General features: G+C 33.3%; 6 protein-coding genes, 3 long non-coding RNA genes and 1 pseudogene across 9 annotated transcripts in view; 5 read left to right on the top strand and 5 right to left on the bottom strand.

The window, feature by feature from the left end:
* Nucleotides 1-534, bottom strand: part of LOC112782236 (NAC domain-containing protein 104) — a 1,253-nt gene extending 719 nt beyond the window's left edge. Inside the window, exon 1 of the mRNA XM_025824584.3 lies at nt 54-534. Coding sequence (XP_025680369.1) covers nt 54-216 — 163 coding nt within the window. The 5' untranslated portion in view covers nt 217-534. The remainder of the gene's footprint in view (nt 1-53) is intronic.
* Nucleotides 535-33,324: 32,790 nt separating this feature from the next.
* On the bottom strand, nt 33,325-35,593 carry LOC140182832 (uncharacterized). Its single transcript, XR_011879005.1, has 4 exons — nt 35,417-35,593; nt 35,271-35,325; nt 35,055-35,182; nt 33,325-33,670 (listed from the first exon to the last, which is right to left on the bottom strand). It is a non-coding gene; the product is annotated as an uncharacterized lncRNA (long non-coding RNA).
* Nucleotides 35,594-35,879: 286 nt separating this feature from the next.
* Nucleotides 35,880-38,106, top strand: LOC140182831 (uncharacterized). Its single transcript, XR_011879004.1, has 4 exons — nt 35,880-36,053; nt 36,145-36,199; nt 36,288-36,416; nt 37,845-38,106. It is a non-coding gene; the product is annotated as an uncharacterized lncRNA (long non-coding RNA).
* Nucleotides 38,107-42,372: 4,266 nt separating this feature from the next.
* On the top strand, nt 42,373-44,562 carry LOC140182839 (uncharacterized). The gene is made up of 4 exons (XR_011879035.1): nt 42,373-42,551; nt 42,643-42,697; nt 42,786-42,914; nt 44,342-44,562. It is a non-coding gene; the product is annotated as an uncharacterized lncRNA (long non-coding RNA).
* Nucleotides 44,563-51,320: 6,758 nt separating this feature from the next.
* Nucleotides 51,321-52,669, bottom strand: LOC112784606 (syntaxin-related protein KNOLLE). The gene is made up of 2 exons (XM_025827875.3): nt 52,526-52,669; nt 51,321-52,441 (listed from the first exon to the last, which is right to left on the bottom strand). The coding sequence occupies exon 2, from the start codon at nt 52,429-52,431 to the stop codon at nt 51,484-51,486; it is 948 nt and encodes a 315-aa protein (XP_025683660.1). The 5' UTR covers nt 52,432-52,441; nt 52,526-52,669; the 3' UTR covers nt 51,321-51,483.
* Nucleotides 52,670-53,875: 1,206 nt separating this feature from the next.
* Nucleotides 53,876-57,128, top strand: LOC112783584 (7-deoxyloganetin glucosyltransferase-like; annotated as a pseudogene).
* LOC112783583 (soyasaponin III rhamnosyltransferase-like) lies at nt 55,424-57,128 on the top strand. Its single transcript, XM_025826585.3, has one exon. The coding sequence runs from the start codon at nt 55,588-55,590 to the stop codon at nt 57,028-57,030; it is 1,443 nt and encodes a 480-aa protein (XP_025682370.1). The 5' UTR covers nt 55,424-55,587; the 3' UTR covers nt 57,031-57,128.
* A 1,199-nt stretch (nt 57,129-58,327) lies between these two features.
* LOC112786732 (soyasaponin III rhamnosyltransferase) lies at nt 58,328-60,045 on the top strand. The gene has a single exon (XM_025830102.3). It carries the CDS (start codon nt 58,328-58,330, stop codon nt 59,756-59,758), a length of 1,431 nt encoding a protein of 476 aa, XP_025685887.1. The 3' UTR covers nt 59,759-60,045.
* LOC112786731 (beta-xylosidase/alpha-L-arabinofuranosidase 1) lies at nt 59,985-64,532 on the bottom strand. Its single transcript, XM_025830101.3, has 7 exons — nt 63,566-64,532; nt 62,441-62,728; nt 62,165-62,334; nt 61,961-62,058; nt 61,532-61,882; nt 61,054-61,464; nt 59,985-60,767 (listed from the first exon to the last, which is right to left on the bottom strand). The coding sequence occupies exons 1-7, from the start codon at nt 64,004-64,006 to the stop codon at nt 60,196-60,198; spliced, it is 2,331 nt and encodes a 776-aa protein (XP_025685886.1). The 5' UTR covers nt 64,007-64,532; the 3' UTR covers nt 59,985-60,195.
* A 3,655-nt stretch (nt 64,533-68,187) lies between these two features.
* Nucleotides 68,188-70,873, bottom strand: LOC112785409 (laccase-14-like). The gene is made up of 7 exons (XM_025828880.3): nt 70,737-70,873; nt 70,513-70,664; nt 70,187-70,431; nt 69,988-70,110; nt 69,524-69,808; nt 68,733-69,395; nt 68,188-68,473 (listed from the first exon to the last, which is right to left on the bottom strand). The coding sequence occupies exons 1-7, from the start codon at nt 70,848-70,850 to the stop codon at nt 68,343-68,345; spliced, it is 1,713 nt and encodes a 570-aa protein (XP_025684665.2). The 5' UTR covers nt 70,851-70,873; the 3' UTR covers nt 68,188-68,342.
* Nucleotides 70,874-72,089: the final 1,216 nt, after the last annotated feature.

Here is a 72,089-nt window from a genome sequence, read left to right as displayed (position 1 = left end):
TTGTTGTATCTATATATGTGACTATATAGAATAGAGAGAATAGATAGATATACCATCAAGTTCCCAAGGATCATAAGGATAGAGATCAAGATCAGGGATGACATCAGGGTGGCAAGGTAAGAGTGCTGCCTTTCTATGAAGAAAATGGACCACAAGCTCTTCATCTGTTGGATAAAATCGAAACCCCGGTGGAAGGTTCACATTGTTATCTCCCATTAAGAAGATAGGCAGAGAAAACAAGAGGAGGGAATGTGTCAAGTTAGAGTAATGGTGAAGATGAGTGGTATTTATAGTACAAATAGAGAAGCTAAGGTATTTATAATAAGGGTGTTGACGTGAAACCCAAGCTGGTGTTTATCATGTATAATTTCATTATAATTTATAAACAGAATACTTGGAAGGAGTGTGTGACACCAGATTGAAACAATTTCATTAGGAGTGAAAGCAGATCATGTTATCTTGACAAGGATTTATGATCTAACAGGACTTAGTTAATACATTGGTGATGAATAAGGTGATTTTTATTGTGTATATGGATCATCATCACACTTCATGCTGATATCATCAAGCTGCTGTTTTCCACGTGTCATGCATTGGTATGGGTTTGGTCTCAGACCAATTGAGCTGGGGTGGCCCCCACCTAATTGGAGTGTATTTATATATGTATGTGCATTCATAATTATTAGCAATTATCATATGTTTTTGAGATTTAAATATACAAAGATGAGAGCTTTTTGTTTTGCTCTATGGAGTAGCAAGCACAGTGGGAAGTGGGAACTGCACATAACATATCTCCCATCCCACACATGAAAACAAAGCAATCATCAATTATTTCTTTGGAAGAGGGAGTTTAACTGATTTCCTTGGCCCATTTGCTGGACCCCACATTATTTATTTATTTATATAATTAATCAATTATTAAATCTTGCAGGAGAAAGAAACAAGTACATTAAACATTTAACAATGAACTACTACTTTGCTTATAACTTTTCCAACCATTAATTTTCTTGGTTTTCTTCTGATTTAGTAAGTCAGCACCGAGCAATAATATTTATTCCATTAAAGTAGACATCATTATTTTGTCTCTGATGACTAAGCCAAGGTTTTCTAACTCCAATTATGATCATGCTTCATAGTTAATTATTATGCTTATGCATGTAAGAGTGTTACTTAATTACTGTATGCAGTCTTCTAAGTAGGTCATTATCTGTTTATCTTGTGCTTCATAAATTGCAAGAAATGATGTTGGGGGCCATTGAAGGGTACCTAAGTACCTTTTTTTTGTGGCATAATAACCTATTTGGATTATTACTGAAGTAGACATATGCTCTATAAGTTGGTACCAAAAGAGAGTGCAACCAAACTAAGAGCATCAACCACCAAGACAATGGCTTTCCAAATTCTAATTCTTTTACAATTTGTAGTTTCAACAATTCTTTTAATTTATTAGTACCATGTTAGATCTCCATATCCAAGGCTTTCAGACAGTGCTTGTACCAATTCTGGCTACAGTTTGTGACACCAACACAGTATTATAAGAAAAAAAAAATGTGAGAGATCCAAATTTTGTTGGGAAGAACATGTTACACATCTTAGATGTATGTGGAAGTGGAGGATGTACTATTTCTGGGCTCAAGTGGACCAAGAATTCAGAAGCAGCCTTCCACTTAAAAGGCAAATTCCATCCATAACAAAGGCTCAGTGAGCAAAGTTCCTAAAATTTTGAGTCTATTTCCTCATCCACAAACCACAATGCCATGTGCCTTTGGTACTTACTCTAGCCATCTTATTGGGAGTCAGTGCTTCTTCCACAAAGAAATTGCTCATGCACATTCTTAATTGTTTCTAGAACTTTTCTTTATATGGGGACACACAACAAAGAATAGTCCTCTGTTTCAGTATGTTGTACCATTTTATCTTTGGAAGAGATTTTTCAAATCAATGTAAATTATTCAGGACTAAATTACAATGAGATCTATAGTAAGATTAGACTATATTACATATGACTTTTTTTGAGTTGTTATGACTATGAGTATTAAATTGTGGAAATTACAAGGATACTAATCATTGACATAACCTAAATTTCATAAGTAATTAATACATATTTTTACAAGTGAAAAAGTTTCATGCATAATCTTACCTAAGAATAGAAGAGATAAGTGTAATTGACCCATGGAAAAAGCTGTGGGGCATTTTGTATTTTCTTTAAAGGAAATATCTAAAAATATTATTCTTAGAAGAATTTAAGATATCTGCTGGATCTTACATGGTGGGGTTATCATGAGATAAAAGACTAAACAAGGAGGTGACTGTAAAGTAGTATATACCATTCCAGCCTCATGGCTACCCTTTTCTTAAGAAAACTACAGATTGCAAGATAGACTCATAGAAATATCTAACATGATTCTCCTCAGTCATTAATTAGCCACATTTGATTCCTTATTCTCATATAATTACCCTTCCACTATAGTGGATATAATATAGATTTATGGATATAGATAGCTATACATAGATATATTGACATAAATAAAAAATGACATTTATCTACCACTGTTGGAGCACTCACAAGTTTACTCAGACTCATAATTTACATTTTGGGATATTTCAATATCACCACCATATCCTGAAGTGGTTAATGACATTAATAAAGATAATGCATACATCAGAATAATAACAAGTTCACTAATATATTTTCTTGTTTTCTTGTATCTGATACTGATATAGTATAATATATCCTCAGTTAGAATCAAAAGTGTGCTAAAAGAGCACTATAATGCTCCAAATGGAATGAGTAAGCTAGTTTTAGCTGACTATGAGGATGATGTTATGATAATTTAGTGGTGGTGGGTCTGAGTTAGGCAAGTTTTACTCCCATACGTTTTTATCACTTCATCCTTTTCTTTTTGTTTTGTTCTTGGTCAACATCAAAGGGCAGGGTAGGAAAATTTAAATAGAATGAATTATATCCTACCAATGATTTACTGTAGCTAGAACCTACACCACAGATTAATTGGTAGTGATGTACTGAACCATCATTGGAAAAAGCACTAGTGTAGTGTTGCACTGATAAGCTTCTACTTGTTCCCTTATGAAAACAGCCATTTCAAGTGATGACATTGACTATTGACTAACATATGTTCTCAATGTGAAAGATTTATGAATTATTATAGTGTGTATGTTCATTTGCTTCTAGCTTAATGTGAAAGTCATGTACTTGCATGTTAGTTGTTATATACATAATTTATTTTCCTGTAGTTATGAACCAGACAGTAGCTTATGGATTTTCATGTTTTTTATTATGGCAATGATTTTAGGATTTGACTGAGAAAGAAGGAAGGAGAAAAGGGTAGAACAAGAATGTGAGAAAGAACTAAAAATCTATGACTATACTGATTAATTATAGTATAATGTGTTTGATGCTTTATAGTTACTAAAATCACCAAGACTAGACTAATGTATTTGTCAAAATGGTAACAGTTGTAGATTATATTGCTTCTAATAGTGCATTAATAATATTTTATATGAAACTTGCTGATAGCTATGCCAACTTGCCAAGTACCAAAAATCAGTAGGCTTCTGATGTTCTTGGGAAAAAAAATTGGAATGTTCCTTTCAAAGATGCATGCTGATATGGGATAAGACCAATAATAGGAAATTAAAAGCCTGATATCCACAAATTGTGAAGGTGGCATAGAAAGAAAAGAAATTAAAATGACATTAAAGGAAGCCATGCTTTTTTTCTTGTGGTCTTGTCCCATCTTGTGATGAATATCAACTGCTAATGACTGGTTCCAATAACTTCCAATTCCACTAGTTGGATAGATAACTCTCTACTGTATTGTGATTAACAAGTTTTGTATCTGCTTAAAATTTTATTTGATTTTCTATAAAAGAATAGAGAGATTATATGAATAATTTGCTTTAATTTGTTAGCTTAGCCATGTGATCATGGGGCTACTTTGAAACTGCTGTGGCCTTTCGTTCCCATACTTGTCTACATAAATGTTTTTGTATAATTGTAATTCTCCTTTTTGGGTCTGATACCAATAAAACGATAATACTGTTTTTTATTTCATTTTCAATCTTTTTATCCTGTGCCATTCTTTTAACCAAAAGGAAAAAAAAGGAAGAAGAAAGAGAATCTATCTATGTATTCTTATTATATAAAAGTTGATATTAAATTAAAATTGTGAGATGAACTTATGCCATATGTTTATTTTCTATTGTGTCACTTTAACTATCAATTATTTTAAATAGGTGGTAATTACTAAGAATGAGATCCGCGTAGTGTACGGGACGGTAATAATAGTGTACGGGACGGTAAATTATTGATAGTATAAAATAAATATTAAAAATTGTTATGTTTTATATAATTAAATTAAATATGTAAATTAAAGTTAAATTTAAAAGATATTTTATTTAAAATAATTTGTAGCACAAAAAATTTGGATATTAGAATTATATGTACAAAATGACATTTTTATTTGGTGGTTTGATTTTTGCATTTGTTTTAGTTTATGAACTTAGTCTTTTTATGTGGCTCGTCCTCTTTTTTTATTAGTTGTTGTTAGAGTTGTTACTTTTTTCTTTCTGGCCTAGGTACTTGATAAAGCATGTTCTTTATGAATTGTTGAGTTATATGCACTTTCTATTGTGTTGTTTGTTCCATCTTTACAAATATGATCTTCTTTCGAAGATGTGTCTTTGTTTGATGATATTAGTGTTGGCGAAGTTGGTTCCTATAATCAATGAGTAACTCGCGACCTCTAAGCTCTAACTGAGTATAGGGAGACTATGTCATTTGAGATATAGCTCGTTGGCGTATATAGAGTTACCTTATTGTTGGATATTGTGATGTTTGATTACATGTGCCACAAATGTAGTTATCTATTTTTCATATGCTTTTTTTTTATACTTTTCACATTCAACATAGTTATCTCCATTGAGTAAGTTTAAGATGTTGTGTAGTTCGAAAATACATTTTTGTGCTAAATTTGATGTTATTTGAAGGAATAGTGATAAGAAACTTATATAAATAGTTCAAATAGTATAGAATTTGAATATTTGTAACTTATTTATTATGATTAATAAATTATTATGACATTTGTAATATAGATGTTTATTACATTGAATAAGTTATTTATATAAATTAATAAATTAATGAGTAATTACCCAAATCAGTCCCCGAAGATTTTAGAATTGGACATTTTAGTCCTCAAGAAAAATTAATATATGGATCAGTCCCCAAGGTTTTACTCCGGCAGACAAATCAGTCCTCAATTCATTTTTTGGTAGAGTAATTACCCAGATCAGTCCCCAAAGATTTTAAAAACGGACATTTTAGTCCCTAAGAAAAACTAATGTACAAATCAATCCCCAACTTTTCTTTCTATTAGACATAATAGTCCCCCGTCCAAAAATAAAATAAAATAAAATAATTATTATTATTAATTGCACAATAATATTGTACTATATTTTTTGTATTTTTTAGACAAAAATAATGATAAATTTATTCATTAGATTCTTATATATATATATAGTCACTCAATAATAATAATAATAATAATAATAATAATAATAATAATAATAATAATAATAATAATAATAATAATAATAATAATAATAATAATAATAAATTATTAGAGATTATTTTACAAGAAATTCAAAGTTAAAATTATTTGATATTTTTGTATTTAATATAATTAAAAGATGTCCTATGTAAAAAAAATTATATATGTTTATATTAAAAAATATGTATTAAAACAAAATATTTTAATTTAAATTTATATTAAATACATATTTTTTAATACAAACATATTTTTTAAAATAGTACATCTTTTGATTATATTAAATACAAAAATATCAAATGATTTTAACCTTGATTTTTTGTAAAATAATCTCTAATAATTTTATTTATTATTATTATTATTATTATTATTATTATTAATTACATAATAATATTATACCATGATTTTTTGTATTTTCTAAATAAAAATAATGATAAATTTATTCATTAGATTCTTATATATGTATTTATATATATATATAGTCACTCAATAATAATAATAATAATAATAATAATAATAATAATAATAATAATAATAATAATAATAATAATAATAATCAATAAAATTATTAGAGATTATTTTATAAAAAATTTAAGGTTAAAATCATTTGATATTTTTGTATATAATATAATCAAAAGATGTACTATTTTAAAAAATATGTATTTAATATAAATTCAAATTAAAATATTTTGTTTTAATACATATTTTTTAATATAAACATATATAATTTTTTTTACATAGGACATCTTTTGATTATATTAAATACAAAAATATCAAATGATTTTAACTTTGAATTTCTTGTAAAATAATCTCTAATAATTTATTATTATTATTATTATTATTATTATTATTATTATTATTATTATTATTATTATTATTATTATTATTGTTGTTGTTGTTGTTGTTATTGAGTGATTATATATATATATATATATATATATATATATATATATATATATATATATATATATATATATATATATATATATATAAGAATCTAATGAATAAATTTATCATTATTTTTGTCTAAAAAATACAAAAAATATAGTACAATATTATTGTGCAATTAATAATAATAATTATTTTATTTTATTTTATTTTTGGACGGGGGACTATTATGTCTAATAAAGAAAAAAGTTGGGGATTGATTTGTACATTAGTTTTTCTTAGGGACTAAAATGTCCGTTTTTAAAATCTTTGGGGACTGATCTGGATAATTACTCTACCGGAAAATGAATTGGGGACTGATTTGTCTGCCGGAGTAAAACCTTGGGGACTGATCCATGTATTAATTTTTCTTGGGGACTAAAATGTCCGATTCTAAAATCCTCGGGGACTGATTTGGGTAATTACTCTAAATTAATTATTGGGGTTATAAATTTATTGTATTGTTTATAACGGTATGATATAATAAATATAGGGATATGGATTTAATGTCTTTGTAAATTATAAATTTGGTTAGACACTATTAATTTTTAATTATTATCGTTGGTAATTATTGTATTATTTTTTGTATATTTTATTTTTTTGTTGATTTAAAAACAATAATTGATTTGACAAAAATTGAGTAATTAATTCTAAAATTTTGCTAAATAAACAATATTGCTGATATAACATTAGAGAAAAACATATCTTAAAAATAATGTGAATAAACATATCTATCTATTTTTATATATTAAAAATAGAAGCTCTCTTCCATAAAATCATGTAATCCATTTTGAATAGATGGCATTCATTAAAAAAACTCTCTTCTATTATATATTTTTTTAAAAATATTATAATAATCAATACCTTAATTAATTGAATTTACTATGAATCATTAAGCATTTTAATTATAAAGTAACGGTAAATACAATTAACATCTATATTAAAATTGTAATAATAATAATAATTTTTTTCAGTTATTAATATTCAAATAGCGAATTATTATGGTCTACTTATATATAATCAACAACACTCTTACTATTATTACAATATTATTTTATCGATTTCATAATCTCTCATACAAATTATCAAAAATCTCTTCAACTACTTTTAACTTTGGCACAAGATCAAAATTACAACACAAATGATCATTCAACAAACATATCAATATTTGTATTTACTTTATAAATTTGTTTAGTCCTATATATATGTACAAAAAAATATAACAATAAAGGGATTACCTCTTCAGGTGACTGTGTCAAAAAAAAAAAAAATACATAATTTATAAATTCAAATATTTACTAAAGCAAATACTTCAATATGTATAAAATATAAATTGCTAAATTAATTTTTGTTATAATCATTATCATAGAATTTATTATCATATAATTTTTTGTTTTAACATTTATATAGATTATTTTATACCTAATTATAAAATAAAAACAAGTGTAATTATTTGTGTCATGCACGTGATAAAATTTAAATTATAATTTTAAGTTATTTTGTTAAAATTAATCTGAATTATAATAATTTGACTAATAAAAAGATAATGAATTATACATTGTTTATTTTTTCTTAATTTAGTGTTAATTATATTAACTCTAAAGTAGTTATTAACCGATTTTAGTAATCTATTTTTTTTAATAAATCAGGCATATATACTGAATGTGACCATAAATAATCTAGTAATACCTAAATCCACCAACAAATTGTTATATGTGTAAGAACATATCAAAATCAGCTGAAAATAAACAACAAATTATTAGAGAATTCTAATACAAAAAGTTCTCCAATAAACAATAAATAATTTAAATCCACTAAATAACAACTCAACACTATCCTTTGATGCCTGCAAAATATATACCTGAAACAATACTATATCAATGTTAGTATACAAAATTATATGATTAACGTAATTATAAAATTGTTTATCAGAAGAATAAAATAATACGGATTTTTATGATAATTCTAATATTCTCAAGTTATAAATGTACAATAACAATGCATTACCCATTAGCACCTAGAATTGTCAATTTTTTAAATTGATAGTAATAAATTTTAATAAATTAATAAATTTAATTAAGAGATATCGTTATTATCTTTTCATTATAAGCTCTCAAAAACTTCTCTATATACCACATTCATCGTACAGTTATCTTCCAAGTGTCCGTGATCTTACAACAGCACTCGCAGACCATCTTTACTCGTTACTCTTGCCTTTATTTTTCAAACTTTTTCATTACATAATCTACCATAAGTAATACTGTTGATAGAATCGTAGGCCATTAGGTATGAAAAATAACATTAAAAAATAACAATAAACAAAAAAAGAACTATGTCTGAGGTACGAATTTTCTAGATGATAATTGTTACAATTCACTATTACTCCTTATATATATATACAAGTTTAATCACCCGTGCCATGCACGTGATAAGATTGAAATTATAATTCTAAGTTGTTATGTTAAATTTCATTTTAATTATAATAATTTAATTAATAAAAGAATAACTTGTATGCGTTGTTTTTCTTTTCTTAATATAGTGTTAATTGTATTAAATATAAAATAGTTATTTAATCTACTTTTTTCAATAAATTAGGCATATATACTCAATATGACCATAAATAATCTAGTAATACTTAAATCTACCAACGAAGTTTTATATGTTGGTTTACTGTGAAGTAAGAAAATATCAAAATCAGCTCAAAATGAAGAACAAATTAATAGAGAAGCCTAATGCAGAAAGTTTTGTAATAAACAATAAATAATTTAAACCTACTGAATAACAATTCAATGCTATCCTTTGATACCTGCAAAATATATACATGAAACAACACTGTATCAATGTTTGTATATAAAATTATACGAATTTTTATGATAATTTTAATATTCTCAAACTATTAATGTACAATAAGAATTCATCTATTAGTTTCTAGAATTTCTAAATTTTTTTAAGTGATAGTAATAAATTTTAATAAATAAATAGATTTAGTAAGACATTTTGTTATTACCTTTTTATTATAGGCTCTCAAAAACTTCTCTATATACCACATTCATCGTGCAGTTATCTTCTAAGTGTCCATGATCTTGCAACAGCACTCGCAGACCATCTTTACTCGTTACCCTTGATAACGCAACATACAATTGATCATGGATGAAAACTGGCCTTGGAAGGTAAATTCCAACTTTCGATAGAGTTTGTCCCTGGGACTTATTTATTGTCATTGCAAATGACATGATAATTGGGAATTGTCTTCTTTGAAACTTGACCGGCAATATTTCATTGTTTGGAATTAGATTCAGTCTTGGGATAAGAACAATACTTCCAGCTTTGTTACCAGTTAAAGTCTTGCATTCTATCACATGATTTCTCATTCTTCTAACTTGCATCCTCGTTCCATTGCACAAACCATTAGTTTGGTCTATATTCCGCAGCAACATAACAGGAGCGCCAACCTTTAGAACCAACTTGTGTGGTGGTAGACCTGAACAATTTATTCCATTTAGAATCTCCGGCGAGAAAGCATCTAACTCAAATTCCATATTTCCCTCTTCAGCACACACAAAGTCTGAACTTAAGTAGACTCTTTCTTGTCCAGGTAACCCTGCAGTCATCTTGTTGTTAACATCAGTAACACAATCCAAAGTTGGTGCAAGAATTGCTCTATCCTTGAAATAATTTTTAACGGATAAATTGGATAACATATCTGGATACACGAAATCAATGAGGTCATCCAAAACTGTCTCAGAGTTCTTAATCAAAATGTCAGATGGTATATGAACGATCGATTCACCATCTGTTGTATCACCAGCCAAACCATCACCAATTTTGAGTAGCCATTCTGCAAAATTTCTGAGTTCTTGTATGTTGTTGTTTTTACCTAGTGACAATTTCATGTTTTTTGTAAGCTTCAAAACCTTACAGTTATGCCACAAATATGAAGAATTAATAGAAGACTGAATTATATCTTGCCTTGAGCCTCTGGAAATTACAGGTAAAATTTGTCTAAAATCTCTTCCGAGAACAACAACTTTACCTCCAAATGGCAAATGAGCATTATACGAATCTGAGCACCTTAAGATGTCTCTGAGGCATTTGTCTAAAGCTTCGTAACAATACTTACTTATCATTGGAGCTTCATCCCATATGATTAATTTGGCCTTAGATATTAACCTTGCAAGAGGACTTCCCTGTTTAATGCTACACAAAGAATCCTCATTTATGGCCAAAGAAATTTTAAATCTTGAAAGTGCAATTCTTCCGTTAGGCAACAAAAGTGCAGCAAATTGGATAATAACTATATATTCGGTTGCCTGGTGATCACGTAGATAATTGAGTAGTTGAGTTACAAATTGATCCCATAGTGTGCTCTAATTTTTTCCTCATTTCTAAATAAAGGCGAAAATTAGAACAAATAAGTAATAATATATAATAAAAAAAATTTGCATATGAATAGACAATTGTTACAAAACAAATTCTAATTGTGACATTTTAAATCTTCACATACTGCAAATCATGGAGATCAACCACAATGTAATGGCCACTTTTTCTTGCTTTTGACCATGATATAATTTTTCCTTTTTCGGTTAAGAGTCCAATAACATCTAATTTAAAAAAAAAAGACGAATTAAAAGCATGAAATTAAAGACAAATAAATGAAACAACATAATAATAATAATAATACAAATTAATTACGCACCAAATAAGTTAGCTTTTTCATTTGTTTGTCTCAATATATCAGCATGATTGAGAAAATTGAAATGATTGTCAGGAATGTTACGATCATTGATCGTATTTACTATACGTGACTCCTTCTTAAAGGTTATTCTATACACATGTGTAGTCGGAAGATAAATTCCGCTTGATTCCTCAATCAGAAAATTTGAGAAGACATAAACTTTCTCCTCGATCATATCATTCTCAAACATCTTTGCCAAATAATTCTTCACTGAACAATGAATTTTATCACACTGTAAAACAAATTAAAAACGAAGACTATTAGCACTTACAACTCTATTAAATCGCACTGTGGTTGATTCCTCCAAGAGTTTACTCACAAAATAAAGTTAAAATGTGAACAGTAAATATATATAAACTGGACCTAGCATCACTCGAAGAAATCATGTAGAATAATCAACCTACCTTATCATCTATGAGAACCATTTCTAGATAAGCTGTCTTACTCTTGTCAAATTTGGATGGAACTTTCCATAACCTTATAATCCTTGCCTTTATTTTCCTAACATTTTCATTACATAATCTACTATAGGTAATACTGTTGATAGAATCATAGCTTGTAGCCATTAGGTATGGAAAATAATAAAGAGAAAAAGAAATACGAATAAGGTACGAATTTTGTAGATGAAAAATAATTGAAACAATTGACTATTACGACTTATATATATATATACACACACACTAATTACAAACGATATAAATTTTTAATGGAGATACTTGATACTAATAGAAAAAAATTATATAAATAGAAATTATTTAATTTCAATTTTAATTTCATATAACAAAACAGTGATTTTCAAAAATTATGGAATCTTTTTTTGACATATGTATTATGCCATACGTATAAATTATACGGGTTATTATATAAATTCATATATATGCATAACAAAACAGTTTAATATTATATATTTTCTACATTAATTATATGCTAATATTTTGAAAAAAGAGATAAAAGAAGAGATATATAAATATGTATAATATTATTGCTATATATGAAGCAGTTTTATATTGCTTTAATTATAGAAACTTACTATAATTATATAAAATTTAATTTGAGGAAATAATTTTCCTTACCATAAATAATATACTAAAACTGTTAATATATTATCTTCTTTATGGTTAATTGAATTTATCAATGATTTTTTCGTGTAAATCGTTATTACCCAGTTTTAATAATTACTTAATATACAAAATTTGAAATTGGAAATTGTTATTACTAATTCAATTAACTGGTTAATTGAGTAATAATTGTCAAATTATTAAGGTGCAAAATCATTGATTTACTCAATTGATTTCCATATATTATTTATATTTCAAGTAATAATTTGAAATTATATTATTTACCCAGTTAATAATACTATTATTAAAAATTATTTTTTGCATTGATTTTTAAATCAATTATTAAATAATTATTTTTGTTAAGATAATTGTTTATAAATTATTTCAAATTATATTTTGTTAAGATATAATTATTTAGATTATTACTCATGACACGGGTATAATTTCATTTTATACCAATTAATCAATTATAATTATATGACACGGGTGTAATTTCAATTTTATCTACGGATTATTTCCCGTAATAATATACAACATATTATTTACCGTGATAATTTGATTTGATTGATTTCTAATTATTTACGTACATAAATGATTAAAATATATAACATAAATATCGTAATTATTATAATTCTATTATATAATTATAATTAACATATTTTATCATAATTAAATATTGATTTGATATAATTATAATGAAAATACTTTTCCAAAATAATATAATCTACTATTATTCATCCACTAATTATTTGGCAATAAACCTTAATATGAATTTTTACATCTCTGTTATGGAAAATAAATACTTAGATATACCAAATAATATGTAACATATTACTACCTGTATAAGTTAAGGCACAAAGACATGATTTAATTAAGGTGATTGAAACTTTCACCAAACAGAATATGACCTCAATCGAATAAAAAAAGATACTCGATTTTGCATTAATTAGCTAGTCGAAGAAATAACATACTCATTCATTATTCATGTTTCATTATATTTTGTAAATAATATATAGAAAACATATATCTTGTGTATAAAAATGTGACTATTAGTAATTTTATTAATAAACCTTTTTTTAAACTATTACTAATTTCAATTTTAATAGAAAATTTGAGAAAATAATTTCGCTTGCCATAAATAATATACTAAAACTGTTAGTATATTATCTTCTATATAGTTGATTGAATTTATCAATAATTTTTCCGTGTAAATCGTTATTACTCAATTTTTAATAACTACTTAATATACAAAATTTGAAATTAGAAATTGTTATTACTAATTCAATTAACTGGTTAATTGAGTAATAATTGTCAAATTATTAAGGTGCAAAATCATTGATTTACTCAATAGATTTCCATATATTATTTATATTTCAAGTAATAATTTGAAATTATATTATTTATCCAGTTAATAATACTATTATTAATAATTATTTTTTGCATTGATTTTTAAATCAATTATTAAATAATTATTTTTGTTAAGATAATTATTTATAAATTATTTCAAATTATATTTTGTTAAGATATAATTATTTAGATTATTACTCATGGCACGGGTATAATTTTATTTTATACCAATTAATCAATTATAATTATATGACACGAGTGTAATTTCAATTTTATCCACCGATTATTGGCAAATAAATTTTATTCCAATTATAAATAAAATCTGTTTCTATTGGCAAATAAATTGTCTTTAGGTCAACGATTTAATATATGTGTAGGTTCATTTTTTGTCAAATACAATGAAAATACAAATAAAAAAATAAAGGATAAAAATAAACTTAATAATATCTTACACTACTTCATTTTATTAAATTATTTAAAAATAGCACATCTACAAAAAATAATCGTAATATATAAATTGAGGCAATAATTTAAAATTCTATAATTATAATTTAATTAAATGCTAATAGTAAAATCAAATTACCTAAACAATATTGAACCCATTCTAGTCCTTAGTCACGTATAGTATAGAATCATTCTTGTAACGACAACCAATTGAAATAACATCGTAAGTTTCAATATTTAGAATTCGTGCAAAATCAGACCATCCTCTTGTTAGATAAGCTTCATCATCCGCTATCCATGCAATACGACAAGGTATATAATTGCCAATCGTTGAAATTGCATATCTGAATTTGTCACAAATTTAGCAAAACTGAACTGAAACTGAGGGAATTCAATTTCATTATGTGCTCCACTTCGAAGATTTTCGGGCAGACGTAAAAAGCATGGAGGGGATGGAACTTGAACTTGCCCTATAAAGTTCCGTGGATGCAATTCCTCAATCAAAAATCGAGCTCCTCCTAAGAAATCTAACTTTAACCACATTCTATTGGGTTGGTCATAATAGGTGAGTAGATCCAACCATCCTTCGATAAAGTAGAGACTATTGCCTCTTCTTTGAACACTTACATCCATGTAGTTGGAACCTGAATCAGTGAAGACAACTCGATGAGGTATTTCATGGATGTGATGCATTGTAAATGATTGTGGCAAAAGACAATCGAACTGGAACATTAGACGATAAGAATAACTTAGAATAACAACAAATAAAAAATTATCAAAAGAATAATATAATAGAATGAGTATATGAAAAATATTATAAAAAATTATAAATTTTACCTTAAAAGGATCAACTTCAATAAAAAACGAAGAATACATTCTTATTCTATGAAGTAGTAAAAAAAAATACTAAATATAAAATTATGAATTGACTCTCAAATTTAGATTCATGTAGCACAGGAAAACACTATATATAGACTTTAGTAAAACAAAAATAAATATGTAAATTACCTATTATTAAGGTAATTTTTTAATAATGCATTAAATTTTGATTTGATACAATTATAATGAAGATATGTTTTTAAATTAGTATAATTATATATTATTCATTAAATATTAATTACAATATAATTATATTAAAGATATTTTTTATAAAATAATTTAAAAAAATTATTTGATATACGTGAATCGGGTAACAAAGATTTTTTATTATTATTAATACTATTATTGATATTATTATTATCATTAAAATTATTAAAAGTATTTTTAATTGATAATTGATAAGTAGTTTAATAGTGCATTAAATATTGATTTGATATAATTATGATGAAGATATGTTGCTAAATTAGTATAATTATATATTATTCATTTAGTATTAATTATAATATAATTACAATAAAATAATTTAGAATAGAAAAAAAATTTATTCGTTTTGGAGGGAAAACAAAGGCATGAGAGATCGACACGTCACCTTTAGTAGTTGGGGGAAAACCCAGTTTTAGTATATTAAGTAGATATACACTCATTGTACACGGTAATAATTAGCCAATATTTTTAGGAAAGAACTAAAAGAAAAGATATATAAATATATATAATATTGTTGCTCTATAGAAAGCAGATATAAATTGCTATGTTCTTTTTTATTATAATATACAACTTAAAATTATAGTATCATGTTATTATTAATTATAGATATTTGCTACAATTATATCAAATTTAATTATGACTCTAAATAAATAAAATAAATAATAATCAATATTATTTTTTTTACATTCAATATTTACTGTAAATATAAAAAGTAAAATAACTAATGAATAAAAATATGAATAAAAAATAAAATATAATAATTAAAATTCAATTTGTTAACTAATTAATTTTGTGTCTATATATTATTATTATTATTATTATTATTATTATTATTATTATTATTATTATTATCTACTAATTAAAGCAGAAGATAAAGAACTATATAATTAACGAACCATTATTAGAATGAGTGAGAATTATAGCATGAATTATTGTGGATACAACTATCTACTAATAAAATTGTGGATATAACTAATTATTGTAGACACAACTATCTACTAATAAAATTATTGCACATGAATGAGAATTAGAACTATATCAATTAATATAATTAGAATGAATAAAAATATCGATGAATGATAATCAGTTATTTAATAATGCATTGAATATTGATTTGACATAATTATAATAAAGATATTTTTATAAAATAATATAATTATACATTATTCATGAACTAATTGTAATATAATTAAAATAAATTTATTTGAAAAAAAAATTCATGTGTAATCTTCATAAATTATAGTAATTTCTTTATTTATGTATACATATATATTAATTTTGTTAAATAATTCTAAATATTTCCTTATTTGTACATACATATATATTAATTATACATAAAAATATTTAAATCACATATATTAAAATATTTTTTTTGTTAAAACTATTTTATTATATTTATTTATTTATTTATTTATTTATTTATTTTTTATTCCACAATACGTGCAATAAGCTTTTATGTTTGGTATCGATATATAGTCTCCAATCCCAACCCCATTCATACGCAATCTGTATACAATTTTTTTTAATAGAGCAATTTTAATTTTTAATAGAGATATTTGCTACAATTAAGTAGAAATTATGTTATTATATTATATTAACCTTTATGATTAATTCAATGAAGATAATTGCTCAGTATGTATGTTATATATCTACGTTAATTTTGTGCCAATATTTTTAAGAAAAAGCTAAAAGAAGAGATATATAAATATATATAAGGGCAAATCACAATAATAAGTCAAGGGGAGTAATAATTTACGTGAATCAGCCAAAACGAAAACTGCTTCATGAATCCACCAATGCACGTTTATATGTAGTTCGAACCAGCTAAATTCGAACTCCATTTCTACATAATTCGAACCAGCTGGGTTCGAATTATACACAAACACACGCACACACTGCTTGGTTCGAATTACACATACAGTAATTCATGGTATAATTCGAATTATGCTGTTAAAAAATTAATAATTTATTAAAAAAATTAATAATTTAAAAATTAAAAAATATATATTTTATTTCATACGTTAAAAAAAACTAACAAAATATTTAATTACGAGACTTCTTTAAAATATTAATGAGCTATCAATTCGAATTAAGCATGGGGAAGTTCGAATCATTCTGATTCAAATTATATGGTGAGCAATTCGAATTCTATACAATACTCTTCTGCCCATTCTTGATAGCTCATGAATATTTTTTAATAAATTTATTTAAATTATACCACAAAAAAACATTTTATTCTATGCAAAATAATTTAAAAAATGGCTTAAAAAATGTTAGAAGTACTATAAAAATTTGTAATGTCGTAATGACTTAGGACATTAAAGAAATACTCTACATAGTCACTAATAATTTAGAAATTAAAGAAAAAATATTTTTATCATGTATTTACCTAAATCACTAGAATATTACAAACTTTTATAGTATTCATAACATATTTTAAGCCATTTTTTAAAATTATTTTGTATAGAATAAAATATATTTTTTAATTATTTTGTATGGAATAAAATATTTTCTTTTATTTCTAAATTATTATTGACTATGTAGAATATTTTATTTAAAATTTGAGTACATGCATGTATTTACTAAGTTATTAGAACATTACAAATTTTTATAGTACTCCTAACATTTTTAAGCCATTTTTTAAAAATTATTTTGCATAGGATAAAATATTTTTTGTAGTATAATTTTAAAAAAATTTATTAAAAAAATGTATTAAAAAATATTCATGAGCTATTAAAAATGAACAGAAAAGTATTGTATGGAATTCGAATTGATAGCTCATTAATATTTTAAAGAAGTCTCGTAATTAAATATTTTGTTAGCTTTTTTTTAACGTATGAAATAAAATATATATTTTTTTAACTTTTAAATTATTAATTTTTTAAATAAATTTTTAATAAATTTTTTTAATAAATTATTAATTTTTTAACAGCATAATTCGAATTATACCATGAATTACTTCGTGCTTGGTTCGAATTAGTGTGTGCGTGTGTTTGTGTATAATTCGAACCAAATGTAGAAATGGAGTTCGAATTTAGCTGGTTCGAACTACATATAAACGTGCATTGATGGATTCATGAAGCAGTTTTCGTTTTGGCTGATTCACATAAATTATTTTCTCCCTTGACTTATTTCTGTTTTTTGCCCTATATATAATATTATTACTATATAGGAAGCAGATATAAATTACTACGTTCTTTTTTATTATATTATACAACTTAAAGTTATAGTATCATGTTACTATTAATTATATATACTTGCTACGCTTATATTAAATTTAATTATAAATCTAAATAAATAAAATAGATAACAATTAATATTATTTTTTTCTTCTTTACATTCAATCTTTACTGTAAATATAAAAAGTAAAATAACTAATGAATAAAAATATTAATAAAAAATAAAACATAATAATTAAAATTTAATTTGTTAACTAATTAATCTTGTGTCCATACATTATTATTATTATTATTATTATTATTATTATTATTATTATTATTATTATTATTATTATTATTATTATTATTATCCACTAATTAAAGCAAAAGATAAAGAACCATATAATTAACGAACTATTATTAAAATGGGTGAGAATTATAGCGTAAATTATTGTGAATACAACTATTTACTAATAAAATTGTGGATAGAATTAATTATTGTAGATACAACTATCTATTAATAAAATTATTACACATGAATGAGAATTAGAACGATATCAATTAATATAATTAGAATAAATAAAAATATTGATAATTGATAATTAATTTAATAATGCATTGAATATTGATTTGATATAATTATAATAAAGATATTTTTTTAAAATAATATAATTACTAGTGTATGTTCCCGTGTCCTACACGGGATAATACATAAAATTATATTAAAATTTTTTTATTAAAATTTAAATAAAAAATATCTATTGTAATTATTATTATAAATATTTTATAACTTAAAAATATTAAAAATAACTAATATTTGTTTTAATCAATTTAGATTGGTTGAATGGCCATCTCATTTGTCCGCTTAAGCAAGTATTTGGAATTCGAATCTCATTTTGTGTAATCCATTAGTTAGCGACAGACCCTTAATAAATAGAGTATCAATATGTGGTGGATTAGTCCTCGACTTGTCGAGTTAGAAAATCCGTAGAAAAAAAATTGTATTTGTCTTTAAAATAAAATAATTTTTCATTAATATATAGCAATACTTATGGACTTTTGTCTTTGTTAAAATTTACTTGGGATAATTTTATTTATTGGTTTTTTTTTTATTGGAAGGGTCAATACGAAGGAGAGGCTGAGTCGTTTGAGAGTGGTTACTCAGGAAGATGTGACATGTGTGTTATGTAATCAAGGTGTTGAATATGGTCACCACTTGTTTCTTGGTTGTCAGTTCTCTTGGCAGGCTTGGTGTGCTTGGCTGTCCTTTGTTGGAAGACACTGGTCGTGCCCAGAAACGCTAAAGGAACATTTCCAAAGCTGGACTTAGCTTTCAACTAGTAAACAAGAGCGCAAGAGGTGGATGGTATGTTTCTGTGCGATTGTATGGAATATTTGGTTAGAAAGGAATAGAATAATCTTTCAGAATAAAAGATCTGGGGTTAAGGAGGTTGTACAACAGTCGTTCATGAACTACAAGGAGTGGTTAGGTGTGGATCCCTTCTGTTGTTGATGACATTGCCGAAAGTGACAGGAGGTATCTATTGGTGCTACATGAGTTTGATTTAGTCTGTTGTCCATACTTGGTCTATTTTTGTCTTGTGCTCCACTTATTGTGTTGAGCTTTCTTTCAAAAAAAAAGTATCATATTCATTCTTAAAGTCAAAACAATTGTTACTTGTTAAAACTTCACATTTTATGAAATGATTTTTAAATTTTCAAATTCATAAACTTATTCATTACAAAAGTTATTAGATTGATTAATATTTCTTGATAACATGGTATACCGAAACACTATCGTTGAGTATTAGTTAGTGTAAAAAGAAACTAATAACAACTTTTGTTATTCAATATATAATTTATTCTATTGAAAAATAAATTAGTATTTCCTAAACTTGTAAATACATTTTCTTCTAATTTCTTACACCATTTTATTTGACAATATTTACCATTAAAAAATAACAAATGACCATACTATCCTACAATATATATGATGTACAAAGTAATTTCTTATCTTTAAATGAATTGTGGTTAGTAAGATAAAATTTAAAATATTTTTTATTTTCTTACTCAAATTTAATTTTAAATTTAGAATTGATTAACAACTCATTTTTTTTAATTTCAATAAAAAAATAAATTGGTTAGATGCAAAATATTCAACATTTAATAATTTCAATCATTTAAATTTTAATTACCAAAAATTGGGTTAAAAATTAATTATAAACTCAATAATCAATAATATATATATTAGTACGTAAATAATAATATCTAATGTATTGATTATTTATTTTTTTGACAGAATTAATGTATAATCTATTGAGAATTGATTTATTATCCAAACTTTTTTTTATAAACTTTGTAATATGTGATAATAGTGATCTTATTTTTTATTATTATTTAAAAAAATTTTCATAATTTTTTAATTATGTAATTAACTTAATTAATAACCTTTATTAATGTTACGGATCCGACCCACGGATCCCCGCATACCCGGTTACCCGAGGACAACCCGCTTTGACACGGAGGCCCAAATACCGGCCCTTCAAAGCCTCTAACCCAAATATCTCTCTTATCCTAACCAAATAAAGATAAGATAAGATATTCACCGTCACCTATAAATAAGAGGACCCAGGTCCCCCCAGGTATTCATTCATTCCACACACTTTCTACCTCTTAGATCCATTCTGACTTGGGCGTCGGAGTGTCTTTGCAGGTACCCCCCCCATTGCTCCAAGTCAAGCGACCCGGCTCCAGCACTGTCCGCGGGTTCCCGATCCACTCTTCAACCCGTACCAGAGACATCTCGTACATTGGCGCCGTCTGTGGGGAATCTGCATAAGCTGGGCCCAATGGGGGACGTCCTAGTGGAAACCCCCTCAAGCCAGGAGGATTCTCAACCGATTAACCCAACCCCCGAACACCGTGAAGTCCCGAACCAAGCAAGAATAGCAAGCGCTATCCAAAACGCGAACAATCGCGACATCACGGACCAACGACACCCCGAGAAAGCTGGCGACAAAGCAGCACAGATCATCCAAGATCTCTGCCTCCGAGTTCAAGAACTTGAAGGCAAAATAACCAATAAAGGAAAACACAACAACGAGCACGGAAGCCATGCAACCTCCAGATCAAGATCTCACCGCGGTAGGTCGCCAACCCGACGACACGACAGAAGAGACGGTCGCAGCTCATCACGCGACCACAGACACGAGAAATCGCCAGAACGGCGATACAACAAGAAACATACCCGTAGCGCTTCTCGAGATCTGAGTTATCAACATTACTCGGACGAAGATCGGAGGGACCGAAATACTAAACGCACAAGAAACGACCATACAATAATGGGAGCTACACCCTTCACGGAAAGAATCCTAAGGGCAAAACTCCCCAAAGGCTTCGACAAACCTACCGACATGAAGTACGACGGAACTAAAGATCCACAAGAGCATCTAACAGCTTTTGAGGCCAGAATGAACCTAGAAGGAGCGACCGACGCGGTCCGATGCAGAGCCTTCCCGGTAACCCTCGCCGGGCCAGCGATCAAATGGTTCAACGCCCTCCCGAACGGATCCATAGCCAGCTTCCACGATATTACACGAAAGTTCATGGCCCAGTTCACTACCAGGATCACCAAAGCCAAACACCCCATCAGCTTACTAGGGGTCACGCAAAAACAAGAAGAATCCACAAGGAAATACCTCGACCGCTTCAACGACGAATGCCTAACGGTCGACGGACTCACGGATTCCGTCGCAAGCCTTTGCCTGACCAATGGGCTAATGAACGAAGATTTCCGCAAACACCTCACCACCAGACCAGTATGGACCATGCATGAGATCCAGAACGTCGCCAAAGATTACATCAACGACGAAGAAGTCAGTCAGGTCGTTGCCGCCAACAAACGGCAGCACGGCAACGCCCAGCGCGGCAACTCGGCTTCTCACCAAAACCCCACACTCAAAGAGAATCAACGGGACCACCCCAGGCCGACCAGCCGACCACCGAGAATAGGCAAATTCTCAAACTACACCCCCCTGACAGCACCAATTACTGAGGTATACCACCAAATAGCAGATCGAGGCATCATTCCGAAAGCACGGCAACTCAAAGAAAGGACAGGAGGCAACAAGACCCTTTACTGCGAATACCACCGAGGTTACGGTCACAGAACACAAAATTGTTTCGACCTTAAAGACGCCATTGAACAAGCCATACGAGACGGCAAACTCCCAGAATTCGCCAAAATCATCAGAGAACCAAGACGCACGGAGAGAGACAGATCGTCGGAGAGGGAAGGACGTAACCCGAGAACCCAAAAGCAACCCCCGAGGGAAAACCCAGAAGAAGATCCAACCATCATAGTAAACGTCATCACAGGCAAGGACATATCAAGAAAGTCAAAACTAACAATGAAGAAAGACCTCAAGATAATGGCGGTAAGGAACCAAGTCCCAACCTCCGCGGACGATAATACGATAACGTTCTTACCAGAGGACTGCCAACACGGCACCTCAGCCGAGGACGCTCCTTTCGTCATCTCAGCTAGAATCGGAACAGGACTCGTACGAAGAATACTGGTAGACACCGGGGCAGACTCAAACATCCTTTTTCGGGGAGCCTTCGATAAACTCGGACTCCGCAACGACAACCTCCAAACACACCGCCACGGCGTCACGGGACTCGGAGACAACTTCCTCAAACCAGACGGCTCAATCACACTTCCCATCACCATAGGAACGAGCAGCCAAAAGAAGACAATTCTATCTGAATTCGTAGTCCTAAAGGACTCCACAGCCTATAACGTGATTCTCGGAAGGAAAACAATCAACGACTTCTCCGCAGTTATCTTTACCAAATACCTCCTTATGAAATTCAGAACCGACGACGGCTCCGTCGGCACCATTCACGGAGACCGAGAAGTCGCAGCCGAATGCGACAACACCAGCCTAGCCCTAAGGAAGAAATCACGAGATGCGGCCGGTGTATTCCTAGCCGATCTGGATGCCCGACAAGACGGCCAACCCAGGCCGGAACCAGAAGGAGATATGGAAAAATTACAAATAGGGCCAACCAAGGATGAGTACACCTTCATTAACAGGAACCTACCATACGACCTCAAAGAGGAGCTCTCTCAACTCCTGAAACAAAATAGGGACCTGTTTGCATTCACACCGGCCGACATGCCGGGAATAAGCCCCGACCTAATGTCTCACCGTCTAGCCGTGGATCCCAAAGCTAAACCAATAGCACAAAGGAGAAGAAAAATGTCACCGGACCGAGCCACCGAGGTCAAAAAACAAGTTAAAGCCCTACTCGAGGCCAACTTTATCCGAGAACTCCCCTACACGACTTGGCTAGCCAACGTCGTACTGGTGAAAAAATCTAATGGGAAGTGGCGAATGTGCGTCGACTACACGGACCTCAACAAAGCTTGCCCGAAAGACGCCTTCCCCCTACCAAACATTGACGGATTGGTAGACGCTGCATCCGGTCACCGATACCTCAGCTTCATGGACGCATACTCCGGATACAACCAGATTCCGATGCACCGACCAGACGAAGAGAAAACAGCGTTCATCACCCCAGACGGGACGTACTGTTACACAGTAATGCCCTTCGGCCTAAAAAACGCTGGAGCAACCTATCAAAGACTAGTTAACAAGATATTCCGAGACTTATCCGGTAACAAATTAGAAGTCTACATAGACGACATGCTCGCCAAGACCGAATCCGGCGAACAACTAACCGACGACCTCAAAGTCATAATGAACACCCTACGAAAGCACCAGATGCGGCTCAACCCGGCAAAATGCGCCTTCGGAATGGAGGCAGGAAAGTTTCTCGGCTTCATGATTACGCAACGCGGAGTTGAAGCAAACCCAGAAAAATGTCGCGCCATCCTCGAGATGACGAGCCCCAAAAACCTCAAAGACATCCAAAGGCTTACCGGCCGACTAACGGCGTTGTCACGATTTCTCGGGGCTTCGGCCCAAAAAGCGACCCCCTTCTTCAAACTAATGAAAAAAGAAGCCCCCTTCAAGTGGGAGACGGAATGTGAAGAAGCATTTCAACACTTCAAAAAGGTCCTAGCGGAACCACCAATCCTCGCCAAACCCCAGACGGGGGAAACACTTTACCTATACCTCTCCATAACGGAAGAGGCGCTCGCAGCAGCACTCGTCCGTGAAAACGAGAAAAAGGAACAAAAACCCATATACTTCATAAGCAAAGTCCTACAAGACGCGGAAGCCCGCTACTCACGCTTAGAAAAGCTAGCTTTCACACTCCTTACGGCCTCCCGACGCCTACGACAATACTTCCAAGCTCATCCCGTGACGGTTCGAACCGACCAAGCGGTCAAACAGGTGTTACAGAAACCCGACCTAGCTGGAAGAATGCTAGCGTGGTCCATTGAACTATCTCAATTCCAGATCAAATTCGAACCCCGGAATGCGATCAAAGCACAAGCTATGGCCGACTTCATCGCCGAGATGACCCCGGGAAAGCTCACCCCCGAATCATGGAAACTACATGTCGACGGCTCATCAAACTCCACCTACGGAGGCGCCGGAGTCATACTCGAAAATCAAGACGGAATCACGATCGAGCAGTCAGTACGATACGAATTTCCAGTATCGAACAACCAAGCAGAATACGAGGCCCTCTTGGCAGGCCTATCCTTAGCCCAGGAAGTCGGAGCAAAGGTCCTAGAAGTAAATACCGATTCACAAGTAGTCAGTTCCCAGATTAACGGAGACTACCAGACACGAGACCCCCTACTCCAACAATACCTCGCTAGGGTAAACAAACTAAGAGAAGGATTCGAACACGTCACCATACGGCACGTCCCCAGGGAACGAAATGCCAGAGCAGATCTACTCTCCAAACTGGCCAGTACCAAACCCGGACACGGTAACAAATCGTTAATCCAGGGAGTCGTTAAGACACCCTCCGTGTCAACAACAACCAATGCTCACCTAACAATTTCGAACCAGGGATCTTGGACCTACCCGATCCTGCAATACCTCCTCGATGGAACACTACCACTAGATCCCAGAGAGGAAAAGCGAATAAAGAGGGAAGCCGCCAACTATACCATTGTCGCAGGACAGCTATACAGACGCGGATTCTCGCAACCCCTGCTCAAATGCATCGAACCCGAGAACACGGAGTACATACTCCGAGAAATCCACGAAGGCTGCTGCGGTCACCACGTCGGAGGCAAGACCTTAGCCCAAAAAATCATCAGAGCAGGCTACTTCTGGCCCACGGTCATCCGAGATTCCATGCAAGTAGTTAAAAACTGCGATAAATGCCAAAGACACGCCAATATCCACCAAGCCGCACCGCACCAGCTCAGCACTATATCGGCAGAGCGGCCATTCGGCACTTGGGGCATCGACCTCGTCGGACCCTTCCCTACGGCACCTGGCCAACTCAGATACCTCATCGTCGCCATAGACTACTACACTAAATGGATCGAAGCCGAACCTCTGTCCACCATAACGGCAACCCAATGCCGAAAATTCCTCTGGCGTCAGATCGTCACCCGATTCGGGATCCCCGAGATCGTCATCTCGGACAACGGAACCCAATTCACCGACAAAAAATTCAGAGAATTTTTAGAAGGACTGCGCGTATCCCACCGTTTCAGCTCGGTAGAACATCCCCAGACAAACGGACAGGTGGAATCCGCAAACAAAATAATCGTCAAAGGACTTAAAAAGCGGCTCGACGAAGCCAAAGGGCTATGGGCCGACGAACTCGGGTCGGTCCTATGGTCATACCGAACCACACCCCAAACGACAACAGGAGAAACACCTTTCCGACTAACATACGGCGTCGAGGCGGTCATCCCGGTTGAAATCGGAGACCCAAGCCCCAGGAAAACGGTAGGAGGTAACGACGAAGAAGCAGAACGAGACCTCATTGACGAAACCAGAAGCATAACTCATCTCAGGGAGCTAGCCCTCAAGCAAAGAATCAGCCTGAGATACAACCACGGAGTCATCCGGCGAGAATTCGCGGCCGACGACCTCGTCTTACGACGAAACGATATCGGTCCCCCGACCCCAGGAGAAGGGAAGCTCACCCCCAACTGGGAAGGACCATATAGAGTCAAGGCTGTAATCGGAAAAGGAGCATACAAACTCGAACGGCTCAACGGCGTCGAAGTCCCAAGAACGTGGAACGCCGCCAACTTGCGACGATACTACGCCTAGACCAACCTACAAAGGACGCACCCTCGTCCTCATTTCTGTTTTCATACTTCTCCTACCAGTTTACAAATTTTGAGATTTTATTTCCCATCTAAGTTTTAAACTCGGGTACTCTTTCCCACCACCAACGGAGGGTTTTAACGAGGCCCGACCATCAATAAAGATTCCATTAGAACGGCTATTTCTATTTTCTTTAGTATCCCAGAAACGGAACAAAGACACGGCCGCAACTGGGGGACTGATCACCCCCAGGCCCAAAAACGCGGATATCCACAAAAGAACCCGACCAAACGACGGTCCGGGGAAACAAACGAAATACACACGAAATAGTCTAAAACGGAATGCATAATTGGCCCGGACGGCCCAAAAACAACAAAACGGAACATACAAAAGGCCCGAACGGCCGACAAGTACCACTAAAACGAGAATAAAAGTGTTCCAAAATCAAAATACACGGCCCCCGGCCATCCAAAAATATCCAAAAGCACAAGAAAAAATCCAAAGAGATAAAAAGTAAAAACTACTCGAGGTCAACGATCTGGCCATCACGAACTGTCTTGAAGGCCCCATCACGGACACATCCACACCAGGAGCCAGCACTGAAGCTTGAGCTCTCATCGTTTCCTCGGTAGCCGCAATTGCGTCCTTGGCATCAGCTAGCAACTCCGTCTTCTCCCTCCTCAAGGCAGCAACCTCGGCCTTTAGAGCCTCCGACTCGGCAAGAAGCATGGCAGCCTGAGAACCTACATCGGAAGCCCGCTGCCGCTCCTCTGCCAACTGAGAGAGAAGCGAAGTTTCAACCTCGGCAAGTCGAAGGATCTCTGACCCAGCCTCCTCAGAAGACTTCACAGCCCTCTCCCTCGCAGCCTCAAGTTCCCCCTTCAACTTGGCTACCTCAGCATGAGAATGACGAAGCTTCTTGTCCAGCAAACCGACCTGAGCCATCACAGGCTCAGCCTTCCGAACAACAACGGCAGATCGGAGGAGGGCACGATACACCGACTTGGCCTGGAACGAAACGTCGCAGCCATCAAAAAACGGCTCCGTTCCAGGCATCAAGTGCTGATCAATAAAACCCGGGGCATCGAAACGTCGATCCATCACACTGGGCACAAGACCCTCATCCTCAAAAGTTTCACTGCTCGGGTCCTCAGGCCTTTTCCTCTTCCGAGAAGCCTCAGCAGCCGTCACCACGACGACTTCAGGAGAGTTTGCAGGGCCAGGGGAAACTTGAGCATCAGCCCGTGCACCCAAGGAAATCACCTCCTGAGAAACTGGCTGAGATTCCACGGCAGGATTAGAAACAGGAGTAGCCGGGGACGACGACCCCTCTTCCTGGGCCATCGCCGCCTTCAGACGCGCCAAGGACGTCAAACCACCAGCCATCTCAACTGCAAAGGAACAAGACAAAACCAATCAAGACGGAAACAAACAAAAAAAAAAAAGAACAAGCACACGCGACACACCAACATACGACCGGCAAGCAACCGGATCGCCCATCACGTCCCGAGGATTAAGAGGACGCTCCCCAAATAACTGCCACAAGACAAGAGCGATATCCCGCTCCTCCGAAGACAAGAACTCCTTCGAAACACGAGTAAACACAGACGGACCAGCCTTAAAGTTCCAGTAAGTGGGGAACCGACGCTCACCCTCCAGCGTCAACCAAAAGGGGTGATGTCCCCCCGCGGGACGAACCTTAAAATAACCACTCTTAAAACCGTGGAAGGAGTCTTCATACAAACCGAAGATCCGACGATGGGGCTGAGCTCGGAAAGACACATACCCCTTTTTATGCTTCCCCTCCTTAGTCGGAAGAGTGCACAAGAAAAGGAAAAGAAAAACGTTTACTGAAGCAGGCAACTCTAAAAAATCACAAACGAGCTCAAAAGATCGTATTGCCGCCCAGCTGTTCGGATGTAGCTGAGACGGCGCCACGGAGCACCGATTTAACAATTGCTGAACAAAAAGAGAAAAGGGAAGCCGAACACCAAGCCGGGTGAACATCGCCTCATACACCCACATCCAATCCGGCACTGACGGGGAGTCAAGGTTGGTATAGCAAACCCTCTCGTCAACCCCAGAGAGGGCAAGCTCGTAGTGGCGTTCGGCATCGCCACCCCCACAAACAGCCCCTTCATCACGGAGCCGTTGGAGGTCCGCCTCCGTCATCCGCGACGGCGTCCCCCAAACATCACTGGTGACCCAGGAAAAAAGGTCAGGGACACCCCCCGCCGGGGCCACCGGAGCCCTCACACCCTCCATCCGTCGGCGAGCCATACCTAAAATATCGACGAGCACCACCGTCAGCCAAACCTTACGGCAGAAAACGACGGCGGGTAAAAAACCAAAAATACCGCCACCGCACACCACCAATTATACGATGGCACTCGCCCCAACCCTACTCTAGGAACCCAACAGAACTATCTAAACCACCATACAAACACCACAAAACTACTCTAAAACAGCTACACTTAGCAAAAACAAAAAACAAAATGCTGCAGAAAATAAAGCAGAAGAAAGCAAAAAACAAAGGAAATGCTAACCTGATAAATCGAAGGAAGACAACCCCAAGGAAAGACGCCGCAGAAGAAGACCAACCAAAACCAAAGAAAGCGAAAATGAAGAATGGGAAACGCTGCAACTAGAAAAGAGAAGCAATAAGAGAAGTAAAAGCAGAACGAGGGAACTAAAGGAGGAAAACCAAAACGGTTTTTGAAAGAAGTACAACGACGAAAAAACCCTTAGAAAGCAAAGCAAACACAAGGGCAAAAAAGAAAAAGCACAACCTGCAATAAATACCCCCTCGAAAAAAGGTAACGCCTCGAAGAACGCAACAGACGCGACTGATACGGAAGAGTCACGTCAGACCTAAACGGTCAGACGAATCTTCCACAACACGGAGACCGAGGCACCGACCTCATCTCAACGAAACCAGACGGGCACCCGAGAATAATCGAGCCCATAACAAACGTCTCCCAGCGACAGACCGACCTCGCTCGCCCTCCCGCTGCGGGGGCAACTGTTACGGATCCGACCCACGGATCCCCGCATACCCGGTTACCCGAGGACAACCCGCTTTGACACGGAGGCCCAAATACCGGCCCTTCAAAGCCTCTAACCCAAATATCTCTCTTATCCTAACCAAATAAAGATAAGATAAGATATTCACCGTCACCTATAAATAAGAGGACCCAGGTCCCCCCAGGTATTCATTCATTCCACACACTTTCTACCTCTTAGATCCATTCTGACTTGGGCGTCGGAGTGTCTTTGCAGGTACCCCCCCCATTGCTCCAAGTCAAGCGACCCGGCTCCAGCACTGTCCGCGGGTTCCCGATCCACTCTTCAACCCGTACCAGAGACATCTCGTACAATTAATATTTTTATACTAAAAAAATATCAATTTATACTATTTATATATTTTTTTACTACTAATAAATAAATAAGTATTTAATTACACTATTATTCTTATTGTCTTAGATGATAACTTAAGTTATTTATTTTGTATGTTAAATAATATTTTGTATGTTAAATTTATTAAATATTAAGATGAAAAAATTGTTCAATAAATTATACAAATAGTCATTATAAAAAAAAAATTATATATCATATATAATAATCCTATATATATATATATATATATATATATATATATATATATATATATATATATATATATATATATATATATAGTGTTATGTATATATTAAGATTATCTATTTTAATTATGTGAATAATTATTATTATTTTCACTTTTTCATTACATTAGAAAATAATATTTAAGACTAAAAAAAGAGATAATTAATTTTTTTAATTTAAATTAAAAAATATCTTGTAAATATATCTAACTTTTATATATGCTAAGTGTTATAGTATTAAATAGTATAGTATTTGCTATAATAATGACTCAAAATATTAATTCAAGATATATTTGGACCTAATAAGATCTCAATGCAAGCAAGATCAACTAAAATCCATTGTTAGGATCCCAAATCCGACTTATTAGGTTCATTACCTTAAAGGCCCAATGCAGATGAAGTCCATGTGTCCCTTCTTAAATCGGCTCATATTGAATCTCCGTTACTAGTTAGATATGGTAATGAGTACTCAAGAGAGCGTGAGAAGCCCCATTTCCATCCCTCACTCCTATTTAAAAAAAAATGTCCTTGTTTCTTCTCCGTCATTGCAAGTTCCTGCTTAATTACCCCTTAGGGAACGCAGATCTTCTCGAGTATCTACGAATATTCTTGAAAAATTTTGAAAAAAATTAACAAAAAAAAATATAATATAATAATCATAAAATAATCAATTCAATATAATTCAACATAATTTATAACATATTCGTTATGAAAAATAACATTTCAAAAGGAGAAAACATAAAAATATATTTCAACATAATAACATAAAATAATTCTTTGAAACTATATTGAGCAACGTAGTGACGAATTTGAGAGGCAGAAAAAGTGAGTTAGAGAGAGAGAGAGAGAATTGAGGCTGAGAATGAGTCTAGAAGAAAAAGAAAATTTTCGAATTGGAGGCAGAAAATAGGGTTACTAAATTCAAGAAATGGATTTATGTATATATAAATTAGGATAAATTAATAATTTTATATTCACGTATATTTAATAGGTTCCATGGAAGTACTTATGTTTGTGTCCTCATTAGGAGTGGCAAACGGAAAAATCTGCCCTGTCTCGCTAAAAGTCTGCCATCTGGTGGGCTGGCCTGTCCCCCCAATAAGGCGATCCTAAATTTCTCTCCCGTCCCGCCTAATGGTAGGCTGGTGGACTCTTTTTTTTTATAAACCATTAAATATTAAACAATATATATAACTTCACAACAATTTCAATAAATTTATAATTTCTAAAAATATAAAAAAATATAATTTTTAAATTCACATACGTTAAAGTCTTTATAATTATAAATATGTAATAAACATAATTATAAACCAAATTTTTTGAAACAAAATAATAAAACCAACATTGTCAAAAGTAAAATAAATATTATCCAAAATATATAATTAAACATCTTCAATTTTATAATCAATCAAACATAAAATATAATCCAAAATATAACTTAGAACATCTTCAATTATCATCTTCATCCTCTTATAGATCAATAACATCATAAAAATTTGTAAAAAAATGGCCCTGACAAAATAAAAGCTTGGTTCAGCGGGGAAGTTTACCCCGCCAAAGCCCCGCTCCGCCAAAACCCATGGATTAGGCAGTGCGGGGGTAGGCGGGCTTTTTAAGTTTAGCGGTCTCAAATTTTCAGTCCAACCTACTTTTTTGGTGGGTTATGCGGGTCAGCCTGACGGGTTTCAGCCTGTTTGCCACCCCTAGTCCCCATCCATTTTTGCATGGCAGGTCATGAGGATTTCACGAGTCCCCATCTAGTCCCAAAACGCAAGTAATTCCTGCAAATACATGCTTTGGTTATTTTTGTGATCATTGCTATTGCTAGAATTTATTGGTTCGTGATGTGGAGCTATTCTAGCCACTCAATAAATTCTCAGATAATCAAAGTTTAGGTTATATCATTTTTATAAAGTCACATGTATCCTTGTTATAACAATATAAATAGAAGATAAATGGATAAACACTAAGCTATTATTTGGATATAAATTAAACAGAATAACATATAATAATAAAGAAACAATTAAATCCAAAAAAGTTATAGAACACCTATCATATACTATGACTATTAGTATTGAAAAAGTTTTAACCATTTAGTCTTTTATTAGCTAGCTATCTTTTTATCTACTCTACACATTGTCTACGAATATATTAAGAACTAAACCTATTCTTTAACCTTTCAAAATTCCATATATTCTTACCAAACACAATATTATTATGCTTTTTTTCTTTATAGAAACCATTGAATGGAAGAACCATTGGTAAAAAGATGAGGTTCTCTTATAATATGTATGACTTTTTATGAAAATAAAATAAAAATAAAAAGCATGAAATAATATTGTGTATATTTAAGTTAATTTTAATCTTTTTTAATAACTGATAAACAATGACAGTTAATACAGATTGGATATGTTTTGAGTATGCTATACATTTTATGATTTTTGTTCTAAATTGAGACATTTTCAATCTATAATATTTGTCAAACAAATAATTAATGAAATACTCATCCGTACCTTCTCATTTTGAATATATTTATACATAAAAAAGAGTTAAAATAGCAAAAGCGATAAAAGTGATGATTTTTATAATTTTGTGTGGCTATTTATATATAGAAGACTAGAAGACCATGATTATCTAACAAAATTAATTTTATTTATTGCATTCAATTTGAATAAGTAAAAAATCATCTTATTTTCATTTAATTCTTAATTCACATTATTTAAATTTAACTCAATAAATATGATTTGATTTGATTTAATTAATAATGAAAAATGTAAACCCCGGTTAAATTAGTTAGTAAATTAGTTTTTAATAAGGAGGATTAAAAATGTGAATATTATATTAAATTAGGATAGAGCTCATCGAAACGAGAATTTTGACACCAATTTCGAAAAAAACGGTCTAAAATTGGACCGAACAAGCCGAACCGGTTGAACCGGACCCGAACCGGGCTGTCGGTCCAACCGGACCAATGTAACACCCTACCACTCAGAGCTTTACGCTTAAGTCGTAAAACAGAGGTGGTGTGGTATTACGATCTCTAAAATAAAATGTATATATATAATAGCAGAAGAATTATAATATGCTAGGAGCCTTGAAGAATAGAGGAAATAGAAATCGTGAAATAAAAGCGCAACGCTCGAGAAACGAGTTAACTTGCGTGCTAAGAAAGCTACCGCTGTCAAGTGTAAAGTAACCCAAAACAGGAACAGAGAGTCAAAGATACAAAATAACGAGCTCCTGACTCAGCCTGCGAAGTCAAGACTGGCCGGAGAATATACACACATATATACATATATATACATATCCAAAACCCAAATGTACATAAACAAAATCCTACCTCTCCATACACCTCTAGGAGGATAAAAAAGAATAAGTTATGTGGAGAGAAAGCTAAGTACATATGTATACATCATAGCATAACAAAATAACCCAGTAACCACTCCGCTTCAAGAGTCCAGACGCCTAACGAGATGCCTCTCGACCTGCATCTGAAAAACAACGATATAGTATGGAATGAGAACCGGAGGTTCTCAGTATGGTAAATGTGCCACACACATAATATATAAGGTCCTGGGAATGCCAGAGGCAATCCTAGAACGCCGACACTCAGATTATAGAGCTTAAAGTATTAAACAGAAGCCATAAAAGGTGGTTTACTAAGGATATTTAGACCTAACTTAACTTAACCTTAAATCTAAATCCCATTTTGCTATTCCTCCATACCTCCAACTCCATCATGAATTTCACAGACAGATAGACAGATAAAGGCAAACACAAGAAGGTTACAACTACTGCAGGTAACAAATACACATTTAGCATGGCAAATACAGATAGGCACACCCAATTAGAGCACAAGCAAGTAATTCAAGTAATATGCATATGATGCATGCCTGTCCTATGGCTGATGAGGCTCATCTGTCGGTTATCCAGCCAACCCGACAAGTCTGAATTGTCCTTAGACTGTCCCCCGACGTGCATCCCCAAGAGTCTATGCATAGATTTTTCTCAAATAATCAATATTGCTCAATGGAGGTAACATTCCCGGGAATTTATATAGTGCCCGGTCACACTTACGTCGTAGGGTCAACAGAGTATCGAGTTTTCAACCTGGTACACGTGGTGGCAAGCCACGGCACTTAATCCAGGGAATCTCGTATCTCAGATTATTCAAATTCATAAGCCATATAAATAATTCAATTATAATTCCTCAACATCCACATCATTCTCAATTGCATCTCATTCATCATCATACATTAAACATATTCAATCCTTATCCTTCATTATCACACCTCCCATTCCGTCCATAAATAGTTTCAATTCAAAACATAATTCATTCTTTTCTAAGAATCAAACTTCAAACTTAAAACATACTCACTTTCTTAATAACTCAAAATCAAACTATATAACATTTAAATCTAAATCTCTTTTAAATAATCATCTAAATAAAATCTCTAATTTTTTATAAGATTTCGGCAGCATCTCCTCTAAAACTCGGACTTTGCCACCCTTTTCGGGTCCAAACCTGCTTTCTTTTCAATTCAACATACCCTTCCTCATCATCATAACAATCACCACAATAAATCTACTTCAAATCAACAATTAAACTCATACAATATTCAAATCCAACAACCAAAATTCAACTAAGAATCATAGTTTACAAATCCTAGGCTTTTAACACAAATACCTCAAATCAATAATTCACCAAATCGTTAGTTAATAACTAATTATCCAATAAACTTCAACCAAATATATATATTCATCGACAAATTACTAAACATTAAGCATACACCCGCATTCCAACTTATCCTATGGTCATCTAGCCTAAGTTTTCACAGAACATTATATATTAAATGCAAGAAACCTAAACCATACCTCAGCCGATTCCCACGTAACGACCAAAGCTATTTATTCAAACCAAGACAGCCCCTCAAAACTCAACTAATCCGCTTTCTCCAAGTTCCAGTATTCACAATTTCAAGCTCCAATTATTTATTTTCAACCTAATACACATTCATAATACATATATACCCAATTTAATACTCAAAGCTCAAATTAAATGAAATTAAAATGGAATTATAATTTTCTCACCTTACCCAAGCTTCACATAAGCAAGAGTGAACGTTTTTCTCAAGCTAATTGGATCCTAAAACATCAAAGAGTAAAGAAATTTAATACCTCCACTTAATTTCCCAAAAATTGGGGAAGAAGAGGCTGAGAATAAAAGAATAATTTACCTATGAAATTGTTCCGGTAGAAATGTAGAGCTCAACGCGGTGGACGCGTGGCCACAAACGGTGCGGCGATCGGAGCTCGGACGGAGGAGTTACGGCAAATTGAATTTACCGTAAGGGTTGGAAACGTTCTTCGTTTCTCTCTTCCCCTAAATGTGTTTCACGCTGCCTCTGCTGAATGGGGAAGAAGAGAGGCTTGGATTCATTAAATGCTGGGCCGGTTGGGCCCACGGGTCCGGTTTGGGCCCGGTTCAACCGGTTCGGCCCGTTCGGTCTAATTTTGGACCGATTTTTCCGAAATTGGTATCAAAATTCTCGTTTCGACGAGCTCTATCCTAATTTAATATAATATTCACATTTTTAATCCTCCTTATTAAAAATTAATTTATTGAATAATTATTTACTAATTTAACCGGGGTTTACAACCAACATATTAAATGAGCACGAAGCTCATTTCCTTCACAACACGCAATAGAGGCAGCAGCGCTCCAGGGAAGAAAAAGAAGGGAAAACATTCCCGAAACACTTACGGTGAGTTCCTGCTCCCGTAACTTCTCCGTCCGAGCTCCGATTGCCGCACCGTTTGCGGCCACGCGTTCACCGCGTCGAGCTCTACATTTCTACCGGAACAATTTCTTTGGTAAGCTACTAATCACTTCCAGCCATTCTTTTCCCCCAATTTTCAAATAATTGGAAGAGATGTTGAATTCCTTTGATTTCTGATGTTTTAGGATCCAATTAACTTGAGGAAAACGTTTACTCTTGCTTATGTGAAGCTTGGATAAGGTGAGGATACCATAATTCTATTTTAATTTTACTGAATTTGAGCTTTGAGTATTAAATTGGGTATATATGTGTTATAAATGTGTATTAGGTTGTGAATAAATAATTGGAGCTTGAAATTGTGAATACTGGAACTTGGAGGAAGCGAATTAGTTGAGTTTTGAGGGGTTGTCTTGGTTTTGAATAAATAGCTTTGGTCGTTACGTGGAAATCGGCTAAGGTATGGTTTAGGTTTCTTGCATTTAATATATAATGTTCTGTGAAAACTTAGGCTAGACGGCCATTGGATAAGTTGGAATGCAGGTGTATGTTTAATGTTTAGTAATTTGTCGATGAATATATTTGGTTGAAGTTTATTGGATAATTAGTTATTAATCTTGGATGGTGAATGTTATTGTTGATGAACATGGTTGGTTTAGTGCTAATGATTTGGTGAATTATTGATTTGAGATATTTTGTGTTAGAAGCCTAGGATTAGTGAACTATGATTCTTAGTTGAATTTTGGTTGTTGGATTTGAATATTGTATGAATATAATTGTTAATCTGAAGTAGATTTATTGTGGTGACTATTATGATGATGAGGAAGGGTATGTTGAACTGAAAAGAAAGCAGGTTTGGACCCGAAAAGGGTGGCAAAGTCTGAGTTTTAGAGGAGATGCTGCCGAAATTTTATAAAAAATTAGAGATTTTATTTAGATGATTATTTAAAAGAGATTTAGATTTAAAGGTTATATGGTTTGATTTTGAGTTATTAAGATAGTGAGTATGTTTTAAGTTTGAAGTTTGATTCTTAGAAAAGAATGAATTATGTTTTGAATTGAAACTATTGATGGATGGAATGGGAGGTGATATAATGAAGGATAAGGATTGAATATGTTTAATGTATGATGATGAATGAGATGCAATTGAGAATGATGTGGATGTTGATGAATTATAATTGAATTATTTATATGGCTTATGAATTTGAATAATCTGAGATACGAGATTCCCTGGATTAAGTGCCGTGGCTTGCCACCACGTGTACCAGGTTGAAAACTCGATACTCTGTTGACCCTACGACGTAAGTGTGACCGGGCACTATATAAATTCCCGGGAATGTTACCCCCATTGAGCAATATTGATTATTTGAGAAAAATCTATGCATAGACTCTTGGGGATGCACGTCGGGGGACAGTCTAAGGACAATTCAGACTTGTCGGGTTGGCTGGATAACCGACAGATGAGCCTCATCAGCCATAGGACAGGCATGCATCATATGCATATTACTTGAATTACTTGCTTGTGCTCTAATTGGGTGTGCCTATCTGTATTTGTCATGCTAAATGTGTATTTGCTACCTGCAATAGTTGTAACATTCTTGTGTTTGCCTTTATCTGTCTATCTGTCTGTGAAATGCATGATGGAGTTGGAGGTATGGAGGAATGGCAAAAATGGGATTTAGAATTACGGTTAAGTTAAGTTAGCTCTAAATATCCTTAGTGAACCACCCTTTATGGCTTCTGTTTAATACTTTAAGCTCTATAATCTGAGTGTCGGTGTTCTAGGATTGCCTCCGGCATTCCCAGGACCTTATATATTATGTGTGTGGCACCTTTACCATACTGAGAACCTCCGGTTCTCATTCCATACTATGTTGTTGTTTTTCAGATGCAGGTCGAGAGGCATCTCGTTAGGCTTCTGGACTCTTGAAGCGGAGTGGTTACTGGGATATTTTGTTATGCTATGATGTATATATATGTACTTAGCTTTCTCTCCGCATGACTTATTCTTTTTGATCCTCTTAGAGGTTTATGGAGAGGCAGGATTGTGTATATGTACTTTTGGGTTTTGGATATGTATGTATATATGTGTAAATATTCTCCGGCCAGTCTTGACTTCGCAGGCTGAGTCAGGAGCTTGTTATTTTGTATCTTTGACACTCTATTCCTACTTCTGTTATCTTATGTTTGACAGTTACAGTTTTCTTAGCACGCAAGTTAACTCGTTCCTTGAGCGTTGCACTTTTATCTTGCGAATTTTATTTCTCCTATTCTTCAAGGCTCCTAGCATATTATAATTCTTCTACTATTATATGTACTCATTCTATTTTAGAGGTCGTAATACCACACCACCTCTGTTTTACGGCTTAAGCGTAAAGCTTAGTGTGGTAGGGTGTTACATTATGGTATCAGAGCAGTTCGTTCCTATAGAGCCTGAAAGACGGACTGATTGTGCTTCTGTGCATTCTCTGTATATGTGTGTATGTGCTATTAGGATATCTGATTGATATAAATGGCATAAACGTTTGTGAGCATGCATTTGGAACTAAAGCATTAAACCTGCGATATTAAGACTGATCAACTTAATATCACTTGTTTAGTGCGTATAAGAACCAGATGTCGACTCGCGGACGCGGTCGCGGACGAGGTAGAGGTAGGACAGGCACCGTTACTCCTGTACCCACAGGGACTGATCCAGTAGACTTTATGGCTGCCTTGGGAAATATGGCTGCAGCTATGCAGGCAACAGCTGAGGCACTAGGTAATAAGATAAACCAGGGTAATCACGGGAACAATAATGATGAGGATGGTCCTATGACACTTGCTATATTTCTGAAAGTTCGCCCTCCAACTTTTAGGGGAACCTCAAATCCCACTGATGCAGATAATTGGATTCAAGCTATGGAACGGTCGTTGCAGGCCCAACAGGTTCCTGAGAAGTAATGGGTTGAATTTAGAACTTATCAACTGCAAGGTGAGGCTCAGTATTGGTGATAGGGGACACAATGTATCCTGCAGGCAGGTGACGCTGTAATAGTCGGGAGATTGGTTATTTAAGAATCATGTTTTGCTTGATTGTTTTGAGAAGCCAGTACAGTTTATGCCAGAAGGGTCAGAAGCACCGGTTGTGGTGAATAGTTACTATTTAAATTCTATGATAGTAAACTGTTATGGAACCGAATGTCAGGGTATTATGTTATTAACTGCGGGAGTATCAGGTGATGATCAGAGTTTAGAGCAGATTCCCGTTGTATGTGAATTTTCAGATGTGTTTTCAGATGATATTAATGAATTTCCACCTAATCGGAAAGTTGAATTCGAAATTGAGTTGGTGCCTGGAGCCGGTCCGATTTCAATTACTCCTTATAGGATGTCACCTTTAGAAATGGCTGAACTAAAAGCTCAGCTGGAAGATCTGTTGGGTAAGCATTTTATCCGACCAAGTGTTTCTCCGTGGGGAGCGCCAGTGTTACTGGTAAAGAAGAAGGATGGGAGTATGCGGCTGTGTGTCGATTATCGGCAATTGAATAAGATCACTGTGAAGAATAAATATCCGTTGCCTAGAATCGATGATCTAATGGATCAGCTACAGGGTGCCAGTGTGTTTTCTAAGATTGACCTGCGATCCGGATATCATCAGATAAGGGTTAGAGACGAGGATATTCCGAAAACTGCTTTCAGAACCCATTATGGTCATTATGAGTATACAGTGATGTCTTTCGGGTTAACTAATGCCCCGGCAGTATTTATGGATTATATGAACAGGGTTTTTCGACCGTATCTGGACAAGTTTGTTATTGTCTTCATTGATGACATTCTTGTTTATTCTAAGACTGAAGAGGAACATGCTGATCATTTGCGAACTGTGCTGCAAATTCTGAGAGACAGGAAGTTATATGCTAAGTTATCTAAATGTGAGTTCTGGAAGAGTGAAGTGAAGTTTCTCGGCCACGTGGTGAGTAAGCAGGGGATAGCTGTGGATCCTGCTAAGGTGGAAGCAGTGATGAATTGGGAGCGACCAACTTCAGTGACAGAGATCAGAAGTTTCTTAGGTTTAGCGGGGTATTATCCCAGATTCATTAAAGGATTTTCACAGTTCGCCTTACCTTTAACTAAGTTGACTAGGAAGGATACACCTTTTATCTGGACTCCAGAATGTGAAGAGAGTTTCCAGGCATTGAAGCACAGGTTTACTACTGCACCTGTATTGGTATTACCTGAACCAAGTGAATCGTTTGAAGTGTATTGTGATGCATCTCTGAAAGGGTTGGGGTGTGTTTTGATGCAGCACCAGAATGTTGTAGCATACGCCTCACGGCAGTTAAGGCCGCATGAGATGAACTACCCGACACACGATTTAGAACTTGCTGCTGTTGTGTTTGCTTTAAAGATTTGGAGGCACTACCTCTATGGTGTTAAGTTTCTTGTTTTTTCAGACCATAAGAGTTTGAAGTATCTTTTTGAGCAGAAAGAGTTGAATATGCGTCAGAGGAGGTGGATGGAGCTTCTGAAAGATTATGATTTTGAATTGAATTATCATCCAGGAAAAGCGAACGTTGTGGCGGACGCCTTGAGTCGAAAATCTTTATATGCAGCTTGGATGATGCTACGGGAAGAAGAATTACTAAAGGCATTTCAAGGTTTGAAGTTGGGAATTAGAGAAGAATCTGGAATTTTGTGTTTGAGTCAGTTGCAGATTTCAAGTGATTTTAAATCAGAACTTCTGAAGGCTCATCAAGATAGTGAAGCGTTACGTAAGGTACTACCAGCAGTTGAACAGGGAAAACAGTGGAGAATGTCAGAAGGTCATGATGGTTTATGGAGGTTCAAGAACCGGATTATTGTGCCTGATGTTGGAGACCTGCGACAAAGTATCTTGAAGGAAGCTCATAAGAGCGGGTTTTCAATTCACCCAGGGAGCACTAAAATGTATCAGGATCTGAAAGCGATGTTCTGGTGGCCAGGTATGAAGAATGATGTGGCATTGCATGTATCTAAATGTTTAACGTGTCAGAAGGTTAAGATTGAGCATCAGAGACCATCAGGGACCCTTCAGCCTTTGGAGATTCCACAATGGAAATGGGAGAGTATCGCAATGGATTTTGTGATAGGTTTGCCTAGAACCCGATCTAGTTGTGACGCTATTTGGGTGGTTGTGGATCGACTAACAAAATCAGCTCATTTTCTTCCTATCCGAATAAGTTGCACAATGGAGGAATTGGCTCGAATGTATATCAAAGAGATTGTCAGGTTGCATGGTGTGCCTTCTACTATCATATCTGACAGAGATCCTCGTTTCACATCAAGATTCTGGGGAGCTTTTCAGCGTGCATTTGGGACTTAGTTAAGCTTGAGTACTGCGTATCACCCTCAGACAGATGGTCAGTCAGAAAGAACTATTCAGACCTTGGAGGATATGCTAAGGGCTTGTGTTTTGGACCAGCCTGCGAGTTGGGATCGGTATATGCCATTGATAGAATTTGCTTATAATAATAGCTATCATGCGAGCATCGGAATGGCTCCATATGAGGCTCTGTATGGCAGAAAATGTCAGTCTCCACTATGTTGGTATGAAACTGGAGAAAGGAGTTTATTAGGGCCTGAAATGATAGCTGAAACGACTGAGCAGATAAAGAAGATTCGTAGTCGAATGCTTATAGCCCAAAGCCGCCAGAAGAGCTATGCTGATCAGAGGCGAAAGCCTTTGGAATTCGAAGAAGGAGAACATGTCTTTTTGAAAGTTACACCAACCACTGGCGTGGGAAGAGCTATTAAGACCAAAAAACTGAATCCTCGTTATATTGGACCGTTTGAGATTCTGAAGAGAATTGGGCCAGTGGCTTATAGAATTGCCTTACCGTCATACCTTTCGATTTTGCACGATGTATTTCATGTATCACAGTTTCGGAAGTATACTCCTGATGCAAGTCATGTTCTAGAACCAGAACCAATCCAAGTGAGAGAAGATCTAACACTTCCAGTAGCCCCGGTAAGAATTGATGACACCAGTGTTAAACAATTACGAGGAAGGGAAGTATCATTGGTAAAAATATCTTGGAGTCGAGCTGGTATCGAGGAACATACCTGGGAACTCGAATCAGATATGCGAAAGGACTATCCAAATCTCTTTTCAGGTAACTAGATTTGAATTTTGAGGGCAAAATTCTTTATTAGGTGGGTAGGATGTAAACCCCGGTTAAATTAGTTAGTAAATTAGTTTTTAATAAGGAGGATTAGAAATGTGAATATTATATTAAATTAGGATAGAGCTCATCGAAACGAGAATTTTGACACCAATTTCGAAGAAAACGGTCTAAAATTGGACCGAACGAGCCGAACCGGTTGAACCGGACCCGAACCGGGCTGTCGGTCCAACCGGACCAACATATTAAATGAGCACGAAGCTCATTTCCTTCACAACACGCAATAGAGGCAGCAGCGCTCCAGGGAAGAAAAAGAAGGGAAAACATTCCCGAAACACTTACGGTGAGTTCCTGCTCCCGTAACTTCTCCGTCCGAGCTCCGATTGCTGCACCGTTTGCGGCCACGCGTTCACCGCGTCGAGCTCTACATTTCTACCGGAACAATTTCTTTGGTAAGCTACTAATCACTTCCAGCCATTCTTTTCCCCCAATTTTCAAATAATTGGAAGAGATGTTGAATTCCTTTGATTTCTGATGTTTTAGGATCCAATTAACTTGAGGAAAACGTTTACTCTTGCTTATGTGAAGCTTGGATAAGGTGAGGATACCATAATTCTATTTTAATTTTACTGAATTTGAGCTTTGAGTATTAAATTGGGTATATATGTGTTATAAATGTGTATTAGGTTGTGAATAAATAATTGGAGCTTGAAATTGTGAATACTGGAACTTGGAGGAAGCGAATTAGTTGAGTTTTGAGGGGTTGTCTTGGTTTTGAATAAATAGCTTTGGTCGTTACGTGGAAATCGGCTAAGGTATGGTTTAGGTTTCTTGCATTTAATATATAATGTTCTGTGAAAACTTAGGCTAGACGGCCATTGGATAAGTTGGAATGCAGGTGTATGTTTAATGTTTAGTAATTTGTCGATGAATATATTTGGTTGAAGTTTATTGGATAATTAGTTATTAATCTTGGATGGTGAATGTTATTGTTGATGAACATGGTTGGTTTAGTGCTAATGATTTGGTGAATTATTGATTTGAGATATTTTGTGTTAGAAGCCTAGGATTAGTGAACTATGATTCTTAGTTGAATTTTGGTTGTTGGATTTGAATATTGTATGAATATAATTGTTAATCTGAAGTAGATTTATTGTGGTGACTATTATGATGATGAGTAAGGGTATGTTGAACTGAAAAGAAAGCAGGTTTGGACCCGAAAAGGGTGGCAAAGTCTGAGTTTTAGAGGAGATGCTGCCGAAATTTTATAAAAAATTAGAGATTTTATTTAGATGATTATTTAAAAGAGATTTAGATTTAAAGGTTATATGGTTTGATTTTGAGTTATTAAGATAGTGAGTATGTTTTAAGTTTGAAGTTTGATTCTTAGAAAAGAATGAATTATGTTTTGAATTGAAACTATTGATGGATGGAATGGGAGGTGATATAATGAAGGATAAGGATTGAATATGTTTAATGTATGATGATGAATGAGATGCAATTGAGAATGATGTGGATGTTGATGAATTATAATTGAATTATTTATATGGCTTATGAATTTGAATAATCTGAGATACGAGATTCCCTGGATTAAGTGCCGTGGCTTGCCACCACGTGTACCAGGTTGAAAACTCGATACTCTGTTGACCCTACGACGTAAGTGTGACCGGGCACTATATAAATTCCCGGGATGTTACCCCCATTGAGCAATATTGATTATTTGAGAAAAATCTATGCATAGACTCTTGGGGATGCACGTCGGGGGACAGTCTAAGGACAATTCAGACTTGTCGGGTTGGCTGGATAACCGACAGATGAGCCTCATCAGCCATAGGACAGGCATGCATCATATGCATATTACTTGAATTACTTGCTTGTGCTCTAATTGGGTGTGCCTATCTGTATTTGTCATGCTAAATGTGTATTTGCTACCTGCAATAGTTGTAACCTTCTTGTGTTTGCCTTTATCTGTCTATCTGTCTGTGAAATGCATGATGGAGTTGGAGGTATGGAGGAATGGCAAAAATGGGATTTAGAATTACGGTTAAGTTAAGTTAGGTCTAAATATCCTTAGTGAACCACCCTTTATGGCTTCTGTTTAATACTTTAAGCTCTATAATCTGAGTGTCGGTGTTCTAGGATTGCCTCCGGCATTTCCAGGACCTTATATATTATGTGTGTGGCACCTTTACCATACTGAGAACCTCCGGTTCTCATTCCATACTATGTTGTTGTTTTTCAGATGCAGGTCGAGAGGCATCTCGTTAGGCTTCTGGACTCTTGAAGCGGAGTGGTTACTGGGATATTTTGTTATGCTATGATGTATATATATGTACTTAGCTTTCTCTCCGCATGACTTATTCTTTTTGATCCTCTTAGAGGTTTATGGAGAGGCAGGATTGTGTATATGTACTTTTGGGTTTTGGATATGTATGTATATATGTGTAAATATTCTCCGGCCAATCTTGACTTCGCAGGCTGAGTCAGGAGCTTGTTATTTTGTATCTTTGGCACTCTATTCCTACTTCTGTTATCTTATGTTTGACAGTTACAGTTTTCTTAGCACGCAAGTTAACTCGTTCCTTGAGCGTTGCGCTTTTATCTTGCGAATTTTATTTCTCCTATTCTTCAAGGCTCCTAGCATATTATAATTCTTCTGCTATTATATGTACTCATTCTATTTTAGAGGTCGTAATACCACACCACCTCTGTTTTACGGCTTAAGCGTAAAGCTTAGTGTGGTAGGGTGTTACAAAAAATATCTCGAGAACCTATTCTATATAGATTTATTATTTTAATGATTAATTAATTAATCTAATTAATTAATTACTACAGATAATTAGTATAATTAATTTGATTTAATAAATTAAAAAAAAATTAAAAAATACTAATAGAACATTAAAAGAAATAAATTAAAAAATACTACCAAATCACATTAATATAAATTATAATAAATTATGTGATATTTAAATATCTAATCAAATTAATTAGTTGATATAGTTAATTTATCATAATAAATTATATTTAATGATTTAAAAGAAATAATTCGCTAAACACTCTCATAAGCATGTCACGTCAACTCCATCATTAAGTGCAGAAACCTGATGTTTATATAATAGAATAGATAATAAATAGAATATATGAGAATATGATATGTGGCATATTTTAACTATGAAATTGGTATTATATAATAGATTTTTTCTGAATCCTTATTGCTTGTTCGTTGCAAATTTTACGTAATTACTTAATAATTTTCGCCTATAAAACTATCAACTACCTAATATTATGATTTAATTAATAAGAATGATGACATTAATATTTTTTCATAAGTCTTGTTATTATTTATAATTAGAAAATAACCATAAATAAATTTATTTCCTTAATGAACGTTAATGTTGTTGTCAAATTCTATATTACCTTTAAAATTTTAGCGTAATTGAGTCTAATTTTTACATTTTGAAATGAATTTAATCGAAAAAATTAATATGTAAATCACATTATTATTACAAAATTACTTTTTTAACATAATTAGTAGTGCTTATTTGAACCATTAAATTTAGCTTCTAATGATATTAAAGTCAACCTATTTTATTATCTTGTACCTTCAAAGAATTTACATGACTGACATAAAAATATAACAATTGAAAAAAAATTATTACAATGGGTATATTCATTTTAACAAATATTCTTCTATCTAATACTATAAAAAATACATCGGCCACTTTGAAAAATTGAAATATATTCACCAAACAAACAATCAATAAAACACTCATCCGTACTTTCTCATTTTGGGTACATTTATATATAAAATAAATGATACATAAAGAAAAAAAAAAAAGAAGAAGAAAAGAAGAGTTGAAATAGCAAAAGCGATAAAAATTACGATTCTTATAATTTTGTGTGGCCATTTATATATAGTAGACCAGATAATTATGATCATCTAACAAAATTAATTTATATTTATTACGCTCAACTTGAATAAGTAAGAAATTATCTTATTTTAATTTAGTTTTTAATTCACATGATTTGAATTTAGTTCAATATATATGATTTTATTTGATTTGATTTAATTATTAGTTAAAAATATCTCAGTTGCCTATTTTATTCATAGATTTATTATTTTAATGACTAATAAATTAATCAAATTAATAAATTAGTACACACAATAAATTTGGTTTAATAAATTAAAAAAAATAAATTAAAAAATACTAACAAAATATTAAAATAAATAAATTAAATAATATTACCAAATCAAATTGATATAAATTATAATGAATTATATGATATTTAAATATCTAATCAAATCAATTAGTTAATATAGTTAGTTTATCGTAATAACTTGTATTTAATGAGTTAAAAGAAATAAATAGGGAAATACTCTCAAAAGCATGCCACGTCAGCTCCATCATTAAATGTAGAAATATGATTTTTATATAATAGAATAGATACATTATTCATGAGCTAATTGTAATATAATTAAAATAAATTCATTTGAAAGAAAAAAAAAATAATGTGTAATCTTCATAAATTACAGTAGTTTCTTTATTTATGTATACGTATATATTAATTTTGTTAAATAATTCTAAATATTTTCTTATTTATACATACATATATATTAAGAGTAAATAGCCAAAATCATCCTTGAAAGATACTCCGATCTCTATTTTGGTCCTCGAAAGATAAAGATAATCAAAATCGTCCCCGAAAGATACATGATTGGTCACGTTAGTCCTTCCATTAGTTGGATGATGATGTGTCACGTTAAGTGTCACGTGGTATATGATGACGTGGAGGGCTAATGCCACGTGTCACAAGATGATTGGTTGACATGTCAGATCGGTGACACATGGCATGCCACGTATCAGTTTAGTGACACGTGGCATTTGACATGTAAAAAAGTTATTTATAATTAAAATAGTTCTTGAAAGTTCAGACGTAAGTCATTTCATCCCTAAAATTTTAAAAATTAATCAAATTAGTCCTTATATAATTTTTTTTTATTTTTTTTATAATATTAAATTTAAAATATTTTTTAATACTACTAATTTTAATAGAAATATAATTGACAATAAAAAAATTAGTAATTGTATCTTTTCTTCTTAAAAATTTGTTCAATAAAATTATCTCTCTCCTTTAATTCTTGTCAAAATCTCTCTTATTCTTTTCTATTCTAAAACATTTTTCTTACATTATTACATTTTGCTGGAATATATATATATACTCAAAATTAAAATGTATGTATTTGTTATCCTAAACAAAGTTATATGCTCAAAATAAAAATTTATGTATGTTAACCTAAATGAAAGTAATACCGTAATGAAAAACATACATAAATTTTTATTTTGAGCATATAACTTTGTTTAAGGTAACAAATACATACATTTTAATTTTGAGTATATATATATATATATATCAACAAAATATAATAATGTAAGAAAAAGGTTTTAGAATAGAAAAGAATAAGAGAGATTTTGACAAGAATTAAAGGAGAGAGATAATTTTATTGAACAAATTTTTAAGAAGAAAAGATACAATTACTAATTTTTTGATTGTCAATTACATTTCTATTAAAATTAGTAGTATCAAAAATATTTTAAATTTAATATTATCAAGAAAAAATAAAAAAAATTATATAAGGACTAATTTGATTAATTTTTAAAATTTTAGGTATGAAAATGACTTACGTATGAACTTTCAAGGACTATTTTGATTATAAATAACTTTTTTACATGTCAAGTGCCACGTGTCACTGACCTGATACGTGGCATGCTAGGTGTCACCGATCTGACATGTCAACCAATCATCTTGTGACACGTGGCATTAAGCCCTCCATGTCATTATATGCCACGTGGCACTTAACGTGACACGCCATCATCCAACTGACGGAAGGACTAACGTGACCAATCGTGTATCTTTCGGGGACGATTTTGATTATCTTTATCTTTCGAGGACCAAAATGAAAATCGAGTATCTTTCAGGGACGATTTTGGCTATTTACTCTATATTAATTAAAGTCACATTTATTAAATATTTTTTTATATATATATATATTATTCCACAATGCGTGCAATAAGCTTAATGTTTGATATTCATATATAGTCTCCAATTCCAACCTCATTCATATGCAAACTGTATACAATTTTTTTTTAATAGAGCAACTTTAATTTTTTGTTTTATTTTGTTCTTTAAATAGTGATATTTTATTTTATTTTTTTTTATTTTAAGCACGTTTTTATTAAGAATTGCATTACTAATCCAAAATACAAAAAGAGAAAAAAAAGGTGATACATATATCCAAAAAAAAAACTTAAATATCAGAAAAAAGAAATTTTATATTAAAATATTTAAAAATAACATATCCAGTAAAAATAACCGTAATATATAAATTGAGGCAACAATTAAAATTTAAATTAATGTAAAACAAATCTAATCAAATACCAGTATTAGAACTAAATTATTTAAATAATATTTAATCTATTTTAGTCCTTAGACACGTATAGATTAGAGTTATTCTCGTAACGACAACCAACTGAAACATCATAAGTTTTGACATTTAGGATTCGTGCAAATTCAGACAATCCTCTTGTTAAATAAGCTTCATTATTCGCTATCCATGCAATACGGCAAGGTATAGAATTGTCACACTGAGAAACTAAACTAACCCTTATTCCCTCAATGGCATTGCATTGATGCAAAAGAAGGCCGATAATTTCTGAAAAAAAAATCATAATATGTTATAAAATTATTTTAATAACGAAAAACTTAAAATAAGAAAATTTAAATATATTACCAATAGTTGAAATTGCATAACCGAGTTTGACACGAATTTAGCAATCTCATTATGTACTCCACTTCAAAAATCTCCGGGCAGACGTAGAAAGCATGGAGGGGATAGAACTTGAACTTGGCCTACAAAGCTCCGTGGAAACAATTCCTCAATAAAAAATCGAGCTCCTCCCAAGAAAACTAATTTTACTCACATTCCATTAGATTGGTCATAATATGTGAATAGATCCAACCATCCTTTAGTAAAATAGAGTTTATTTACTGCCTCTTCTTTGGACGCTTACATTCATGTAGTTAGAACTCGAATCAGTGAATACAACTCGATGAGGTATATTTCATAGATGTGATGCATTATAAACGACTGTGGCAAAAGATAATCGCAATATAATATTATACGAAAAGAATAAGTTGGAGTAAGAACAATCATTAAATGATCAAAAGAATAATATAATAAAATGAGTATATAAAAAATACTATACAAAATTATAAATTGTACCTTAAAATGATCAATTTCGATGAAAAATGAAGAATACATTATATGAAGTAGTAAGAGAAGAATAATAAATTTAAAAAAATGAGTTGACTCTCAGATCTAGACTCATGTACCACAAAAAAAAAACTCTATATATAGACTTTATTAAAAAAAATATAAATTAGTTATTATTAAGGTAATTTTTTATTATATTATGTTAGTTATACATCATATATTTGTTTAATTAAAATTATATGACTTTATCATATCATATTATTATTAGAATCATGATTTTTTATCATGAATAGAGTAATCCGGACCAACTTCATATCGTTATCATACCATATTATTATTATTATTATTATTATTATTATTATTATTATAAATGGATCATTAAGGCAACAATTTGTCATTAATAAAATCATTGGATAATGAATAAAAATTAGAATTGTATCAATATAATTAAAATCAATATTATTAAAATGATTAAAAATATTTTCGAGTAATAATTATTTTAATAATACATTGAATATTAATTTTATATAATTATAATAAAAATATTTTCTTAAATTAGTATAATTATGTATTATATATTAAATACTAATTGTAATATTGTAATATAATTATAATAAAGATATATTTTTAAAATAAATTTATTTAAAAAATATAAATTGGTTATTAATAACCAGTGCCATTATCATATCATATTATTATTATTATTATTATATATTATCAATATAATTAAAATAATTTAAAATATTATTGATTGATAATTGATAAGTAATTTAATAATGCATTAAATATTGATTTTATATAACTATAATAAAAATATTTTTCTAAATTAGTATAATCATACATTATTACTTAAATGCTAATTATAGTATAATTATAATAAAGATATTTTTATAAAATAAACTTAGAAGAGAAAATAGTGCATTCATTTTGGCGGGAAAATAGATTCATGATGAATCGACACCTCACTTCCATTAATTAGGAAAAAACTCAGTTTTAGTATATTAAGTAGATAGATAGATAGATATATCTATTATTTTTAATTATTTAAAAAATTATGAACACAAAATTTATAATATTATCTTTTGCGCATTGTGTGGGCCGAGTTCATTAAATTTTCAAAACAATTAAAAAGAAAGTTAATATAAAGTGAGGAAATAACAATCATTGTCGTTGAGAAACTCTTGTTGCCTTGTATTACACGTTATTATGCAAGAAAAAAAAGAGACAAATACTCATTAATGATATAAAAATTTATTATAATTACTAGGTTTGCTTTTAAAAGATACAGTTACAGTAGGTTAAATAACAGACATTTATAAATTTTTAATTTAACAAAATGACAAGGGTATCTTTAAGAAAAATAAAATCTATGAATAAAGATAAATAGCATAGTTTGAAGGATAAATATCGATGCTATCTTTTTCCAAGACAAATTTGGTCAAACAAATAAACAAGAAGTTGCCTGTGAATGAAGATAATGATGAAGGCAATATGTCACTAGGTTTTTGGTACTTTACACGAAATTATTATTATACTTGCAACATTATTTGCAATTACAATCGCTGGTATTTGTTGTAGGGAGAGATATTTTTATATGTGTGCAAGCTAAGCCTCTCAAAATTCACAGGCATAATAATAAATCCAAGTATGGCAATTTAAGCTGATCTAACATTGTTTCAATAGGCAAGGCAAGCCTTTCAATTCACACTATTTTGAATATGCACCAGAACAGACACAAGGCCTACTTTAGAAGACACAGTAATTTTCTATACGTATCTATCTATGAATTCTTCTCCCCCAAAACTTACCAAAAATTTGCATATCAGTTGGAAATGTTTGTGTACTCTTTTTTCAGCTCAATTTCTGTATCTTGTCCCAAAGAATTCTTTGAATTAGGACAAAAACAATATCAGCTTAAGAATCTAAAAGACCAGCAAAGTAGTAACAATTTAAGAATCTAAGAACATAGTTGGTAGCATTCAACAATTTAATATGAGCACAATACATGACTAATTTAACTCTTGAACAAATGGCAGAAAACAAGGAGGAGAGTCGTAGGGTACAACTCTGCAGCAACTAGAAACCAAGAGTCATGAGAAATGTGGATCCCTTCAAGAGCTACTGAAACTGGTGGCGATGGGAATGACAATAACAAGGATGAGGATGAGAAGAATGATGATCCCAATGCAGAGCCACTTCCTACTGTTCCTCTGGTACTTGTTAGCGCTCACAAGTTCTTTGTTAGCATCCTTAACGTAGTGAGAAGCATGGATCACGTGGTGCTCAATGTCATCCATCTTCTCCCCTTGAGCCTCCACCATAACCGCCATGTCCAAGAAAACCTGATGCAACTCAAGCAAGCTCTTCTCGATCTCTTTCGCCGCATCGTGCCTGTCCTGAATCTCAACCACCGTTTCCATCACTTTCCCCCTCCCATGCTCCCCAATCGCCTTCCCCAAGAACTCCTCTTCTTCGCCATTCGAAATTATCTTCTCGATCACCTCTTCGTCCGGGTACTCACCCGTCACCGTGAAGTACCTTCTTCCAACAGTCTCCTTGTACTCTGTCATCATCCTCTGCCTCAGCCCCTGGAACTCCATCATCAGCTCCTTCAGCTTCTTCCGGAGCCCGTTCGTCACCGCGATCCGAGTGCGGTAGATGGCGGTTGTGGTCCCGTCCTTGAGTCCCGAGAGCCTCCTGTTTGCGGAGTTGGCTTTGTCCATGTCTTCCAGATGGGCTCGAATGGCCCGGGCCTTCTTGAGAAGCGTGACAATGTCGGAATTGATTCTTGTCCTTAGAGATTTGAGAGCGTCGGGCTTGTGGAGTGATTTGCCCTCTTCGTTGGCCTGTTGGAGCCTCTCGAGTATCTCGCGGAGGCTCGCCATCTCGGTCTTCACCTTCTCGGCTTCCTCCAAGAACAGGCCCATGTCCGTGTCCATGTGAGTGGTGGAAGAGCTCAGCTCCACTCCCTGCCCTGCTTCCAAGTCCAATTCGTCTTTCATTGCCGCTTTCTTCAGATCCACGTAGCTCGTGAATGACTTGGTCATTAGATCGTTCATTTTCGATTCCCTGCAACAACAGAAACACCAATCAGAACTCTCTGCAACAATTTAGATGTTAGGTTGGCAAAATTGTGAGTTGAAACAAACATACCTAAGATTTCAAGCACGAAATGTAGCAAGGTAAGTTATGTCTGTGTGTTTGTTGAAGAAGAAGAAGAAGTGAAGGGTGTTTTATGAGTTCAAAAGTGTAACGGATAGTTTAATAAGGAAACAATAGAGCCGTTGCCCAATTCAACGGCTACATTTTTTTCTTTCTTCAAATGTTGTATCTTATTTCCTTTTTTATCCCCAGTTTAACTCGTGTTCTATGCGCTTAAGTCTTAACACCCACTTGTTAATTAGATCTCGCCTAATAAGTTCTATAAATTAAAGAGTGAATACCTCATTCGGCCCTGACAATTATCTCGAAAGGACAATGAGACCCAAAAAAAAAAAATACCCAATCCGATCCCTGATAATTTTTTTGGGACTGATTAGCCCCTGTGCCAAAAAAAAATAACATTAATTTTGTTTTGGCACAGGGGCCTCGTTGTCCTTTCGAGGTAATTGTCAGGGGCCGGGTTGGGTTTTTTTTTTTGTCAGGGGTCGAATTGGAATTTTTTTTTGTCAGGGCCTCGTTGTCTTTCGAGGTAATTGTCAGGGACTGATTGGGTTTTTCTCTAAATTTAAACTACACCATAAATATTTTAACATTATAATACTCAATGTCCATTCTAAAAGTTTGACTTTTTTTTTTTTAGTTTACAGGCGATATTATTTTTCTTTCCCTAATAATAATAATATTATAAGTAATTTAACTTATTTACAATTAAGATATTTTTATTTTCTTAATCTATGTGTATAATTAAAATTGGACACTTATTTGGAATTGAATGAATTAAGAGCAAGATGTTTTCACTATTTCAATCTTTTGGACAATTTATGAACAAAGATGTGGGTCTCACCTTCTTTTTCTCAAATCATCCCTTCATTACACTTATTCAAAGTGCAAAAATGAGGATAGGAAAACCGATATGTCCTATAAACAAAATGTCAAATTGATAAAGCTGTGCGAAATTTAAGAACGAGACTGAAGTTCAATTTTGATATCGTAAAATCTTTTGTTACATTATTTTCGTTATGTTGACTTTAATAGCCTTCTTGCTCACATCATTTTTGTTACATTATCAACCAAGATTAATGGTTTGACCTGAAAGGCGAAAAATATATGAAAATTAAAGCCTTCTGTTCTGCTATTACTTGTAAGAAACACATTTTACCAAAGATCAATGCACATAGATATAGCATATGTGGCTCAAATGTTTCCAGCAGAAAGGTGACAATCCACCGACACACTCAAATTCATAATGAAGGTGACTTGAAACTTTAACCTTTCTATTTATGTTGTGTTGTTTTCCATCCTTAATCTCTTGCCTTTAATAATCAGTGCAATTCTGTTAGTGTTGCAAGTGTGAAGAGTGTTGAAGTTAGTCCCACGTCAAAGAAAGCAAGGAAGAGTGAGTTGTTTATAAGATGAGAGACCTATTAATTTACTACCTTAAGATTTTGAGTTGGATGTGGTGTTATCTCATCTTATGTTCTCGCTTGATTCCTCTCCGAAACCTCCCGGTGGTCGAGAGCTCTCTACGGTTGGCCCAACAAATTTCCTTCACACCAAAGGCTTCCACATAACCTTTGTCAACAGAGTTCAACCACTTGCGCCTCCTCAAATCCAGAGGCTCCAATTCTCAATGCCATTCCAAGCTTCAATTTTGAGACCATCCCAGATGGCCTACCTCCTCCCTCAAAGCATCCCTGCACTTTGTGACTCTACCAGCAAGAACTGCTTCGTTCCATTCTCCAACCTTATCTCAAAACTCAATGCTGCTTCTGATTCTCCTCCAGTGACTTGCATAATCTCGGATGGTGTCATGACCTTCACCTCTTAAAGCTTCTCAGAAATTTGGTTTGCCTAATGTACTCTTTTGGACTCATAGTGCATGTGCTTTCATGTGCTTTACACAATGCAAGAATCTCATGCAAAGAGGCCTAACACCACTTAAAGGTACATAAATATATTTGTAATCTTATAAAGTTGTTATAAGATTACATAGATTATCGGTTAGTACTTTATTTACTCTAATTAGTATTTGATTTATTTGTAGATGCAAAGTATCTAACAAATGGGCACTTAGAAACCATCATAGACTGGATCCTTGGCATGAAGAACTTATCTCTAAGGGACCTTCCTGGAATCTATCACACCACAGATCCAAATGACAAGCTTTTGGAATCTGTGGTGGAACAAATCGAAGCAGCTTCAAGAGCTTCAGCTATTCTCCTACCAACATTTGATGCCTGGAGACTGATGTGCTGATTGCACTCTCCACAATGTTTCCAAAGCTCTACACCATTGGACCAATGGAGTTGCTCCTTGATCATCATCAAACTACTTCAGACACCAAATTTGAGTCAATCAAGTGTAATCTGTGGAAAGAAGAGTCTGAGTGCCTTAAATGGTTAGATTCACAGGAACAAAATTCAATTCTGTATGTGAATTTTGTTAGTGTCATTGTAATGAAACCTGAACAATTGGCATGGGGACTAGCAAATAGCAAGAAAAAGTCCTTATGGGTTATTAGGCCTGATTTGGTTGAAGATGAGGCCTCCGTTGTGCCACAAGATTTTGTATCAGAAACCAAAGAGAGAGGGTTAATTGTGAGTTGGTGTCCACAGGAGCAAGTTCTGAAGCACCATGCAGTGGCAGGGTTTCTTACTCACTGTGGTTGGAATTCCACTCTTGAGAGCATAATCAATGGGGTGCCTCTCATATGTTTGTGATGTGTGGGGATTTGGAATGTTGATGAATAGTGATGATGTGAAAAGGGATGAAGTGGAGATGCTTGCGAAGGAGTTATTGGAGGGTCAAAAGGGTAAGCAGTTAAAGACAAGAGCTGCAAACACTGATGGATCCTCCTTTCTCAATTTGGAGAAAATGGTCAATGAAGTTTAATTCTTAATGGATTTAATATTTTATAACAAGGAAAAACATAGTTTCTTTTTTATTTATAATAAATAAAAAAACAATTGGTAGTTTATATTTTATAATAGGTTTATGTTTGCACATGCAGCACGAGGGGAAGCCAAGAGTAGTTAAGGTTCCTTGAAACAGAGATGGAGAAGTCATCAGATCTAAACAAAAGCATGGCGAAACCACTTCACGTTGCAATGTTCCCATGGCTAGCCATGGGACACGTTTATCCATGTTTCGAGATCGCTAAGATTCTGGCACAGTACGGTCACTTCTCAACTCTCATATCCACACCATCAATCATAGATCGCCTCCCCAAACTCCCACAACACCTCTCCCCATTCCTCAAATTCACCAAGCTTCCATTGTCACCCTTCATTGACACCAACCACCTCAATCAAGATGCGGAATCCACCATGGACATTCCCTCCAACAAGCTCTATTACCTCAAGACGGCCTTTGATTCCCTCCAAGATTCAGTTTCCCAGGTAATCAAGGCCCAAAGCCCTGATTGGGTTTTCTATGATTTTGCAGCTAGTTGGTTACCACAGATATGTAGGAATCTTCAGATTCCCTGTGCATATTTCAGTCCTTGCCCTGCCTGGACCATTTGCTTCTTTGACACCCCAATGGAGCAATTGGGTGGTGATGTTGATGCTGCAACAAGAACAAAGCCTGAAGACTACTATGGCCCTCCCAAATGGGTCCCTTTTCCCACCAAGATTGGTTTAAGGCCTCATGAGGTCAAGAAATTGATGGAACATGTCACTGTTAACGAAACGGGAGCTTCTCCTGTTTTCGATCTCAACAGAGCCAATTCTGCCTGTGACATGTTTGTGATAAGGAGCTCAAGAGATCTTGAACCTGAGTGGTTGGATTATCTTGCTCAGTTTTACAAGAAGCCTGTTGTTCCTGTGGGGTTGCTTCCGCCGCAAGCATCCGATGCTAAAGAAGATAATACTAACATTGATAGCCCTGATTGGATTCAAATCAAGGCATGGTTGGATACACAAAAAGGGTCATCAGTGGTGTACATTGCTTTTGGGAGTGAGGTGAAGCTAAGCCAAGAAAATCTCCATGAATTGGCTCTTGGCATTGAGGATTCTGGTTTGCCTTTCTTTTGGGTTCTGAGGAACCTTCAGAAGGGCCTTGTTGAGTTACCGGATGGGTTCGAAGATAGGACCAAAGATCGCGGCATTGTTTGGAAAACTTGGGCACCACAGGCTAGAATCTTAGCCCATGGATCCGTTGGGGGTTGCTTGACTCACTGTGGTTCTGGTTCAATGATAGAGAATCTTTATTTTGGACATGTTCTTGTTATGTTGCCATTCTTGCTAGACCAAGGGTTGTATGCAAGAGTGATGGAAGAGAAGAAAGTGGGGATTGAGATACCAAGGAAGGAGGAAGATGGGTCCTTTGCAAGGAGCTCAGTGGCCAAGGCATTGAGATTAGCTATGGTGGATGAAGAAGGAAGTTCTTACAGGAAGAATGCTAAAGATATGGGCAACAAGTTCAGTAATAAAGACCTTAATAACCAGTATATTGTAGACTTCATTGCTTCCCTTCACAATCACAAGTTTGTATAGAGAGATCTAGAAAACATGTGTAGTTGAGCTGGAATAGGTCTTTTCCCTTCTGTTCAATTTCACCTGGTTTTTGTTCTGAAATAAAAATGTTGAAATTATGGAGTTGCTTGTTATTTATGCATAGTTTTGAAAGGAAAAGATGAAAACAGTCACCCCCTTAAAAGATGAATAATGCTATCTATCTTAAGTCTTTTTGTTAACTAACTCCAACCAAATTGTTCTAATATAACAAAAATGTTAGTATTATTTTAAGTATTATTATTTAACTTGGTTCATAAAAAAAAGATATATAACATTACTCTTAAAAGATTCCAGAAAATTTCTTTAAATTTGGTCAAGTGCTCACTAGATTGTTAAAGGTTTCAATGAATCTCATAAGTCATAACGACATTAACAAAAGTAAGAAACTGCAACATGTATAACAAGATGATATAATATGATATGGTATATATTTCGTGCAAATCACTCCCTCAATATTAAAATGGAGTATATCACATCTATTTCTATTGTATATGATGAAAATTGAATAGAATTTAAAGAAAGTCTAGTGCCAACAATTTTTGTGTTTTATAGTTAGTACTTAATCATAAAAAAAAAAAATAAATTCACACCATTAAATATAATCTCACACCATTAAAAATACTATTAATGGCCAATTAGTAATTATAAAACACAAAAGTTACTGCCATGATACTCCTCTAGATTTTAATAGACTAATGAATTATAAGTGACTTTCGCCATAAATTTGAGTAGAGATCATAATAGTATATTAGCAACGTGGATCTCGTGGCATGTCGTTTTGGGACTTTGTTAAAGGCCAAAAAGAAAATAACTCTGTAACACAACATGCATCACTTCTTATAATTATTCCATTTACACTTAAATCAGCAGCTAAAATTAACTATCAGTATAGAATATACATATATTAAATATATATTAAAATCAAACATTAATATAATATTAAAATACAAAATAGTGATACACATTAAAAATATTTAAACTACACATATTTATACACAAATATATCGATAGTTAATTTTAGTAGCTAATTTTAATCTTCATTTAACATTTTTAATACCCGAGGCGAAAAAATGAAGTTAAATTACATAAATAAGCACTTAACATTTTTGTAAATTATTTGTAGGTTTATTAATGAAAGAATATTTGCTGACCGCATGTGTTGCGAGGAACACATGGATAATTTTTTTTTATTAAACTTGGCCGCATGGAACCTTTCTTAAACCCCACCTAAAACTTATATGATACCAAAAACAGAAAAGAACACACACACACAAATATGGATTCAAGTGCACCAATTCCATGCAATGGCAATGGCAAAAGCGATAGGCCTCTTCACGTTGCCATGCTTCCATGGCTTGCCATGGGACACATATACCCATATTTCGAGTTGGCTAAGATTCTTGCTCAAAAGGGTCACTATGTAACCTTCATTAACAGCCCAAAAAACATTGATCGCATGCCAAAACCACCTAAGACCTTACAACCATTGATCAAGCTTGTCAAACTTCCACTACCACAAGTAGAGAATCTTCCAGAAGGTGCAGAGAGCACCATGGACATTCCCAGCAACATGGTATCCAAACTCAAGCAAGCCTATGTAGGCCTCCAAGAGCCTGTTGAAGACTTGCTCAAACGTTCAAAGCCTGATTGGATTTTGTATGACTTCGCCGCCGGGTGGCTGCCGGCGATCGCCACAAGACTTAACATTCCATGTGCTCATTACAACATCACTCCAGCTTGGAACAAAGGTTTCTTTGATCCTCCAAAGCATGTGCAGGATTCGAATAAGTCTCTTGAAAGCATGTGTAGCCCTCCAACATGGCTTCCTTTCAAAACAACCATGCATTTCAAGATGTTTGAGATCATAAGAGCCGTTATGTCTGCCAGGGATGAAAAGACAGGGGAAATTGACAAGTTTGATCTCCACAAAGCTTATTCCAGTTGCGACTTGTTCCTCCTCAGAACATCAAGAGAGCTTGAAGGAGAGTGGTTGGACTATATTGCTGATAAGTACAATGTTCCTGTGGTTCCGGTTGGATTGCTCCCTCCCTCCATGCAGATAACAGACCAAGAGGAGGAAGAAAACAATCCTGACTGGGTGCAAATCAAGGAATGGTTAGATTCTCAAAGATCATCATCTGTTGTTTACATTGGATTTGGTAGCGAGTTGAAGCTGAGCCAGGAGGATCTCACTGAGCTGGCTTATGGCATTGAGCTTTCTGGTTTGCCATTCTTTTGGGCTCTCAAGAACCTCAAAGAAGGTTCACTTGAGTTGCCCAAAGGTTTTGAGGACAGAACCAAGGATCGTGGTGTTGTTTGGAAAACATGGGCTCCTCAGCTTAAGATCTTGGCTCATGGAGCAATTGGTGGATGCATGAGTCACTGTGGTTCGGGTTCTGTGATTGAGAAGCTTCATTATGGGCATGTTCTTGTGACTCTGCCATATTTGCTAGACCAAGCTCTGTTCTCAAGAGCGCTAGTGGAAAAGAAGGTGGCGATCGAGGTGCCTAGAAACGAGCAAGACGGTTCATTCACAAGGGAGTCAGTGGCCAAGACATTGAAATTGGCAATAGTGGATGAGGAAGGGAAGAGTTTCAGGGAGAATGCTAAAGAGATGGGGAAAATTTTCAGCTCCAAGGAGATTCATGATCACTACATTGAAGATTTCATTGCAGTTCTTCAAAAGTACAGAAAACCTTCCCATTGAAGCTCCATTAGTCTCATTTTCTTCTTCACATTTGTTTCTACTGTGATGTTTGCTTTTTGAAATGAATAAAATGTGCAACAATGTATTTTGGTTAGTGCTTAGTCCTGCCAATGTGTTGGGTTCCTCGTCCTCATGCATGGCATGGCTATGAAACTAGAAGTAACATATGAGTGAATTAGTAAGCATGCATGAAAGTGTTTGGTTATTTCCCAACCACTAACTGGAGTTGAAATGCTAATGTAATTGTTATGAATAAATAGTAAAAAGCTTGAATATTTTGATGTGAATACATAGTACAAATCAGTAAAATTTGTTTCAGTTACCTCAAACTGGTCTCCTATTGAGAAAACTTCTTTTCAAAGGAAACCAAACAATGAAAAAGGAAAAAAAAAAATTTAAGAAAGAAAAAATCAGTGCAAAGGATTTGATGACTTGTTTCAAATCCTCACACTCAATTGATGCTTCAAATTTCCCACATGAAGCAGATGTTGTCCTAAGGGTACTTTCCTAATGCCAAGTTCATCAACAACGCTTAAATCCTTGCAAACATCTACCATGAACCTTACCAGTGCTTCTGATTTCCCTGGCAAGTGTACTTTCTCAAAATTCAACAAGTGTTTCTGAGGTGCATTGTGCACATTAGGTGGTGTAAGGAACAATAACACTGTATGGCTACTACTCAGTTTCCCCATGTTCTTGACTCCAATGTGAATATCAAAGGCCAAGTTTTGACAATGCTCATCAGCAACTTCAAGAGACTTGCATTCCAAGGAACGACACACATGATCTTCTGCTAATGGAAATGAAACCAACTGCGGCGCCTTCACTATTCTATGCTCTATACTTGAGAAGCTAAGTCCATCTCCAAATGCGAAAACAGTTTCCCCTTTGTAAAATCTATATGTTCGACCGGGGTAACCCGTTGCAGGATCTGCTCTCATGTTCATGTTGGTCATTGGTACCTTATCTACATATGATTGAGGATACCACGTCATTGGGAGTCTTCCACCTGCATCCAGGAAAATCATCCATGACTCAAATTTGTGTTATTGTCGAAATGGAAATTTTGCAATATAAGGGGGTGCATTTGGTTTGCATTTTCATTTTCAGTATTTTCTGTTTTCTAGATTTTGTGAAGGAAAAAGTGAAAACAGGAGGTGAAAACAGAAAACAGAGTTTTCACTGTTTTTACTTTTTCTTTTATAAAATCCAAAAAACAGAAAACACTGAAAATGAAAATAGGAAATGAAAACGTAAATCAAATGCACCCTAAGGGATGAGTGTAAGTGGCCTACTTGGATTATGAAAACCAAAAATCACATCAGCAATGGCTGCTCCACCAGCTTCGCCGGGATAGCCAACCCACAAGATGCTGGCAATTTTATCATTTGATTTCGCAAACGACACGTCCATTCCCCCTCCAGACATTATGGCAAGAATCACAGGTCCCTTGGATACATTAGCAACTGCACTCACTAGAAGTTGTTGCTGCCCTGGAAGAAGAATGTTAACTCTATCAAGACTTTCTGCTTCTATGGCTAGACTTGCACCAACTACAATGACAGTTGCATCTGCAGAGGCTGCAATTTGTGTGGCATCATCTAGATCAGCATTTGAACATGCCACATCAGGACAACCCGGAGCATAGGTTATAGGAACCAAAGCTGTTAGGCCTTGCAAGGGTGATATATAGTTGCAAGGGATGCCTGCAAAATTTGCAGCAAATTAGATAAGTTTACCAAATTATATGCATAAGTTGGGAAGTTTTGATACCTTGATAGTTTCCAATCATGACCCTAGTAGCATTAGCATTTGGCCCTATAACTGCCAATGATTTAATGGCTTTGGCGTCGAGAGGCAGCCCTCCTGGACTATTTTTAAGCAACACAATCCCTTGCCTTGCAGCTTCGCGAGCTAGCTCCTGGTTCTGTGATGTACAGACATCCGTTGGACCAAGGCTTCCATAAGGTTGCTTGCTTGGATCACCATCAAAGAAACCAAGGCGCATCAACATGGCGAAATTGTTGGTGACAGCGTTGTCAATTGCTGATTCATTCAAGAGCCCTTGCTTGATAGCCCCTTCTGTGTATTGGCCAAGATAATTTCCACAGTCCAAATCCAATCCTGTGAAAGTAACAAACCATAATCTATTGGTAATTCAGAAATATCCAATTAATATGTAATCATATTATAGTTTGTTACCTGCTAGAATGGTTTCGGCCGCAGCTTCTTCAGGAGTTCTAGTGTAGTGCTGATCTTTATAAAGCACTTCTACTGAATCACAATCAGAAACTATATATCTGAATAAGAATAACCACACATGTTCACATTAGATTGTGAACAACATGGACAACAAAGATGTAAAATTAAAAATGATCATAGATCCATAGTAGAATTTGAAGTTACCCATTTAATTTCCATTGGCCACGGATGATCCCTTTAAGTAGGTCTGGATCAGCACATGTTGGTTTTCCATTAACCTGATTGTAGGAACACATGACACTAGCCACATTCCCATCAATTACACAACTCTTAAATGGAGGTTGAAATGTGTCATCCAAATCTTGTTGGGTCACCTAAAAGAAATTGACAATTCAATAAAGGGTAAGAAAATGACTCTCTACATCCAAATCAAGCTACCTTTCTACTTGAAAATGTCAGGCAAATGCATAGATTAATTACCACAGCATTAAAAGTGTAACGCTGAATGCCTTTCCAGTTATCCAAATCATAGGCTGTGTAGTGCTTGCAACAAGCAGCAACCTTGAGCTTGTTGGGGTCACCATCATCAGTTTGTTGCAGACCTTTAACGTATCCTACGGCGTATTTGCTACTCAACAAAGGGTCCTCCCCTGGCGTCTCTTGTCCACGTCCCCACCTCGGATCCCTGAAAATGTTAATGTTTGGTGACCAATATGTTAATCCAGCCAACCCCACATTGTACATTGCCCTTGCTTCTGTTGAAACCACCTAAAATGACCACAAAAGAAATATGAAACACCACAAAAGTTGGCCATTTTGCAGCAAAATATCATGAACTCCTTGTTTTGGATTTTTTATAAGTTAAAAGCAAAGTTGGTGTTTTCCTTCATAAATCTATTATGAGAAAAATAGAATTGAGTTAGTGGTCAATTGACCCAATTCTTAAATTATGTAATTGGTAATCAATCAACATCAACAAGTCAACAACAACAACTATATTATTCACTCTGGCTTCAACTTGCAAGTTGGAAACCCTCTGAAGTCTACTTCAAAATTGTGGCAGTTCACACCCGCAACTCACCTAAAGTTTTGTTCCATTTAATTATTGTACTGACCAATCAGACATTTTTACCTTTATGTTAAAAAAAAAAATAAAAGCAAAAATAAATCTCTAAAGTCAATCCCTTTCCCCCAGCTTTTCAAAATCTTCATACTTAGAACACTAATTTAATAAGAACTCTCTTTTCTTTTTTCGGTGTTCACCTCTATCTAAACCGTTGAATCAAGTAATGAACTGCATTATGATTATGGCTGTAACAGAAATGTATAATAAATTCCTCATTGAAAATCTCAGCACACATTCTGAGATTTTCAGAATAGAACTACCTCTACCAACTCCATTGACAAAAACTTACTGCATTTTAAGTCTTTGTCAGAAAAAAAAATTAAGAAAACATAAATAAAATTCGTTAATAGTAAAATTTCAAATTATCAAATGCATTAGATTTACTGAAAACTTGAATAATTTTTTTTATAATCAAACATTATCCAAAAACTGAGAAAAGAGAAGAAGAAGAAGAAGAAGAAAAGAGAAAAGTGACTAACTTTTCCAATGGCTTGAAAGAGTGAAGTGTTGAAAGAAGCTGCTGTGAGAATAGGCATGGGAAAACTGGTGGCTGCCGGAACAAGAGTGGAAAAACGTGTGCCGGGGCCGACGTCGGAGACGCCATGAAGAGCCTCAGACCACCATTCATACTTGGGAATCCCAAGCCTGCTAACGGCAACAGCAGAATTCACCAGGTTCCCGATCTTCTCTTGCAGTGTGAGCCTCTTCACAAGGTCGCTTACTCTCTCTTCCACCGACAACGACTTGTTGCAGAATCCATAACCAGACAAAGAAGGGTCCTTAGAAACATCGCATGCAAAAACTGCAGATGTTGTTTGCCCTTCCACTCTGTCAGAACTCAGCAAAACAATTGCATAGCACAATGAGATGCAGAGAAAAACAGAGACCTTCGGTACTCTGCTTTCGTTGTTGCACCCCATATGAAAAACTCAAAACACAAAACGGAACAAGTTAGTTATTTCTAAGAAAAGAAGAGAACTGGCAAAAGGGTTATGTTTTTGTGTGTTTGGTATCTATAAAAAGTAATAAAAAATGGAACTTGGAAAGGTTTAAAGGTGTGTTAAGAACACATTGTTTTGTAGCAACCCGTGATGGGTGATGAAGGAGAAGGAGGAGGAGGAGGAAGCCCCCCCTTCTTTGAATGCAGTTGTTTGTTTTTGGCAGAGAGCCAAAAAGAAAAAACAACTGAAAAAGAATCCTATTATGTAATTTGATTCGATGAGGGAGCTCTAATTTTTGTGTCTATATATAGTAGTATAAATGTAGAATCAAATTAATTAAAAAAAAAAGCGGGAAGAAATAATTTGATTAATAATAAAAAAAATTATAAAAGAAAGAATTCAATTTAATAATTGTGTACTTCATTGAAGAAATAATTCTGATGATTATTTAGCATTTTTGGTAATAGGATGATATAGTATGGTATTTTGTAAATCCTATATGACTAAAACTACTTTTGGTTAATTATTAATTATAATATGGTGACAGTTGCCTGATACGGTAAATCACTTGAAGACTTTGACGGCTAGGCAGCTACTACTTTTTGAGGAGTGAAATCAAAGGAAGACATCTTTTTATTGATTAATTACGAAAATGATGGAAAAAGCAGGTTATTAGTAAAAGAGTGTATTATATAACATGTAACATAATTATAAAGGAGTTCACAATTGAATCATGTGAAGCTTACTTAGATGGGGGGTAATGTGATGTGAGGCTTTTAGGGTGGATCAGAATAAATGAATATGAGGTTGTCATTTTCATGGAGAAAGCGAATCGGGCATGAATGAATTAGATAGTTAACAGTTTTAGTTCGGGAGTGTATAATAAATGAAGCAAATGGATATTCTGTAAGTGGTAATATCTACGCCGATTGTATCAAATTATGTTCACTGGTTTGTCATTAAAATGCAATGTTTTTCCATCAATCATGAATGATCAGCATCAACCGTCATGCAATGTTTATTCATCAAGTTCTGAGTGGTCCTCCTACTTCTAATTGGTACAAATTTTCTGAGAGCTGAGAACAATCGTATCTCACACGAATTGTATTATTATTTATTAATGAAATCGATCACCAAACCAATCGGAATCAAGCGCAATAATATGGGCGAAATTGGGAAAATGTTTTTGTCAATCCATAATTCAAGGGTAACATACTAACATGCCACGTTCTAATGAATTAATAATACACTACTAATAGTATTTTAAATTTAAAAATATTATTTACACTAATATAATTTACACTACTAATTTAATTTACTTTAATATGTATTTGATTCTACTAATTTTGATGACCACCTAATATAATTGTTTTAAATTACATGTTACCAAAATTAATAAAATAATAAACAACTCAACATTTATCAAAATCTATTTATAATATATTAAAAGAAAATTCAAGGTAATTTCACAATCATATTTAGATATTTAATTTTATTTTAGACTGTTACATAAAAAAAAATTTTTTAGGTGACATAATCTTTTATATTTATATTATGTCATAAAATTTTGATTGTATTTCATTTTCTCATAATAATCTATTTTTATATAATATTATAAAAATTTTTAATATTATTTTTATTTAATAACTATAATTGAGTTATAAATTTTATTTCATTCTCTTATATCAAGTCTATTGTTTCTCAATTTTTATTATTTTTTATTATAAAATTAGTATTTGACCTTAATTTTTTTTATATTTTTTATGTAGGTTACGCTATTATTTTTTAATATTAATATTAATTTTTTTAATAAATATAAATTTAATTAAAATATAATTTTTTCCCTTCTTTTATATTCATTACTCTTTTTATATTTATTATATAAATTAATATTAATTTATATATTATTTTCTCTATTTTTAAATGATATAATAATTTAAATTTATACTATAATTAATTTAGCCCTAAATGTGTGGATTGTGTGATTGAATAATGTTATATATTTAAATTTTTTTATAAATTAAGTTTAATCAAATTGAATAATAAAACTTAAAATAATATTATACATAATTAATTTTTGTTAATATTAAATTAATTTAATTTTGTTTGACTTAATTAATAAAAATATTTAAATGCGTAATATTATTAGTGTGATTCCATCATTGGGTGGCCTCTATAAATTATAAAGTACCCTTGTCCTTATCTAAAATGCATGTACATCTGTTTTTCGTTTTCTTTCTTTATTTATTTCAATCTACTATTACTATTTAAAGTTTAAACATGAGAAAATTAGTTAATTAGTACTTTTTCTGGTTATATATAGAAATAATTATAGTAGTGATAAAGTGTAATAATAGATACCAAAATGATTATGAAGAAGTAATTTAAAATAGCCAAAGAAAATTAGTGTTATCCAAAATTCATAATTAAGATGAGAGATAAGAATGGAAAATAGATCCTCTTGATTTTTTTAACATTTAAAAGAATAAAATGTGATATCTCATGACTCATCATTAATTTTATAAATAGAATAAAAAATTAGATTAAACAATTGATATTATTTAATATTTTTTTTTACTGGAGAGAATTTTTTTTCTTTTTTTGGTGACTACACTGGAGAGGATTTGATGTGCTGAGAAGGAGATGAATGGGAAAGTGGGGGTGGGGCTGGGATACGGTGGACCCGAGTGCAGAAAAGCACACTTCTCATACGGGTTCCAGTGGGGTCCACTACTTGGTGACGCATATGATACGATCCTCACTGTAAGGCACCCACCCACTTCATAGCTACCATGGATAATCCAACATGCATCATCACATTCATTTATGTTCAACCATCTCGTTAGTTAGTTCTACAATTGCTTGCAACTTGCAAATTAAACTTTAAACTTTGATAGAGCAGAGTTTTAGAGCAGTTAATGGTCCAATTCTAACGATAAAGTTTTCAACTCTCGATCCATCTTCCAAAAACAGCATCTAGCTTACTATCTAGGATAAGTATATGCCAACGCATATCTTTAGCTCCTTTTGATAAGTGCATATACCTGCATATAGAGGAATAATAATGCTCACATATCTAATTTTTTTTAAACACAGCATACTCCATAGAGGCCCATACTAGACCCATTTTATATTTGGTCCGCTGCAAATTACCTACCCAATATTCATTGCATTTGCAGCCTGCCTACCAAAGTCAAAATCGTTAATAAAATAATAATGACATACTATGCAGTGCTTCAAAAATTCGTATTCTAATTTCTACCAAATGTAACGTAGCTCATTCTTCGAGTAGGTGACAATTATAACATTTTAAATCATTTTCCTAAATATCATCACCCTAATATATTTCATCGGCAATGAGTTCATAAGTGTTAGCTATCCAGAATCCTATTATTTATTTATTTTTTGTTTTTTTATTCTAACCTCTCGTTGTTCAAAAAATGTGGAACAATAATAATCCTTTTAATTTATTCTCACGACGACGACGTTCCACAATTGCATAGCGTACGTGAAAGGAAAAATCATCATCAAACATGAATATAGCTTCTTTTTTGGTTTATTAGGTACTTAAAATTATGGAACTAAACTGAATATGATTTTTCAAATCGATAATAAATCAGAGAATAATGACGTTCCGTGGTATAACTAGCTACGGTTGATAAATAAGACAAGGCAGCATGTGGTCGTGACCACCGAAAAAAGCCATGAAAGTGGCTCAGATCCAAATCAATTGCAAGAGAGTTAAGATATATGGATCTGATCATAGTAACGTTCTTCTAAAATTGGGGAATATTATTGAAGAATGTCTTATTCTTTGTTTGATATATGGAAATTGAATGAGACAAATTAAATTAATGGGACACAACGCATCAATTCATTCTTTAAGAAAACGCTAAAACTACGTATAAGACACAAAAATTGAAAGCTGTGTTTCACTTTTAGGGTGACTTAGCTTCTGCGGCTGTGAATAAATATGTATTGATAATTTGATGGAGGAAAATGAATTGAATTAAATAATAAAATTCTAACAAACAATAATAAATATACATACATATACCTCTACTAGTCATTGTTATTATCATTGACCAAAATATCATTAGTGAGGAGTCACCTCTCAACTTTATTATATGAAAGATGATTTTGCAGGTTGAAGCACTTGCTTGTAAAATAGGGTCATATATGTATACTCATATGAATCCATGTATAACATAGGAGTGTCCTTACTCATCAATTATAACAAGTTTATTTTATTTTTTGTAGTCACATTTGGTGTAATAATAATCCATATTTGGTGTGACAGCAATGGAACTAAGATTCAACATTTGGGTAAATCCGAAGGTGGTGGAAGAATTTGTGTCTGAGGAGAAGGACCATCTTTCACTAGAAGCACCATTCCCATCCCCCAACTTGCATGCCTCTCTAAATGACAATGCACAAACCACACCCCTAATCATCATATTCAACACATTCATTAGCCTTATATAATCTTAAACAATCCAAAAATGCATCGAAATACTACACATCCAAGTCTTTTTGTTAACCAAGTCTAACTAAGTTGGTTTAACATAACAAAAATCAGTTATGATTAGCATTATTCCAAATCTTATTGTTTAACTTAGTTGGATTCAGTTCATAAAAAGACTTAGATGTATACATTACTCAATAAAAAGATATTAACGAAGACAAAATAGTTTGAAAAACAGACCTGGATTGTCTGCCCTGAATCTAAGGGCGACCCAACCATTCCTTGGAACTCCAACAGTGGTCTCTTGAGGTGGATCAACAAGGTTATAGTTCTTGGGATCTCTTTTTGGATCAAAGTTTCCAAAACCCCAACCAACCACATAGAAGCTGTATCCATGAAAATGAACAGGGTGGTTATCACCAGTCACCACACTAGTCCCTTGCAAAACTACCTCAACACTTGCATTATACTCCAAAACCAACACCTTGCTTCCAAAATCTGTTGCCAAGACATAACCTGGCAACTTATCATCAGTGTAGTTGAATCCCCTTTCTGGTCTTCTGGGGAAATTCATCTCAAAAACACCAGGGATTTTCTCATAGTAGGCTCTTAGAAAATCAATGTTTGGTAACACAAGGCTAATGTTGTTCACACTAGCTGCAAGCCTTTTACCAAATGGTCCTTTGCATGGTTTATCTGCACTGCAATTAAGCAGGTTAACAGAGATTGTGAACAATAATTTGGTGTCCACTTTCTCAGGTACTTTGATTGGCTTGTCTTTGCTTGCAAGGCTTCTCAACTGCTTAGTGAATTCAGTTGCTGCTTCTGTTCTGTTATACGGTGGAAGACGGCACCCAATCGGGCTTTTTCCGTCTTCCTCGGAGCCATTGTATATAACCAAACCTGCATGCATGGATGAAATCTTATAAATTTCATGGCCTTAAACAAAAATAAAAAAAATTTCCTTTTTCTTTTAAGTTATAAGTATATAATACTGTTTTAAATTTTCTGGATCTGTTACTGCTTGAAACCTGTTGTGGTTGTGTTATCAAAGCCAGCACCAAAAGCACTCAAATATGCACTGGCGGCCATGGAATAAAGAGCAGGTGGTTGGTTTGCTTCTAAAAGAATGTCCATGGTTTGTCCTGGTGTGATCATTATGTGATCTGTTTCTATTAGTTTGACATAGAATCCATCTTTAGCTACCACTCTCAATCTGTGTTTTCCAATTGTAAAGAAAATTTCTTCATCCATCACTGCATTGATCACCCTAAGAAGATATGTTTTTCCATACTCTACAACCATCTTGAAACTACCTATCATATTAAAAGCAAAAACATACAAAACTAAATAAACAGAAATATTTGGTAACAAAAAAATTTACCAAAAATGATCAACTTGCTTTATTTAGTATTTATAATTATTACTAAAATTAATAAATGCTAAATAAAGCAAGTTTTGACTTTTTTTTTTTTTAATCTTTCTAGCATATTACCGGAGCAGGGATACAAATAACCAGGTTGACCATTGATGGTATATGCATCAGATAGAATTGGCTCCCCTCCTGTTTTGTTTGCTTCTATTGGAATATTCATGACTTCTTTCTTCCACCACTCTCCTTCAATAGAGTCAAAAATCATAGTGATCAATAATGGAGGAAAAAGTTTGTTGGTGCATTAGTATTTAGTACATACCTAGTATGATTGGAATCTCAGCATGGGGTTTGGGAAAGGGATAGTTTTGTCCATGCTTGGGATAAATGATGAAAGCTCCATGAACTGTGGCTCTTGACCAACCATCATGTCCATGCCACCATATGGTTCCTTCCTCTGTGGTCAAATGGATAACTTGTTTGAACACTGCACCTGGTTGAATTGGACACTGTGTTATGTAAGCAGCTCCATCTGACCATGGATTCCTCACTTGTCTAGCCCCATGCCTTTGAAAAATAATGCAAATATTCTTTCAATAATTAATGCATATATTCTCTGTTGTATAGAGTAGAAGCTAAGGCACATACCAATGTATTGTTATATTATGGTTTGCTTGGTTATAAACATTGACAATAAGAGTGTCTCCTGTGTGGGCCTTCAAGGTTGGACCTGGAAACTCTCCATTTACTGTCAAAATATTCTTGGTGCTGCATAGTCTAGTGTAACTTGAAGATTTTATCTGCAGAAATTAAGGCATAATTCATCTAAGTGTTGTGTAACATGCATGTATGATGAAATAAAGTAGACTTACCACAAAGTTATGATGATGAACTTCAGCATTTGCAACATGATCAATGAGATAACAACCGTATAGCACTGCAAAAATTATCAAGGAATATGCATTACTAGCCTTCATCACCATCATTGGTTGGGAACTTGGGATCCAATCGAAAGTGCGTGTGGAGTGAAAGGTGTCTCGTGCAGACAGAAGAAAAGAAAAAATGTTATGGAAATATTTGGTAACAATAAAAAAATAACAAAAAAAATTAAAATTTTCTTTATTTAGTATTTATTAATTATGATAATAATTAATAAAAGTTAAATAAAATAAATTTTAGCTATTTTTTTTTTTGTCTTGTTAGCATTACCAAAAATATTAATAGTAGAATAAATTTTAATAATGTTTCTGAAAAAAAAATCAACTAAAATAATTTAAATTTATCTTATTTAATATTTATTAGTTGTTGTGATAATTAGTAAATATTAAATAAAATAAATTTAAACTATAATTAATAAATATTAAATAAAAAATTTTAAATTATTTTTTTATTTAAATAATTAATAATATTAAAGAGATAATAATCTAAAATTAATATATTTAATTTAATATTTATAATTTTTTGCGTATAATATTTAAAAATTACATATTTGTTATCTATTTATTTTATAAAATGCTCATTAATACTAAAGAATAAATTTCTGTTGACTCTTTATCAACAAATTATAACTTTCCAAAAATGTCCGTTGACTCCTAATGGACATCCTTAACCATGAATTTTATATGGAACCTTTTAGTAGTATTTTTATTTTTAGGATCTTACCGATAAATGTTCGATGCTTATTAAAGTGTTTTATATTAAAAAAACTATTTAACAAACTTTTTGAAAGTAAAAAAGATAATTGCGTCGTAGCAATTGTGTAATCATGCCTATGGTTGATTTAACATATCTTTAAGCAAACGAGCATATGTATCTATTCTATTTATTTTATTATATAAAAATTAAATTTCTGTATTTAATAATAAAACTGATATGACATGTTTTTTTTAAATTTAATTATTTTAATTCGTTCAATATAATTTATTATAATATATTACTTGATTAATTTTACTATATTAATTATAATTTATTATATTAGTTAATTAATTTATTCATTTATAAAGTTTGAAATAAAAATAAATAATTTATTGTTTATTCTAATTAAATTCATTAAATTTAATTATACATTATATACGAATTAATAATAATTTATAAATCACTCTAATTTATAATATTCAATAAAATAATTTGTAAATCACTTTACATTATATATGTATTAACGAAATATTATACATGTTTTAATGTGTTAATTAAATATTATATACACACAAAAAATAAATACAAAG

The sequence above is a fragment of the Arachis hypogaea genome, chromosome 20, assembly GCF_003086295.3.
Source record: "Arachis hypogaea cultivar Tifrunner chromosome 20, arahy.Tifrunner.gnm2.J5K5, whole genome shotgun sequence".
Classification (NCBI taxonomy): domain Eukaryota; kingdom Viridiplantae; phylum Streptophyta; class Magnoliopsida; order Fabales; family Fabaceae; genus Arachis; species Arachis hypogaea.
This window is presented reverse-complemented; position numbering and strand designations above follow the sequence as displayed.

Excerpts from the sequence above, each read along its gene's own strand:
- LOC112784606 (XM_025827875.3), bottom strand. The coding sequence starts at position 52,431 with ATGAACGATCTAATGACCAAGTCATTCACGAGCTACGTGGATCTGAAG.
- LOC112786731 (XM_025830101.3), bottom strand. The coding sequence starts at position 64,006 with ATGGGGTGCAACAACGAAAGCAGAGTACCGAAGGTCTCTGTTTTTCTC. Across the intron at positions 62,729-63,565 it reads TCTTTCAAGCCATTGGAAAA|GTGGTTTCAACAGAAGCAAG; the intron begins GTTAGTCACTTT and ends TGGTCATTTTAG. Across the intron at positions 61,883-61,960 it reads GGCCGAAACCATTCTAGCAG|GATTGGATTTGGACTGTGGA; the intron begins GTAACAAACTAT and ends TTACTTTCACAG.
- LOC112785409 (XM_025828880.3), bottom strand. The coding sequence starts at position 70,850 with ATGATGGTGATGAAGGCTAGTAATGCATATTCCTTGATAATTTTTGCA. Across the intron at positions 70,665-70,736 it reads TTCATCATCATAACTTTGTG|ATAAAATCTTCAAGTTACAC; the intron begins GTAAGTCTACTT and ends TAATTTCTGCAG. Across the intron at positions 69,396-69,523 it reads TGATAACACAACCACAACAG|GTTTGGTTATATACAATGGC; the intron begins GTTTCAAGCAGT and ends CCATGCATGCAG.
- LOC112786732 (XM_025830102.3), top strand. The coding sequence starts at position 58,328 with ATGGATTCAAGTGCACCAATTCCATGCAATGGCAATGGCAAAAGCGAT.
- LOC112783583 (XM_025826585.3), top strand. The coding sequence starts at position 55,588 with ATGGAGAAGTCATCAGATCTAAACAAAAGCATGGCGAAACCACTTCAC.